Source organism: Coptis chinensis, chromosome 7 (genome assembly GCF_015680905.1).
Source record: "Coptis chinensis isolate HL-2020 chromosome 7, ASM1568090v1, whole genome shotgun sequence".
NCBI classification, from domain to species: Eukaryota; Viridiplantae; Streptophyta; class Magnoliopsida; order Ranunculales; family Ranunculaceae; genus Coptis; species Coptis chinensis.
Window position 1 is genome coordinate 56,146,567 of NC_141462.1, and position 72,089 is coordinate 56,218,655.

Consider the following 72,089-nt stretch of genomic DNA (forward strand, 5'->3'; position numbering starts at 1 on the left):
GGATTTCACAGATAGTGGAAAGTAAGGACCAACCAAGGTACAATAATGCAAAACCAAATCGACCTAAATGATAAATACAGCCTGTTGGAATATTAGGGGTCTTAATATGGGGTTTAAGCAGTTAGAAGTAAAAGATATGATTAGGAAATATGACATTAGTGTGTGTGGAATTCTAGACACAAAGGTGAAGCAAGAAAACATGGAGGGAGTGAAAAACAAAGTGCGTCCAGGATGGGAAGTTATAGAGAACTACCAGTTTAGGGATGATGGAAGAATATGGGTATGTTTTGACCCCAATGATATGCACATTGATTCAAATCAAAAGAGACTTGCAGTACATTAGTGTTGATTTTGCCCTAGTGAATGGGGAGACCTTTGTACTAACTGTACTGTATGCAAGTACAAAAAACACAATACGAAGGAGGGTTTGGAATTAGATTATAGACATGTCTAATAGAATAATACAAGTCCCATGGATGGTGATAGGAGATTTCAATTCTATTTTGAATTCTCAAGAGAAGGTGGGAGGGTTGACATTGAAGCCATGTAACTTTAGTGACCTATTGGAGTGAACATCTCTTGCAGAGCTGATGGACTTGAGGTATAAGGGAAACTTCCTCACATAGAATAACAAACAAGATAAAAGAGTATGGTGCAAACTTGATCGGGTAATGGTGAATGTAGAATGGGTGGATGAGCATAATGACCTTGAGGCAGAGTTTTTGAGTCCTGGGGCAGTGTCGGACCATTCAGCTATGGTAGTATACTCATTGGCACAGAAACACAAGAAGAAGAGATCGTTTAGATACTTCAACTTTTGGTCCAAAGAGGAAGGTTATATGGAGCTGATACAAAAGATATTGGAATGTCAAGTGGTTGGGAATCCAATGTATGTACGGAAACTGAAACTGAAACATATTAAAATAGTATTGATAGAGTGGAATAGAGAAAGAGTGGGGAATGTTACAATCAGACTTGAGAAGGAGAAACCTAGGATGAAAGAAGTACAAGAAAAATTACAACAATAACCACTGAATCCAGCACTTATGAAAAAAGAAAGGGAAGCTATAACTAGGTTTGTAAGAGCATCACTAAATGAGGAGTCAGTGAATAAGCAGAAGTCTGGAGATCAAGTTATAACAGTAGGGGATGACAATACAACATACTTCTTCAATTCTACCAAAACAAGAAGAATGATGAATAAGATCACTTGCTTGAGGGATGGGAACAATAAGGTTATAGAAGATACAGATGACATTGGGAGAGAATGTGTATATACAAGAGTCTGTATAGCCCTATGAACCTTCAAAAGGTAGATTTCTCTGCTGTGAGGGATATACAGCCGAGCCACTAGCTGAGTTATAATATGAAGATCAAGATACAAAAGGATGTCACAAGAGCTAGAAGAAATAATTTAGGCCCTTTCAAGCATAGACATTGACAAGGCACCTGGAGGGGATGGGTTTGGTTCCCATTTTTTCAAATCAGCATGGAGAATCATTGGCAATGAATTCATCAAAGCCACTAGGAATTTATTTGTCTCGGGGATGCTACTCAAAGAGGTAAATTCAACTTATGTAACTCTGGTTCCTAAAGTACTAAGTCCTACCTCTTTGAGTGACTACATGCCTATATCATGTTGTAGTGTGGTCTACAAGTGCATCATAAAGGTCATGACTACTAGAATGAAGGACATTATGCCAAGGATTGTATCATTAAACCAATCACCTTTCATCTTAGGTAGGAGTATCCAAGACAACATTTTATTATCTCATGAACTGTTGCATAACTACCATCGAGACCATCACCCCTTGATATTCACCTTTTTGCTATATTAGAGATTTGAATCTCTTCTTTGGCCAAAGTGTGAATTCAAAGATATTTTTCCTTATTCACGATCTTCGTGTTCATATTGTTTGGAGTAGGGATTCGAACCAACCTAAATTCTAGGACCACTTACAACTTGGTTTTACTTTTTTTTGGAAACTAGTAAGTAAGTTTAGCTATGATTGTATAAATACTAAATACTTGGTTTCTTTACTACACAAAAATTTAAAACATTAAGTTACATAAACATGCAGCTAAGACAAGATAAAATTTTAATAAAATAAAAGTGGAGAGTTAATTCTCCTTATGTGAAGATAACTTTTGTTATTTGATTTTAGTAAGTGCATCTAATCTTCCTAGAACTTTTAAACAAGTCCTAATAAAAGAAAACTTAATCTATAACATATATGACTCATCTCTAAGCTCATACATGCTAGCATGTAGAACCAAAGCAATGACTTATCTCTAAGCTCATCACTTTGATCTTTAACTAGACACTACACCAACTATCATTTTGGGATAGGATGTAGGTCTAGTTGTTCTTCCTAAACAACTTACTAAACCAAATAACAAAGATTTTCCCTCACATGAGTATTATTAACTCTCTACAAAGGGGAGGTTTAGCTCATGGTCCTTGGGCTAAAAGATAACTAATGTAGAATGTAAAAAGAGTGAGAGAGAACAAAAAGAAAACTAACTATAAAAACTCACTTGCATTTAGATTTTATTTCCACTAGAAGAAAACAAAGTTTCCTCAATTAAAACTATTACAAGCTTTTTTTTCAAAACCAAAAACTAAATAAAAACTAAGGCTAAGGAATTAAAATAATACATGGTAAAGGAAAAGAAGTCAAGGGAGTAAATGGATTGTCCCCCCCTTGTTTTGTTTTCTTCTCCATTTGAGAGAAATCTCATTTCCTCCTACGTTAAACACTAAACCACATTTACTTCATTTTTATCCACCACATTAAAACAAAGTGACACCTTGCCTTTTTTTCACTATTAACACCTAATCTAATTAATTACATGCAAGATGTCAACTTTGCACCAATAATTTGGCATTTTTGTCTTGACATGCTCCATGATTGATGACTCATCAAATCTTGCGGGCCTGCATAGTGGGTCCACGTGCAGTCTAGTGGCGGTCCGGTCTTTTTGTAATTTTATAACTTCCCGCCTATGCGTAGAGTTTATCGCCCTGATTGTCTAAGCAGCTCACTTGTCGCATTCGGAGTCCTGGTTCAAGAGGTAGGAGCTTCGGAAGTTTGATGCTTCTGTGCGGATTTGTTGGGCTTTACATGGCTGATTTGGAAGAATTCATATATAATGCCGTTCCCGTGTTTTTAACGCTTGAGGTTTAACCAATATTTTCATGTTTACTGCGAATACCTGTAAAAGTACGAAAATATATTTATTTCATGATTATTAAACACATAATTAACCAAATTTATATGTCCCAATGGGGTTTCATATTACAGTTTTGGGTGCTTATCACCCCCAAGAATAGCATCAAAGATAGTTTTAAAGGAAGCTTATGACTCAGTGAGATGGGAGTCAATAGAGTTTGCACTAACAAGAGTGGGGTTTCCTCAAAGATTCATTACATGGGTCATGGCTTGTATTCAGACCCCATCTTTTTCTATCATGATTAATGGGGCACCACATGGATATTTCCAAGGCAAAAGAGGGATCAGGCAAGGAGATCCTATGTCCCCATATCTCTTTATGTTAGTAATGGCCTCTTTTCAGACCTCATACTTGATAGTGTAAGAGTTGGTGACTATAAACTACATTATAGATGTCATGATCTTGTGATTACTCACCTATCTTTTGTAGATGATCTTATAGCATTCATGAATGGTGATTTGGATACAACTAAGGCCTTAAGAGACACACTTAATGCCTTCTCATCTTGCTCAGGGCTGGAAGCAAATGTACAAAAAGAGCCAAATATTTTGTGCAGGGATGAATGAGGTGTTGTGTGAGGAAGTCAAAAATGCAAATGAAGTAACTTTATTCATTATATTTTTAAAATTGATGTGGACAGGTTTTCTGTGCGTTCTCACATCAAGGTTCGTGTTTTTTTTTTCTTCTTTGGATTTGTGTGGGTTTCTCATTCTAAGCATGAGGTTGTTCTATAAAGTTGATTTTTTTACCTAGTTTTGCATTAACTCTAGATTGGGTAGAATATAATTTGTGAATATAACTATAGTTTGTGAATGTTTGTTTATATGGTTTGTAAATCAATGATGTTGAAGTTATTAGGTTCTCGGATGATACTGATTTTCGGTCGAAATCATATAGTGGAGTGGAGAATGATAGGGGTGATTTTAATGGAATGAGGGGGAGGTATGAGGAGAAGGGTCGGGTTGTTGAGGATGAAAATGTGGGTGCTGGGAATGTGTATTATTAGGAAAGGGTGATGCCCCAAATTTATCATTCAACTGTGAGGTGATTCGTCCAGCTTCTGCTGAATGTAAATTGGGTGGGTCACAAATGCAACCTGTGATACCTGCAGAAGTAGTCGAATGGCCTAAGATAAAGCTCCTTCCAAGATCAAAGCCACTGGACACTTCGGAGCCACCTATCGTTGATTATAAGCAGGTAATGATACGTTTTTTTGCTAGTTGTTTGAAGTTGGATTTCTAGTTTTATAATCTTAAAGTTGGGTAGTTTGAATTTAAATTTATTGAATGTTTATAACCAACTGCTATCTGCAATCAGAGTACCGACCGCCATCCAATCCCGGTCATGTGGAAATTGTCATTGAGTTGTATGCGAGTGAAACGTCAGTGAAACCAGGATCTGCTGGGAGTGACAAGGGAAAGCAGGCAGTGGAGAAGCCCAGGTTGAATTTAAAGCCACAGTCCCAGCCTCTTGAACAATTAGAAGGAATAGATGAAAGGGAAAGGTTGGTAAATGGTTTCCAAGTTTTTTTTATAGAATTAATTTGCCCCATGATTGATAGAAATTAAATCTTGTAAGAATATACGAGTATAAGAGAGATATTTGGATAATGGAAAGAGGGTAAAGCCCATGTAGTTTTGGAATTGTTTCACCCACTATATGGATTTCATAAATATGAAGTTTATTGGTTGCTTATTGTATAGGATGTTACGGCTATGGCTTCTATAGTGTATGAGCTCACATTTTTACAACGTCTTCCTTTCAGATCATTGTCTTAATTGTCCTCACTAAAAAATGGAAAAATCTAAATACTTTTGTTTGAATAACCTACATCTTGCTTTCTCGTCATCCTTCTGTAGCAACATCAAATACTAACTTTTCCTTCTGTTTTCCCTTGGTACATTATAGAACTATAGAAGTCATCAAGGTTATTTTTTGCTAGGTACCTATATCAAGAATTATTTGGATTTGACTATTTGTCTGTAATGCATCTAAAGTTTGCTTAACAAGAAGAATGGGTCATAGGCAAATGAATACATGCAGTACTTTGCACTCTTGTTTGCTATCTTATGTGTGGTGTGTTGCTTGATACTGCTGCTTGTCTCTCAGGTGTGGATGATATTGTAATCAACAATGTTGATTTGAGCCAACCATGAAACAGGTAAAGAACGCTTTAAATGACTAGTAGGTTACTTTTCTACTAGGACTAAACATAAATTAGAAATATTATAGTATTAGACAAACTGGTACCCCCTTCAAGTTGAATAATCGTTTGCAGGTAGTTTTTTAATATTATGGAATTCTCGAAGTGACGCACTTTTGATATTTGTGATTGTTTGTTTATATAGTTTGAAAATCACTTAGTGTTAGAAGAGTATGGAAGTTTCACATGCATGGTCTGTTTTTCGCTTTTTTGTGAAATGAATTTTTAGCTTAACTTACTTATCTCAAGATTGAGTAAGTTTAACATTTACATCTCAAATTCTTAACAAACAAGTACAGGAAAAAGAATGGGTGTTTATGTAATGATTTTTTTATGTTTTTCGTCAGTTTCAATTGAGTTAATTTTCATAAAATTGTATTGACTTGTCATAATTAAGGAGTGTAATATCTATTGTACTTACCTTCTACTTATGGTTTTCTCTTCCAAAAATTTTGGGCACTCCAAATGAAGAGATATGGGCTGGTGTTTTATCATTACCCGATTACAAAATCTGCTTTTCCCAAACAGCCTTCCAAGGTAAACTATTTAAATTCAGTGTCCTCTCAGAAGTTCGTAGTGAAAACTATATGGTCTGGAGTTTCAAATTATTTAAGCATGTCTGAGGCTCTCTTTTAAATATTTAACCCTGAATGTATATTACTTTAAAAGACTATTCAACTTCAAGAAAGATAGAGATGGCTACTGGAAATGGTTTGCTGGTAACGAGGCATCAGGAGGTGCAGCTAGTGCTGCATCTCTTCTATTTGTCTATCCATTGGATTATGCTCGAACACGTCCAGCCAATGAGACTAAGGCTGTTAAAAAGGGTGGTGAAAGGCAGTTCATCGGTAATCTCAAGTGATTAAAAGGTGATTCTACCAGTCTGTTGTTGCATATGTTTTATTGGATTCTTTTATTTGTTTTCTAATCTTAAGAAAAATATAAAGCAGATCTCTACTTTAAAAGTGAAGTGAATTTGTAAATTAGAAGATTCTAGTAATACTTAAAGTGATAGAAATATTTGTTTAAAATGATTATGTTCTGGATTTGGTTCACAAAAGATGATAGACACATTGGCTCATGCATTTTGAGACCTAGGTGTCTACCCAGCGGGACTGTGATATATGACTTGGCTAATTTAATTTCGTCTAATTTATAGGCATGGTCTCGGTGTAGCCAACCCATAACTTGCAGCACATTCAATAATGACGGTTCAATATTTGCATAAGCGCTATGTCTACCTTTTGTAGGAACCGTTATTTTCATAATCAATATTTCTACAAACCACGCGCAGCGGAATCAATGGGTTCTCACGATTTGGCTAGAGAACATACCTTTTAGATCCGGTTTTGATAACTCTAAGAATCCAAGCTTTATGAATCCGAATCAACAATCAATCCCTTGATCTTCTGTTGTATTCCTTTAGAATAGATTGGACGTTGTGTGGACAACAATCTACCAATCCCCTTCTTTCTCACAAAGCTAGATCCAATTTTGGATCTATCTTTCCTTGCCTCTTTTTCTGTTCAGATGAATAATTAATTTCGGCCAGAGAGAGATTATTTTATTTATAGGCTACAACAGGGATCATGAGGAGAAATTAGGGTTGGGACTCCTGACGGGCTTGGGCTTCCCATGTTCACCCTGAACACACGGCCCAAGTCCGTCAACAAATGGTTTATTCCACTAAAGGCCATTGTTGCACTACCGCCCTAATCCCAAATTACATGTCAGCGTTTATGAGCTCTATATTATATGCTCGTTGATCTCCCCGTGTTTAAGATATCAAATGTCCGTTGATTAAGTCAAGTTACTGATAACTACATTAATCAACTTCTTATGTCCTTAAGTAGTACCACTCAACCTCATTGTCATGTCGGAATAAATTCACCTGCAGGGTTTACATGACAATCTTTTTGAGCTCCTCAAGGGGACATCATCAACCCGACTTCTTGCGGGACACGGATTCCTTTTATAATCAACAGCACACCTTACATACAATGTCATTACCCAATCCATTGAGTTTGTTGATTCACAAATGAATCTCACTCATTGATGATTTAAAGCAATGTATAATGCATGTAAGTGCCCGTTATTATATCTGGATTAGGAGGACAAACATCCATAATAACAGAGGCGTTTGTTCTCTTATATAGTTAGTATAAGGAGAAACAACCTCACTTGGTCCTGTTCAATACACACAAAGTGTATTAGTGTAATCCTATAGTCAAGATAAACTAATACCAGATTATACTACAACCGTACTAATGGTTTGTCCAAATCAATCTAGGTTGTGAACGATTACTTATACTTTATAAGGTACTGATGATATGATCTTCTGTGTGTTCACACCATATTATCTACACCATAAAGTATTAGACACATGCATATAACTAATAACATATATAATATGCATAACATTTGTCTATATGATTCTCATTCAAAATATAAAGAATTAGAGTTAATACAAAAGTAATGTTTTTAGTATATACCTATCACCTTTAAGTATAACTTCTGCGAATTTGCAGGCCATTCTTTCGTTAAATTTTTATGGAGAGCTAGAATTTGATAACATCTATAACAAGGGAGTATATTAGTCTTGTTCTTGTGACATGTTTATTGTTGTCTAATGATATCAAGACAATTGTTCTAGCTCTTACACTAACCCTAGTAGATCTTTGTCATCATGCACAGGTTGGTTATGACTGGAGCAAGGGTGTAGAAAATCATAATCCATTAGTAGCGAAGAATTATATTTAACTCGACTTACCACATGTAACAAAAAGCGAAGAATTATATTTAACTCGACTTACCACATGTAACAACACTTAAGTTGTTAACTTGAATATAAGTTTATTTAATGTACCATATTATTTTTGTGCCCAATGTTCTTAGGTTCTGGTTAGACTAGAAAACTTCATTAGATTTGGATCGGATAGGTGCTAACATAAGAATTTGCATGTTCATGCCTAGAGTACCTAGAATTTTTTTGAGACTTAGATTACAAAAGTCTGATAAAAATGTTTGAGAATGATTAGTGGTAGTTTATGCCCTTTTCCTTAATGTTCTTTTATCATGTGGGGTTCAAGTGCCTAAATGTAATTTTAATATGAGTAAAGAATTTCTCTCTGACTTTTTTTTTTAGGAAAGTGAAGTCAAAGGGAAACCACGTATTGGATCGAAACAATGGTAGAAAGTGCAAATCTATTTGGTTTTTGCCAGGGTTTGGCTTAGGAAGTTAAAAAGTGTTAAAAGTCTCCATTTTGTTTTATGTAAAGAGCTTGGCATCCTTGTAGACTTGGGCACTACAGTAGTATGGAGAGATGGTGTTATAATTTCATCGAATTATTATTGTTACACGTCCTTTCTACTTGTGCTAGATACCAAGTATAACTTTTTTGTAATAATTGTGATGTTGGCATGAAAAAGAATGTTATGTTAGGATCTTTTATTAAAATCCCAATATTTTTTTTTAATAAAAAAAACTAATATCCGACGGACAAAGGCTATCGAGTAGAAGCAATAAGGCTGTCGAGTAGAAGCAATACCCAAATACCCGACAGTCTTTAACAGCAACAATACTTGACGGTCTTTGACAGCAGCTATATCCAACAGTCTTCAACAGTAGTAATATCCGACGGTTAGTGCCTGCAGCAATACCTGACGGTCTATAACAGTTGCAATGTCTGTCGGCATAGATACCAAACGCCGACGACCTGTTTTGACTATCGGAAGCTTATGCCGACCGAGCGTTTTCCGATGGTCGTGCGATAGTTTTTGGCTGTCGGGTAATACCTTTGGCGATAGTTATTGTCTGTTGGGTAAAGTCGTTCTTTTTGTAGTGTCAATTTCAAATTCATTGTGTGGAACTGATTCAAGGAATGGAAAACGATGTGAAGATACATTCTGGAAAAGAGGAACTGGTTTGGTTTGTAACAATAGGAGGGGAATACCAGCTAAAGGAAACCTACCACAGCATGAGGCAAACAAAACAGAAGACAAATTGGCATGGCATGGTCTGGTTTGCGAATAGAATACTAGTCCATAAATTGGTTGGTGTTGAGATGATGGACTGAAAACTTTACAGAGATTAAAGGAGTGGAATGTGGTAACCAATGATACTTGTGTATTATGCAACAGTGGAGTGGAAACGGAAGAGCATCTATTTTTTCATTGTACATATAGTCAAGAAATATGGAGAGGGCTACTGAAGAAAGGAGGTTATAGCATAACAAGGAAAGAGACGTGGTGGCAAGAAATAGAGTGGATTCAATCTAAAGTATCAGGAAAGGGTGGGTATCAAGATGCGCTAAGGTTAATGTATACAGGGTTCATCAACTGGAAATGGAAATAAAGGAATTCAAGGAGCTTCGATCATAAGTTGTCATATGTAGAGCAAGTAAAAGGGCTGATAGTAAAGGATGTGTAAATGAAATTGAACGTAATCACAGTTAGAATGGAAGGAGCAGAAAGAGAGAGGTTCTAGCAGCTATGGAATAAAAGCCCACAGTTAGAGGCCCATAAGCAAATCAAGTGCAAATGGGAAAAGGCAGAGCAAGGCAAATATTCACTAAATACAAATGGAAGTGTTGAAGGAGAGTGAGGACAATGGGCAGCAGTGATTCGCGATAATGTGGGAGAAGTAAAGGCAGCAGCGCATGGAGTCTCGCAGTATAACACAATTGCTCTGGTGGAGTTGGAAGGACTTGAGTAGGGAATAAGGCTAGTATTGAAACATAACATAAGAAAAATAGAAGCCCAAACGGACTCACAGAATGTAGTGGGATTCATTAGAAAGAACAAGTACCCATAGCGTGCAAAGTGATTGATTGGCAGCATACAAGACATGAAGACAAATTTTTTTTTTTTTTCTTTTTAAAGTTTATTTTTAGAGAAATAAATAAGTTAGCAGATGCACTAACTGCAAAGTGCCCTAATGTAAGATATATAGAAATTGTATCTAGCTCCTTTGCAGAGGATATTAAAAAAATTGCATATGAAGATGCACTAGGGAGAGACTATGTGAGAAAGTAATGAACAAGCTATTTTTTATTAGGTGATTCCATTGGGCACTCATCAAATTGGATTGGGCAACCCCTCAAAAAAAAATTTTTTTTTACAAATTTGCCATATTACGAGTTTGCCATCAAAGCCCAAGCCCAGCAACCAATTCAACCGGTATCGCCAAAACGAACCCTCCGGGTCGTTTCTGTTTACACTCAAACGACATGGTCATGTCGTTTGAGTGTACACTCAAACGACTTGGACGAGTCGTTTCTGTTTACACTCAAACGACATGGTCATGTCGTTTTGAGTAAAACGTAAAACCACATAACCATGTCGTTTGAGTGTAAACAAAAACGACTTGGCCAAGTCGTTTGAGTGTTAGTTTGAGTTTGAGTTACACTCAAACTACATGGCCAAGTCGTTTGAGTGTATACTCAAACGATATGGACAAGTCGTTTGAGTGTTACTCACACTAACACTGAAACTACGCGGCCATGTCGTTTGAGTGTGCACTCAAACTACATGACCAAGTCGTTTAAGTGTATACTCAAACTACATGGACACGTCGTTTGAGTGTTACTCACACTAACACTCAAACTACGCGGCCATGTCGTTTGAGTGTACACTCAAACTACACGGCCATGACAGAGGTTATTTTCTAGCGTAGATGGGATGCTTTGGAAAAATATTACAGGGTTGAGTACTCCAATTTTGTTTGTTATTTGCGAGAGACTTGGTTTCCTCATTGGGGATCGATTCGTATGTTGTTGGACTGACCAACACATTCACTTTGGGAGTACAACGACCAATAGAGTTGAAGCGGTCTCATGCTCGGTGAAGCGTGTACTAGGAAATGCAAACCGCCATGATTTTTGAGTATGTTTAGTTTAATCCACCGATTCTAGAGAGATCCAGATGTCCGAGATTAGAACTACCTTCGAGAGAAGTATGATTGTAACTCAGCACCACCACCGGATTCCTTTGTTTCGTGAACTCAGAGGCCTTGTCTCACGCAAGTGGTTAGACTTGTTATTTGAAGAAATAGATACCCGCGTAAAGCGTGTTAAAGATGGAGAGATAAGGTGCTGGTGCTATTTGCGCACGAGCCATGGACTGCCATGTGCTCATGAATTAATTGAGTTTGAAGAGCAAGAGCGGTCCATCCCTTTGACTGCTGATAAGAGCCCAAAACTGTAGTTTTAACCCTGTAACAGACATACTTTTAGACCAATTATGTGAGTAATAATTAAGAGTTAACACTGATCACGTGTTTTTATGCATTTCAGGCTTCAAAGTCCATTATGTGCAGAAATGTGCCGCTTTAGCGAGATAAAGGAGCAAAGGTCGGTTACTAAGGAGTTCCGTGATTAAAGGCCAAGATTCAAGAAGACAAAGCCTTTCTAAAGCCCGGGCCAAAAGTTGAAAAGTCGACGCGGGCGTAAAACAAAGACACAAAGTCGAGAATTTCCGAAGGCCATATCTTTGGACTCGGACCTCGAATGGGGCCTACCTTATGTCAAAACGACCGCTCGGAAAGAGCTTTCCAATGGTCTAAGCCGTGATCCAATCAGAGGAGCAAAAGTGGACGAAAAGTCTGTTGAAGCCAACTGCAGCTGAAGAGGCCTTTTTGGACTGAAAGAATTGGGTTTTGGGCCTGATTCTCTGGCCCAAAACATGGCTCCAAGCCCATGCACGATTTTTGGATCTGAAAGTATAAAAACAAAAGCTTAGCTCTTTGTTAATGGTAGATAGGTTAGAGTAAAAAGTAGCCATTAAAGTAGCTTCTAGATCTAGTTTTTATTTAATTGTTTTTAACTAAGTTTAATTTCAAATCCAACTCTTATTTTAAATTAAATTCTTAGAATCATTGTTCTTAATTAGTTTGATAAATAAAATAGCTAGTTTGTCAATTTCGATTCTTGTCATTTACATTTGTGTTAGATCTGATTCATTTATTACTTGTTATTCAATTCTTAGTTATTAATTAGATTTTAATTATTATTTAATTTAGATCAGTAAATTTCAATTCTTTATATCATGTTTAGTTTAAATTTAATCAGAAATGATTGCGTAATGATTCTCGGCTAAACCTCCATTAGAGGGGGTTGAGAAGCCTTGATGAAAGCTTGATTCCGACTATCGTAGAATCGTCGTAATTTCCTTTCCACTCTAGAAATGATTAGTTCACCATGAGAATGGGTTTAATCGTTCACATGCTAGTTATAAATTGGTAGGAATGCCATGTGTAATTAGGGATTAGGAAGAACCAATTGTTCTGCGAAACAGTTCAATTCGGATTACGACGATTCGTCGTTAATAGGATTAAGTCGAGTTAAGGTGGAATCAATCCCCTTCTAACTCCTTATCATAGAATCAACGTAGCATTCCCTTAGTTGTCCTAATAGTTGACTAGTGCATCTTGTGGGTAGTTCCATCGTAGTCTAGTTGCCTTTTCGTAAATCTCTCATTAGACCTTAAGTAGAGTAATTACACGCGATAACAAGCATGCGGAAGGACTAGGAGTGGAACAAATCACTCTACTCCACTATATCTCATAGGATTGAGAGTAGAATCTTTGATAAGTATAAAGCATCATAAGATTAGTTTTAGTTTACTTACGTTTTGAGTTCAACGTTCATTTCGTAGGTAAACTAGTTAAATTTGATTTTTATCAAATGGCGCCGCTGCCATCTTAGTTTCACTTTCGCATTATTTTCGTTGTGTTAGTACTTTTCTTAAAGTCCCATTTCACCCACCCATCCGTGTTTGATTCATACTGTGGTTATCCGTTTCAACGTTGGAAAATTCTGGGAAAAATTACACTGAGCGCGACCGCGCCCTAGTAGAGCGCACCTGCGCCCTATAGCCTGGAACAAGAGCGCGACCCGCCCCCATGTGGAGCGCGACCCGTCCTAAAAACACTGTAATTTGAAAATTACCCGAGCGACATCATGCTTCTATCTGCATTAATTCGCCCTTTGTTAATTTTTTCGGATTTCGACAGTTTTGATTCGAACGTTGTTTTTTTCAATTTTTTCAGTGTTCTAACTTGTTATATACACTGAACACGCGTAAACAAGACGTTATTCATAAGCGAAGCAAGGACGCATTCAGGTATTCCTTTCTTCCACACCTCGCGATCTCCCCGTTAGAGGTTTATACTAGTATATCGTAATTGTTTGGAGTGTTGATGTGTTTAGCTAAGTTTGGTTTTATCCTTGTATGAGATTAAGGTCTAGCCGAACAAAAACACAGAACGTAATTACACAACAACGTCAACAAACAAGTCTATCTAGTATACCACCCACTACACCTCTAGCTACTATTTCACACACATCACGACACAATGCCCGATGAAGAAGAGACTCCTCTCTCGACTTCTACAAAGCCTTGGCGATAGCCCCAAATCTTGCATCGCTCTAGCGCAGACAAATTGGGGATTTCGAATCCCCAAATATTTTTAATTTGTTACCCGCTTTTCATGGATTAGACCATGAAAAACCTTATCACATTACGTAGGATTGAACAAGTCCTAACAACATTCCACCATCCTACGGTTGGTGCGGAACAAATTAAACTCGGGGTATTCCCTTTCACCTTAGTCGATAAGGGCGGCGTCTTGGTTAACCGCCCAAACGCCCTAATTTCGTGGACTCGTGGGCTAAACTTGTTCATTTGTTTATGGAACATTTTACCCACCCCCTAAAGACGGATGAGATGCTTTCCAAGATTCATTTCTTTCGACAAAATCCTCATGAATCATTTTCGTAAGCTTGGAATCGTTTCACCGATCTCCTTATAGAGTGTCCACATCATAATTAGCTTAAAGACACGTTAGTTTCGTGTTTTTCAAAGGACTTCTACACCACCATAAAGAAGTCCTAGACATAATGAATGAGGGTAGTTTCTTAAGTAAAGGAGCCTCAGAGGCATATAAATTTTTGGAAGATCAGACTAAGCGTAATAATAATTTGGGGGTAGTGACGATTACTCCCTCCGCTAGTTAGTTCTTCTTCAACAGTTTAAGGCTACCAGTATGTTTGAGGTTAAATCAGATCCTGAGCTTAAAACTCTAATTGAATCCCTCACAAAAAAGGTAGAGGCCATTTATGTACAACAAAAGCCAATCCCCGTCATGAATGTAAATTCAAATCCATGTAGTTTCTGTTAGAGCCCCGAGCATCCCGACTCATTAATCGGCCCTATTGCCTATGAACAGGCTTGTTCCATTAATAGTGAACCTAACCCCTTGGAGACAAAATCCCAACTTCGGTTGGAAAAATAACCAAAACGTCACACCTTAAGGGTACAATAATCAATATGTTAGGCCTACGCACGCGGCTTTAACCAAGCCTCACTACGACAAGGATTGTGGTCGGGGTAATTTTAATAATTATAACAACCAAGCTTAACCTCGACAAGGTCAAGCACAAAGTGAAGGTAATTATAATAATTATAATGCTAATAGAGGTATCGTTAGGTAAATAATAACTATCAAAATCCACCCATAAATAATTCACGGAAATAGTTCCACCACACCACCCGTGACTACTACACCCACACAACCGGATCGTCTTGACACCTTCATACAAGTGAGCCATTTTTTTCCAAACCATGGCTCAATCTAACCAACAGCCTTCTACAACTGTTAATAATTTAACCCAACAGTTGGCTCAAAATAAAGCCCAACCCAAAGGTGTGTTTCCAAGTCACTTAAATACCTAATCCTAAAACAACAAATACAGCCTTTGAGGTAACCGATAATACTAGTAAGGAACATGAAAATGTAGGTGAGCTAAAGGCCATCACCACTCTCCGTTATGGCAGAGTGGTTGATAACAAAGTAACTATGCCTATAGTTACCCCACCAGTAGCCCCTACACCTGCTATATTACTAGATACCCAAATAGAAACTGAAAAGCCTACCACTGTAGAGGTACCAGTTACAACACAACCTAAGAAACAGGAAGCCACGGTTAAACATCCAGGTAATACCATTGCTAAATATAGACAGAAACCACCGTTTCCACAAAAATTAGCCATGTTAACTAGGGATACAAATTATGATGAGATTAGGGATGTTTTCAAGAATCTAACTATAAACCTTCCCTTCCTCGAAGCTATAAAAAAGCTACCACACCATGCTAAGTTTCTTAAGGAATTGTGTACTACTAGGCGTAAGACCAATATACCAAAAGACGCCTTTTAACGTAACAATTCCCAACTTTATCCGAACATAATGGAATTGTTAAGTACAAGGACCCCCGGTCGCCCCATCGCACAATGCACCTTAGGAGATTCTTATATAATGACGACCGGCGTTATTAGACACGGGGGCTAGTGTTAACTTACTCACATTTTATTTGTATAGACAAATAGGTCTAGACGAGATGCAACCCACTAAAATGACGTTGCAATTAGCTGATCGGTCTATTAAGTATCTAAATGGCGTCGTCGAAAATGTTCCGTAAAAATTCAAGATTTTTACTATCCGGGCTGATTTTGTCATCCTCGACCACGTAAGTCGTTAACGACTCTGTCTCGATCATCTTAGGGCGCCCTTTTTCTCGCAACCGCCAATGCGCTCATTAATTGCCGTGATGGTTAAATGTCCATGTCTTTTGGCCATCTTGTTGTTGAAGTCAATGTTTTTAAAACAAAGACACAGTTACCCGATTCGCCTATGGATGGAGAGGTTAGCATGATCGAGCTTTGCTCGAGATTATTTCAACAACACGTTCGATAATCGTGATGCCCAAATTTCTTTCCTTTGGAAGATCAGACTCAACATTTCCATCCCTACACTAGTCGATACACATATTACGGATGAGGAGGAGATAGATGACTTTTCTCGAGATATAGAGGACTATCATAGTAACGTGGATATGACCAATCTAGATGAGCAATTCGATGAGTTTCTTAGAGCGGTGATGATTCACCCTATCAAGAACTACTTTGCACAACAACCACCCTCGACTTCCCTCCTTCCACCCTTTGAAAGGAATCTCGAAGTTTTGCTTTCGATTCTTTTGTTTCTCCCGTGCTCCATAATTTTTTAAATCCACCTAGTAAACAAATACTTCAGAAGGACAACCCATTTGACACCTTCATTTTCAGACTTGAGACAGTCCCTACACACATAATGAATGAGTTTTGTGCTAAAACCACATCCTCATTGTTTATAGGCTGTCTTTCTACAACTTACCCATATCCACCATATTCTCCACAACCATTCACTCTTCCACACTTACTCACTAGGACACCCTCTCGTTCAAAAATGAAAAAAAAGGTGCATGCTAGGTTAAGTAATAGGGTTATCCGACTTCGCTTTCATTTTACTAGGTTGCGTCATAGGAAATCTTGGTGCTTGATTGTGTTTGGATATGTTTTCTGTGATATTTATTTATGGAATGATCCACAACTATTTCAGTTGTTGATATATGGTAAACTGCATGTTCATACATACGTTTAGATAAAGTCTCGAGTAACTGACTATAAATGACTCAACTTTTGTGTTTGGTGCATTTCCTTTTATTTCCATATATTAGTGAGTGCACCATTAAGGTAACCGGGCCCTCCCTATGGAGTGTGTGGCTTTAAGTACCGGATCCTAAGTCCACGTTTGACATAATTCACGTTTTCCACTCTTGCATGTTTTCTCGGATTTTTGAGTCATGTTTCTCTATGGGGTGAATTATGTCTTTCTTGTTTATTGTTTTCTTTTTAAAATTAAAAAAAATAAATATATATATATATATATATATATATATATATAAACAAAGAATAAGTAATATAGGAAGTCTCGAATCGACTTTAAAAGACCTTATCGCTAAAACAAATTTTCTAAGCTCCGTTGTAAAAAATTTGTTTGGGGGTGGGGTGTTCGTGTTTCCGTCCTAGAATGTTTATGTCCCATTAGAGTTGTTTAGGCCATTTAATTGTATAATGATTCGGGTTGACATAATCCATGATTTTAGAGTCCAATTGTTCGCATAACGTACGTCATGCACGCACTTCGAGGTGTTTTCCACTATCTTATATGTCATCCACGGTCAGAATAGAGTGTTTTATGGATCATTGGATTGGAAATTCTCTCCTGATCATTTCCATAACTCATTCGAAAAAATCGGACCGGTAACGAAGCGGCAATTTTGATTTGAAGTTTCGCGAAAAATCGAAAAAAATCACAAATTTCGATTTGGGCTTGGGCCCAACCCGTGCCCACCGACAGCGCGACCGCGCCCTTACCTTAGCCAACTGTCGCGATCTTCTTCTCCATCCGCCATTAACGCCCAAAAGCTCAAACAAACTTAAAAAAAAAAAAAAAAAAAAAAAAAAAAAAACCTAAATTAACCCACGCCCACAATCAATACCCAACCCAAATCGACTCTAAAAGCTTCCCACCACAACCCCCACCGATTTACATCACCAAAAACCACCGAAAACTCCAAATTTTGGTGCTGTTTGCCACCACCACTCCACCACCACATTTGTTTGCTTTTCGGTTTGGTCGATTTAAATCCCACCACCACATCCCATTTAAACCCCCACTACATTCCAAACTTTCAATGGCTCAACAACGCCGAATTTTGCCGGAGCAAGCTTTTACCGGCGACCACTTCGCCGCTCTACAAAGATGACGAAATGATCACCGAGATCGAATAGCTTGTGGTAATTTCGATGAAGCCTATTACCACGAGGACTTAGTCGACGGTTCTACAATAACGACGGGGAGTTGGAAGGGACTAGGATTTTGTTGTGGTGGCTAAGAGGAGGAAGGAAGTGACGACTGGGTTGTTATTGAGATTCTAGGCATTCCGCCAGAATCCATCCGATGTCACCCCCGCAGGAGTCCCAACATAATGGAGTAGAGCCATTGATGAACGAGACATTTATGGAGGGGACTACAATGCGAGATCGTGATTGTGTTCGACGTGTTTTTTTTAGGACCAACCACCGGCCGCGTTTCTCGCTGGATTGGTTGGAACGCCCCGGGAAGGAGAAGGTCGGCGACATCGGCCCGAACTGCCTCCATATCTTATGGATACCGAGGAGCAGAAGCACGAAGTTTTGTATCTTGGAGTTTCGCTTAGCATGATTGGGGGGAGTAGGAAGTCCGTTGCCCCTCTCCCCGTGTTGATAACCAAGATCATGTTGAAGTTGAGAGCAGCCAAAGCATCGATAGACTTTACATCACCCTACACCGTAACCCGCACATCTATAGGGAGTGTGTCCAACGAGTGTGGAGGTTGGCCGAGGATAGAGAAGAAGAAGAAGAGGTCGGTGGAGAGGAGAATGCCGAGGAGGCCGGGGAAATCAGAATGCCTCGAGGATTTGACGTGTTTTGATGCGTAATGCCTTGGAGAGGTGTTGGTCGATGCGTAACGCATGGCTGTGATTCATCGTGGCATATGCTCGCTCAACACTATCTGCGAAGACCTCCGGACTTGACAGGCAACGATGCATCATAACTTCGAGGTCCGTACCCAGAGAGAGGACGAGAGGTGGGAACAGATGAGGGCCGAGCTAGAAGGCAGAAGCCGCCCGGAAGAGATGCTTACACGATTCCCACCTCACGGGGACTCTCCTTCCGAGGACACACCATCGAGACACGAGCGTCGTCGCCGGCGATCTAATGGTGCCGGCCCATCAGAGCCCGGGGAGCAGCCTCCGGATCAGGTGCCCTCCGCTACCAGTACCGGAGTAGTTAGGGATGGCATCGGTTGATGTTTTTATATTTAATTGTAGTTTCATTATTGTTATTTATTTTAATGTAAGTTTTATGTCCGTAATTTGATTTTTTTGTAGTGAAATGTACTTCAATGAAAATTTTAATATAATGGGTTATTTTCAAGATGTATGGTTGTTTAATATTGATCCCACCTTCCCAACTTGTTTTGCGGGTGGTTTTATCTATTCCAAAGATGATTTTTAGATAACCCTCGTGTTAGAATTTATTATGGAGTCAAGGTGAAAATATGGCCGTTTAGGCATATCCAGGAATAAGTATAAGGGTAGGATGAAATCTAGATTAAATAGGTAGATTCTATCATAAATTCAACATAAAAGATACTAGGTTTGAATTAGAATCAAGATAATGAGTTGTTTCCGTTTTCGGGTTTGGAAATTTTAGAATTTCCAGAAACTGCCGTAAATACTTTTGGCAACTTCCCGATCCGTTTTAGCAACTTAAAACCTATATAAGCTTCATACATTCTACACTCACAACTCACACTACACCTAAACTCTATCACTCACCTTTCACTCCCACGATTCCCACGTGTCGGCTCATTTTCCGAAGTTTCAAGAACTCCGAAAGACTTCTTTCGCTCTCTGAGAGTGCACTCGCTACCAGATATTTTTTCACATTTTTGTCGAGAGCGACTCGCTCCAAGCCGAAAGCGACCAATTCGCCAAACACGGAAATTTCAAATACTCAGAGCGCACTCGCGCCCTGACTTCCGTGGACCAGAAAATTTCCAGTTTTCTGTGGGTAGTATCCGGATCATTCGCAGCTATTCCAGAGCGTAATTTTGAGATGACATCTCCAACACTGATACCGGAACAATCTTTCGAAGATTTGTTCCAAAGCACTACGTATGGTGCTTGGTTTTCATGAGGCTTATCACATACGCTATCGGGAGCCGCTTATGGTAAGACCGGATGCACTTTATTCTCCAACACTAGCATCTTATTTTTACGATAACTGCATTTTCTTTAAAAGACCTTGTTCTCCATCAACATTGATAATGAACTAATGGAAATTACCAGGTTCTTGCTAGCATTTGTTCTTGGACTTGCTATGCCGCTGAAATACAAGACCCATTGTGCTATTGGGTAGATAATATGTATGTCTACACTTATGAGTTTTTGCATGAGTCGTATGGGGCGGGCATTTTCCATATCGAGGACCAAGGGGACTATAACGTCGCTTTTGGTAGCCTGTCCATGAACATAGGAACTGTTATGTTTTGGATCATGCTAAACATTTTAGGGGAATGGCGTTTTTTCCGTGGAATGATGCCACTTGCAGCGTTTTTCCTTGCTTTTAGCCATGGGACGATGTGTCATGACCTTCCCGAACCTTGATGTCTAGTTTAGCTCGATCCCATAGCATGAGGCATAAGTTCCTTCTTATGCCTATTCTAGTTTCCCCGATTATGCTATGTTTTTCCCGCTTTTTGTACACGCTTCACGGATTGGATTACGATCCATTAATCGCACGCACCCACCAATAGTATTATTCGATCTTTCCGCGGTAATGACTTGGCAAGGGTGGAGGATACAACCTCATCAGTTGCACCCTACACCCCGGCAATCAAGTGGCTCTTAATAGGTTAGCAATAATAGATGATAAATGGCGGGAAGCCGGCAAATTATCATGGCATGGCAGATCTAAAGGAACCTCACTTCTTTATGGAAGAAGAGGATGAGGAAGATGATGAGTAACGCGGGGAGATAAGGTAAGTTTCATTCTAGTTAGTGTCTGCTTATGTCCCAAGCAATTTCATTATTATTAACCCTATAATGGGTAGAACTCGTATAGAGTTGCGTCAGTTTTTATTTCCTTTATTAGTACGTTCTAACTTTGTTTTGCAGATGTTCCTGAATTTCACACGTTTCAATGGTATTTTTCTTACCCTCTTTATTTACAATGCTTTGAGGACAAAGCATGCTTCTTGTTTGGGGAGGGCATAGAAAACACGGTAATTAAGGCATCTGTAGGGATATAGATAGAGTTAATATGCATTTGTTTTCTAGTTAAAATTTTAAAAATTCAAAAATATAAATAAATAAGTTCATGCTATACACTTAGGAATAGTGGTATTGTTTTCCTTCTCTATGCTCTTAACAATCTAGAAGTCTCAATAGCTTTTGCATTAGAATAATTGTTAGAAACTTAGGTTAATATGTAGGTAATAATCTTTGCATCTATCTATAAATATATTACATGAGTATCTATGATTGTTAGCAAGAAGTTTTCAAATCTAGGCTAGAGTACTTATTCTACAAATCCTCGTGAGAATATAGCCTAAAAGCCTTATATGATAAACATTTGAGAAATGACACAAGGGAGAAGTAAAATCCAGGATAGAGAAATCACACGTCCACTTGCTTGATCACTATGCCATATCCTAAGCGAGAATTTAGGCCCTTTTTGGATCGATATAGCCAAAAATTCAAACCTATGAATTATTTTCCGCTAGTAAGCCCTCTCGAGCCTTTCTTTAGCCTTTCATAAACCACAATCCCTTTACCCTGTTACAAAAACAAAACAAAAAAAAAAAAATAAATCAACCTACCCAATTTAGAATAAGTCCGAGAATAGAATGAGGAAGAAAGAAGAAGAGAAAACTTGTGTAAACAAAAGTTAGTTAATTGCTTGAGAAAAAATAAAGAAAAGAAGTTTCCATCTAAGGAAAAGAAAAAAAAAAGAAATAAATAAAAACTCCAAAAAATAGAAGAAAAAGGGAGTCAAAAGCCAAAGAAAAGAAAAAGAAAAAATATGGCTAGGGATGGAAACAAAGTATAGAAGCAAAAAAGAAAATAACAAGGTTTTTCTAAGTTACATAATATGAAAACTCTATTATCTCAAACTTGTCCTTTTTGAATATCCATTTCCTTCCTTCTTAAACCATCTCCTAATCCCCGCAACACCTAATAAAGACCTCTAGCTCAATTAGGAATAGGTTAGTGTGATAGTAAGTGGCAGATGTGTTTGATCGACTCCGGCTTCCTTGTTGTCATAGAGATTGTAAGGTAAAGTGTGCCCATCACAAGACTAGAGTAAATAAACTTGAGTGGAAAAATCGAGTGTTGTATCTTGACTATTATTGTGAGAACCTAGTTAAGAACGCTTATTCGAAGTTTCAGAAACTAACCCGCTAGGCATTTCATAGTATTACTCATTGTATATATGTTTATTGTAGATGATTGATTATTATGCATATATTAGCTTAGGTTTCAACTTGATTACTCTATATGCATTGCTAATGAGAGGTATAGATAATTTAGAGCATGAATAAGAAAACAATAGTTTTATTTCTTAGTCGTTGTAGTATAGATGAAGTTTTGTGAGTACCTTCACTGGAAAACTCTCACGAGGTTATAACTCGGCCCACTAGGGAATTCCTAGTGGTTTAAGCGCCTTGTTGTGATATGGTCAATGCAATCGACTCAAGTAAACGAGAGTAGTTAGAACTCCATTTTGGTCACTTATTCTAATTTCTCATCTTTGCTTGAGGACAAGCAAAATGCTGTTTGGGGTGGTTTGATAAGAGCCCAAAATTGTAGTTTTAACCCTCAGAATGCACATACTTTTTAGACCAATTATGTGAGTAATAATTAAGAGTTAACACCGATTCGTGTTTTATGCATTTCAGCGCCAAAGTCCATTATGTGCAGAAATGTGCCACTTTAGCGAGATAAAGGAGCAAAGGTCGGTTACTAAGGAGTTCCGTGATTAAAGACCAAGATTCAAGAAGACAAAGCCTTTCTAAAGCCCGGTCAAAAGCTGAAAAGTCGACGCTGGGTAAAAAACAAAGACACAAAGTTAAAGAGAATTTCGAAGGCCATATCTTTGGACTCAGACCTCGGAATGGGGCCTACCTTATGTCAAAACGACCGGCTCGGAAAGAGCTTTCCAATGGTCTAAGCCGTGATCCAATCAGAGGAGCAGAAGTGGACGAAACATTTGTTGAAGCCAACTGCAGCTGAAGAGGCCTTTTTGGACTGAAAGAATTGGGTTTTGGGCCTGATTCTCTGGCCCAAAACATGGCTCCAAGCCCATGCACGATTTTTGGATCTGAAAGTATAAAAACAAAAGCTTAGCTCTTTGTTAATGGTAGATAGGTTAGAGTAAAAAGTAGCCATTAAAGTAGCTTCTAGATCTAGTTTTTATTTAATTGTTTTTAACTAAGTTTAATTTCAAATCCAACTCTTGTTTTAGATTAAATTCTTAGAATCATTGTTCTTAATTAGTTTGATAAATAAAATAGCTAGTTTGTCAATTTCGATTCTTGTCATTTACATTTGTGTTAGATCTGATTCATTTATTACTTGTTATTCAATTCTTAGTTATTAATTAGATTTTAATTATTGTTTAATTTAGATCAGTAAATTTCAATTCTTTATATCATGTTTAGTTTAAATTTAATCGGAAATGATTGCGTAATGATTCTCGGCTAAACCTCCATTAGAGGGGGTTGAGAAGCCTTGATGAAAGCTTGATTCCGACTATCGTAGAATCGTCGTAATTTCATTTCCACTCTAGAAACGATTAGTTCACCATGAGAATGGGTTTAATCGTTCACATGCTAGTTATAAATTGGTAGGAATGCCATGTGTAATTAGGAATTAGGAAGAACTAATTGTTCTGCGAAACAGTTCAATTTGGATTACGACGATTCGTCGTTAATAGGATTAAGTCGAGTTAAGGTGGAATCAATCCCCTTCTAACTCCTTATCATAGAATCAACGTAGCATTCCCTTAGTTGTCCTAATAGTTGACTAGTGCATCTTGTGGGTAGTTGCATCGTAGTTTAGTTGCCTTTTCGTAAATCTCTCGTTAGACCTTAAGTAGATTAATTACACGCGATAACAAGCATGCGGAAGGACTAGGAGTGGAACGAATCACTCTACTCCACTATATCTCATAGGATTAAGAGTAGAATCTTTGATAAGTATAAAGCATCATAAGATTAGTTTTAGTTTACTTACGTTTTGAGTTCAACGTTCATTTCGTAGGTAGACTATTCAATTTGACCATTATCAACTGCTATCGACCCCTTTTGGAAAACATTGTCTGCTTCTCCCAATGTGTCAGTGGGTGTTGGTCCCGATGTTGCACCTTCGATGGACTTGTTCATGAATAGGTTTGCAATGGTTTCTGAAGAAGAGAAGAGGGTTATGATTAGGAAGCTTATAGAGATTGCCGTACCAGAAAGTACATGGCTAGTACCGCCTTGTGAGGAAGCAAAAACCAAAGGTCGGCCGAAAGGTAGCTGCAGCAGAAAGCTTCAAACTGGAGATGATAACTCTTCAAAGCGAGATCCATCTCAATTTGAACATTCTCAACGTAACCATGAAGAGTGGGTCTCGTCACAACCAAACATTACGCCCACCCAAAACACCCACACTACACTAAGAAAGAAGTCTTCTCCAAAACTACCAACCCAAAACATCCACACCACACTAACAAATAAGCCTTCTCCAAAAACACCAAAAACAACCACACCAAGAAATAAACCTTCTCCCAAACCACCAAAAACAACCACACCATGAAATAAGCCTTCTCCAAAAACAGTCACACCACGAAATGTGAGAGATGGCTTAGACTTTGGAAAGACGAGGGGTCCTAAAGATTACAGGTTGGATATTCCTGAAGAAATGCATAAATACATTGTTAGAATCCATGACCCTGTTGGCGATGGCAACTGCGGTTATAGAGCTTTCTGCATTGTATTAGGAAGAAGTAAAAAAGAATGGCCATAGATGAGAAGGGAGTTGTACGAAGAGCTTACTGACAACCTCCCCCTTTATTATACTTTGTACAATCAAAGTGAGATTTTATATTCGATGAAGGAAATCCTACATGAAGAAGGTTATGCACCCTTAAATAAGTGGATGAGCATGCCTTTTGCTGGATACTTATTTGCTTCAAGATTTAATATTGTCCTTATGCATTTAGGAGCTCGCTGATTCTTCCTTCTCATCTTGCCTGAGAACCCAAGCAAATCCTGAAAGAGTGACCCAAGTGTTGGGTAGCACATGTTGGTGGAAATCATTTTGTCAATGTTGAACTTGTTGAAGATTGTCCCGGTTCCTCCAAGAATGCCAATGGCTTAGAGCTCGATATGATATTGCTGAAAGTTGAATTTGGCCTTGACAAGAAGGCAATTGAAATTTATGGCATTGAACATTCCCAATTTAATATGGGAAAAGGAGCTCGTTGAAGACCCAACAGTACATATTATCGACTAAGTTGTTTGTATGTTGTCGATATGATATTTTGATGTAATTTGTATTTTGATGTAATTTGGAACAAGTGTAATTTGATTTGATTTTTATGTTATCAATGTTAGGGCTTTTATTTGATTTGATTTGGAAATCGAAAGTAATCGACTAAGTTGATTCGACGGCAATCGAAAGTGATTTTGAAATCGAGCGATCGACTAAGTGATATATTGATGTAATTTGATATTTTGATGTAATTTAGAACAAATATAATTTTATTTTATTTTTTTGTTATTTGGAAATAATGTTAGGGCTTTTATTTGATTTGATTTGGAAATCGAGTGATCAATTAAGTTGATTCGGACGGCAATCGAGTGATTTGGAAATAGAGCGATCGACTAAGTTGATTCGGACGTCAATCGAGTGATTTTGAAATCGAATGATCGACTAAGTTGATTCGGATGGCAATCGAGTGATCGACTAGTTGATTCGGACCGCAATCGAGTGATTTGAAATAATGTTCATATGTTGTCAATAATGACCGAAACTACACGGTCAAGTCGTTTGGCTTTAATACCAAACGACCCAGCCACATCGTTTGGCCTTTAGACCAAACGATGTGGTCATGTCGTTTGGGCTTTAGACCAAACGATGTTTCCATGTCGTTTGGCGTTTAGACCAAACGATGTGGGTGGGTCGTTTGAGATTAAAAGAGAACGATCTGCCGTGGTCGTTTGGTATAAAGGAAAAACGATCTGCTGAGGTCGTTTGGCCTTTATGCCAAACGATGCGGCTGGGTCGTTTGGAAAAAAAAATTTTCAACATTCGTTTTGTTTTTACAACACTTTCATATTAATCAAATTCCACTTTTCCATTCAAACATCAAATATCAAACACTCTTATTCATCAAATTCATCCATTCATATTCATCAAATTCCACTTTTCCATTCAAACATCAGATATCAAACACTCTCATTTATCAAATTCATCCATACATATTCATTAAATTCCATTCAAACATTAAACATCATTCATCCATTCAAACATCCAACATTCATGCAAACATCATATCCATCAATTCATTCGAAGTTAACAAAATTACAAACCCTAAAATCAAAACAAATTACATCCATCAAACTAAATTACAAAGTTACAAACCCTAAACTAAAAAACAAATCAACTATATAAGCCCACCAATGTACTTGCACCTAGTCAAGTTATGCGCTGTTGTTGAAGGAGGACCTTGCTTCCTCCGCATATCATTCCCAGCCAATTGCAGACCTCTCTAGCAAACGACTGGTTTCATCGATGACGCCGCTCATTTAAAAAGAAAAATCAAGATAAGTTACCAATCGAATGCAAAACTCACGCTTAGAGAAAACTCAATTAAAAATCACAATACTTACAATCGGTGAACAGTTAGGCGTTGTCTCCGGGGAGGGATGAATAGGAAGAAGCTCGGGGTTCACCAAAACTACATGAGAATTCCTCGCGATACCAAGTCATGTAGTTTTGATGACACTCCCATGGATAATTTTAAATAGGTCCTCGGTTGCAGAGTCGATCCGCGTGATTCCGCCACGACTCGATAAAAAGTGGCCCAATATTGGTCCAAATTTCACCTCATACCCGTCCCCGCCACAGTTCTTGTTCTCCAATTTGGCATTGGAGGATCTTTAGGTACAAGTTGCACGTGACCTAACCGACGCACCACCCCTTGCGGCAGTAAACAAAAGCTCGACAATGTTGAAAACATAGCAATCCCCTCAAAAATGCAATATCATCGATCGGGTTTGTATCTCTGATATTTTTGTAGGGATGTCAAACAACCTGAAACAAAATCAAATGTGTCATTAACAACTCTAATGATCAATTACTAAAAAATAAATATAAACAAACTTAAATACCAAATTGTCATTGAATTTAATACTTACATTGAACTCATTCAAATCATCAATTATCGCTCGATAAAACTGCAATGCATACGTTGTGTCGTAATAGTGTGGAGCGACTAGGATGTGTCTATGAGCACACGGCTGAGACGAGATATAGTTGAAGTTTGGGACTGTCTTGAATACCGGAAAATACTCATAGATCCATGCCTAGATATACACAAATAGTTAACATATTGATAGAGTAATAAAATTAATATTAAAAAAAATAAACTCTAAAATACTCAAGTTTTACCTGTAGAAGAGTCATATAGCCTGTAACCCCTTTCACCTTCACACATGTGGCAGCCTGAGACCTCTATATAAAAACGCCAAACTTGCTGCACCCCATGCATACTCTTCTATCTCACTGAATTTCAACAACGGCCTCATATAACATATAGGCACTCCAGTCCCAGACTTGTTAGTAAAAACGGCACATCCAAAGAAAAACGGAATAAAAGCTCTAACAAATCCGTTGAACATTCCGAAACTCGAGGCCTTCTACCACATTCCCAAAGCAATTGTCACATATAGGGCTATCATGAACCTTGTTGTTAAAATGCTTCCGGATGAATTCTAGCCTTACTTTTGAAGTGAACTCGCTAGCTTCCATCTCGCCCTAATCAAATCAATAGGGAGCCCCATACCAAGATGTAAGAGATTTATCGATTGTTGTAAGTTCAAATTCGTCCCCTTGCACCGCTTCTTCCTCTAATCTGTGACTCCACAGATTTGGACAACATCGCCCAAAGTCAGATCATCTCCTAACTGGCATATGGAAGGTGTTGGTCTCCGGATGCCATCTCTCCACAAACGCAGAGATCAATGGTGGATCCATATGCTCGTGATAACCTTCCACGAGATCAAACAACCCAATCCTTCTCAACCGCATGGCAAATCTGGGAGACCTTTCACATTCATTTTGAAATTCCATTGGGATAACTTCGCTAAGTGTGAAACACACTTCAACGCCCGCGATCCTCCTGAAACAACCGAGCACGCATTAGATATATATGAACAGAAACAAAAGATTTTGTAAAAGAAAATCAAAGTACACAAGAAAAACAAAATATTACCCTTCTCTCCCAAACATCGTGAGCGACATGCACCCCATAGTCATACAACAACTCTGACTCATACGGGCCTCCCCCATACACACCTCTTTGAAACTCCAAATCATCATTGGATTTTCTTAGGAAATCCAATACCGGAGGTGCTTCTTCCACTGGTGGTACGTCTTCTACCACATATTCTTCAACATCAACATCCTGCTCATCCTCCTCCTCACTCTCCTCACTCTCCTCTTCTACTATATTCTTCCCTTTGTCTAAACCTACATCTAAACCTACATTAGTATCACTATCTACACTATCTACACTATCTTCACTAAACGAATCAACCTCAGGAACCTCAGGAACCTCTTTTTCCAAATGGTCCCTCTACGCTATCGATGGATTAAGCCGTCTGCCGCCTATGTCTTTTTCTTCCAACTGCATCACCGCTAGAGGAACCGCCACCAAACAATTTCTTAACACCCTTGAATGTAGTTTTCGCTACATTCTTTCACATTCTTTGATCGAGGACCCATCGCTACAAAGAAAAAATAAAATAAGTATTAGTAAACCATATTTAAATAAACAATGTACAAAGAAAACCACTAGAAAAAAGAGATCATCCCAATTAAAACTAATATACTTATAAGATTGCTATGATAACTCCAAGTATATATGAAGAAATAGAATGAGTTACACTATCCAAATTTTATCAATTTTGGGCAGAGTTTCCTTTGTTTAGTCAACATTTTCAGATACTTAAACATGTCATAACTCGAAATCAATAATGACATCCTTCCAACAACCATATGTACATAACACCCTATAAAATATTCAACCCACAATACAATTTATGTCCCTCGTCAAGCATAGGGGAAACCACCCAAAAAACCACCTTGATTGTACATTCAAGAATTTGATAACCAAAGAAAAAGCTTCTCACCTATAATGCTTTACCGCTTCAGTTTTGTTCCCCTGTATCCAGATCTTAAGCAAGTACTCGTAAAAGCTGCATGTGATCAAGGTCATTACTCATTAGTCAAGACTCAAGAACATAAGCAATATGAAAGGTGAGTAACAGAATGTACAGAGACACTAATCATAAAATGGTAAAAGTATCTTCTCTTATAACATCAAGCCCTAAAGGAAAATACTAGGTATGAAAGATGAGCACTATGAAAGTTTAGCAACAAGATGTAAAGCAACTCATTTTTTAATTTTCAAACGGGGCCCTAAATCACATGTTTGGGGGTATCACCATGCTACCCCCTAGGGGGTAGCATCGCTAGTATTTCTCTAAGCGTATTATTACTAAAATGGAGAACTTTATAGAATGTAAAATAATCTCTAACAAAAGTAGCTTCAAGTCTTCAGCTTATGCAAATTAAATGCAATCCAAGTCATATGCTGCAATATGACTCCTCGTGTCATTTCAATGCTAGGTCTTCTATTTATTCTGTTAATTGACTTGACTAAATGAGTGATAGATGTCGGTAATGGCACTAAAAGTATACTCGAGTCGTACTGCAACCTAGCGTAGTTCTTACAACAAAAGTCGTAAAATCACAAATATATATGTAGGATAATGGCTGGAGATAGGATTATTAATATGCTAAACAAATTGGCTAATATGGATAATGACAGATATAGTGACGTTATTTTATTGGTTGGTTTAATATATGGGAGGTAACCATTGGTTAATACCATTTATATAATATAGTTGAAGTGTCTATACATATATATATACTTACTTAATTTATATTTATCACATCATTTTTTTGCTAGGTATTATATCATATCACACTACCCTTCCCTTTCTATAGTTTAACTTCATTATTTGATCCTTCTGTTCGCAAAGCAACTCTCCTCCAACTCTTCCTTCATCCAAATATATATACATTTATTTCCAAGTTGATAAAACCATCTCAATCGAAACCATCTCGCTTAGCTTACGGTTGAAGTTTCTCTTGAACTTTGGCTCTGTCCTTGAAACGGTAGAAAGGAATGAGTCCGGCCTTAAGCGGGCTACTCGTAGGGATTCTCTCCTTTTATAATAGCACCCATGGCCAACTAGACAGTTAGTTAAGTAGTTAGTTGACACCTGTTCTTCTCATGCTATTTGTGGACTACTTGAGAGAAGTGGAAAGCAAAAGAGTTCATGATCCTTTTGATGAGACCATGAAGAAAAATGGAAGGTGTGTTTTGGTGCAAGGTCCAATCATTGTTGGTCGCCCATCAGGTCTTGCTGTAGCTGCCTGCCTTAAAGAAAGAGGAGTTCCTAGTGTGATTGTAGAGAGGGCTAACTGTATAGCTTCATTGTGGAAGAGCAAGCTAGGCTTATGATCGACTACATCTTCACCTTCCGAAAAAATTATGTGAGCTACCCTTCATGCCATTCCCGACGAAGTTCCCTACTTACCCAACTAAAGGGCACTTTGTGGACTATTTAGATGCTTATTATGTGAGTAAATTCGGTTTAGAGCCACAGTTCAACCAAACAGTAGAAAGTGCTGCCTATGATCACACTCTTGGATCATGGAGAGTGAAAACTGTGGGATTGGAGGAGATTAGTTACCTTAGTCGGTGGTTAGTTGTAGCAACTGGAGAGAACTTAGAGGCTGTGGTTTCAGTGATTGAAGGAACGAATGACTTTGAAGGTCCAGTTCTACATACGAGTTCGTATAAAAACGGTGAAGAGTTTTCTGGAAAGAATGTTTTGGTTGTGGGATGTGGAAGCAGGCGTATGGAGATATGAACCTCCAGCGCTATAAAGGGAAGCTCAATTGATTACTCCTCAATCACATGGTTCTATGATGATTCCTTGAGAAATTATAAGGTAAGAAAAAAAAGGCTTCAAGAGTCAGCTAGGGCAATTTGAATACTTTAGGCAATCTAGACTCTGTTAAACTCAAAGCAATGAATTTTTCAGTCATTTGAGCTACGGTGTCACGGATGTGACCAAGACTAGTTTCTATACTCAGTCTCTGGAGAAGAATTTCCAGTGTTCCCTTTAAGTTTATAGTGGAAATATAGTTTTCCACCTATATAAGGAGTTCAGACAAGCAATATATTGATGGCACAAAGACCAAGCCAATATGTATAGCGTGAAACGCTAGAACTTTGTCTTAGGAAACCTCGCTACCCCAACAGATCCAAGTAGTCAGGCTCCAACTGAGCTATGTCCAAGACCTGTCCTAAAGTCGTTGGGAACCCATGACGCACCCTGGCCCTGGTATTGCACCAAGAAAGTTTCTTGATCTCTCATTCAATACTTTCAAATGCTACACTTGATCTCTCATTCAATACTCTCATTACTTACACATGTGTGTGTCATCCTTGCCCGGGCAAGGATGACACGCACAAATCGAGAAATGGTCCAAATTTTTTTTCCTTAAAAATTACAAAAACGATCGACTTCTTTCATTAAGTAAGTTTTCTCTAAATTAATGATTTTTAACATTTATTTGTCATTTTCATAAGCTTTTAAGCAGGCAATAATCTGTAAGTGATGATGACTATTATATACTGATATATTTTTTTTCTTGTTTTAAGTTAGCTCAAGTTATTACATATCAAATAAACATGGGTTTCTCTTCAAGTTGGGATGGTACACTCTCGCCAAATGACTTTAACATCGGTGCAAAGAGCACTCGCGGAGAAATGGAAAGTAATTTATCCCTGTGTTTCCTCCATGGGCATGGGTTCCTTGTCCAAGGCCATTGGGGCTGCTTCACGTCGGTGGAAGGTTATTTATCTTTGGAGGGTTTGTTGTCCTAAATCTATTGAGGTTAGTTATAATTCCTTTTTGAAAATTCTACTTCTTCTCTTTTTTCTGCAGAATCAAGGCTCTTACTGAGGGTGAGATTGACAATGGAAGCTCTAGCAAAGAAGAGGCTACTTGTCCCTGAGAGGAAGAAGCATTGATGATGCAACATTGGTATACCTTTCAGTTCCTTTATGATTATTTTGTTTGTAAGAAATCTGATAGTTTATATGCCATTATTGAAGGACCAAAAAAGAAACTCGTGCTTTCTACAAATGTTGTATAAACTATAGAACAAGTACAGGATCATTTTTAGTTGAATTGTATGCCAATTCATCTTTTTTGTCCTCTTTTTAACTGATGGCATAACCAAGTTTTTTCTGTTTATAAGGTTCAAAGAAATGATTGGGCACTCATCAAATTGGATTGGGCAACCCCTCAAAAAAAATATATATATATATATCGAGCTAATGTTGTTATAACTTGTCAATAAAGTCAATAGAATTTGACAAAAGGAGATAGACATGAAGTGCTTGTCTACCAACTTAAAGTGTACGAAGATCAAGACCTGAAGACCAACAAATTGGATGGAAATCTAAACAGAAGTATAAATCCACACTAGAAATAAAAAATGCCAAACGAAACAATATTCTCTACCAATAAAAAAATGCCAGACCACTACCAATAGTTTTATTGTTTATCGCTTATAGTCTGCTACTCTGTTTAGAGGTAAAAACCTAAAAGTTCCAAGCAAATGCTCATTGCTCAAACAAAGGATAGGAAAAAAAAATGTTGAGAATTTCTACCTCCAAATATTCAAAAGCTCGACTACGCCCCTCCCTAAAAATTTGAACAAGACCTCCTTTCTCGCCACCTCATACACCTTCTTCTGATAACTACAAAACCATTAAAAATATATCAATTACCAAACCTTCTGGGATCAAAACTTTTAACAGAATGAGAACCATTTTGTTTCTTAAAAACTGGTTCTTGACTAACAACAACCATCTTGGTTTGTGATTGCATGTCTTCAAAACTCCTTTTATTTTTACTATTATTATTTTCTGCTATTATGGAAGAAATCTTTTAGAACTAAAACAAGACCAAGGAATAAATCAAGGAATGTGTGATAACCCTTAAAAAAAAATCTTTTGTTGTTCACTTTCAATGCATTGATTCTCTTTTTCAGTTTCTCTCGAAGAAAATATATAGGAAATTCGAGCGCTCATTTTCTCATACTATATAAAGATGAACAAGACAAACATCACATTCCCATAACTCATCAAATTAAAATTAAGAAGAACTAACCTGAATTAATTAAAACATCACATTCCCATAAGGAGAGACTTGCTGGTCGGGGTGTTCGACGATCGTGGTTTCTGCGTGTAGGCGAGCAGCTGGAGCCAAAAAACGTGAGCTCCCCTTTCCGCTTCTTTCTACTTATTTCTCAAAGTAAAGCAAGCACCCTTTCTACAAACCTTTCGGGTTCAATTTTGCTATTGTTTATGGAACTGAACTGTTTTAATTGGATTGTTTATGGATTGTTTCAATTGGATCGTCGAAGGTTCAATTGGATTGTTTCAATTTCGCGATTGGATTGCTTCAATTCGGATTTTGGATTTTTTTGGTTAGGTTTCGCGATAATTTGTCGAAGGGTTTTGGCGAGAGAGATGACCGAAGGAATAGATTTTTCCGGTTTGCGATTTGGTGGGGGGGTGTACTGGGCTTTCTTGTTTGGACTTTGTTGTTTGGGCTTGGGCTGGAGGCTGCCCGATCTAATTTCAGTGGTGCCCAATACAGCACCCTTTTATTAATAAGGAAGGGTAGGGGACCTCGTTAACAACCTCACTTACCCAAAAAAAAAAAAAAAAAAAAAAAAAAAAAAAAGAAAAATATATATATAATTGAGTAAAAAATTTAGTTGTGAGGTTAGCTTGCAAAACAGTGAAGGTTAGATGGCAGTAAGCGTACTATAAAAAATGAAGTACATACCATGGAAAGGCAAAGCTTAGGAACATACTTGAGAATCATAGATATGAGAATCAAAGTTTCTTCGTTCATCACTCATTAAAACGTATGACCATGTTTAAAATCTAAAAACAATATAACAAATGGAAATAGTAGTTGCATAAGAGACTTGATAGACCATAACCAAGAAGAACTGATAGAGTTTAATGTGCTTTTGGAGGACCAAGCAAAGGGGTTGGAGGATGAATTTATTGAAACAGAAGTGGTGACATGGCAGCTATTTCTGAACTAGGGGGTGACAGAGCACCAGGGCCTAATGGTTTTCAAATGAGTATATTCAAAAAGTGTTGGCATTTCTTTAAAAAAGATATCATTGTGAAATACAAGAAGAGAATTATAAAGACCAATTAAGCTTTTCTTATTCATTAATGGTGGTTTACAATGTTTCACCGTTCTCTCTCTTTGTTACAAATAATAAAATGCAGAGCTTCTCTCTCTTAAAAGTGTTGTGTGTGATGATTGTTGTGGAATGAAATTGAGCCCTTTCTTCTCCAGCACACTTCCCTCTTTTATAGTTGTTTCCACATGTGCTTCCTCCAATAACTTTGTGACATGTGTCCATTCCTTTCTCACTCTTTTGTACCTGCAATTTATGCAATGATTGAAATAAGGGCAAATATTGTTAGTGTACGATATTTGGCCATCACATTGCCCTCTCTCGAAAATTTCAAATTTTATGAGTGAAAATTTGAAGATTTCGAGAAGCAATAGAAAATAAACTTGAAATTCGTTTTTTTTTTTTTTTTTTTTTTTTTTATTTATTATTACTGTTCACCCGATAATGTTCATAGATATTGTGCATCTGATACTATTCATCAACACCATTCATTTGATAATGTACATCGACACTGTTCATTCGACATCGTTTATCGACATAATGTTTCATCCGATCTTTCTTGGAAGAAAGATCAGGCACCCGATCATCGTTCCTCGTCACTATTCATCCGAGACGTGAATTTTTGAAATTCGAGATGGATTATTTTGTAAGTAATTTTTCAAAATTCGAAATGACATTTTTGTAAGTAATTTTTGAAATTCGAGATGGCATTTTTGTAAATAATTTTTCAAAATCCGAGATGGCAATTTTTGCAATTACTTTTTTGAAATTCGAGATGGCATTTTTGTAAATAATTTTTTAAAATCTGAGATGATAATTTTTGCAATTAATTTTTTGAAATTGGAGATGGCAATTTTTGCAATTAATTTTTTGAAATTCAAGATGACATTTATTATTATTTATTATTATTATTATTCAAGATGGCAATTTTATTTATTTTATATATATATATATATATATATATATATATATATATATATATATATATATATATATATATATATATATATAGGGATACTCTTATTGTGACATCTCTATCTTACACCTCTCCTTAACCGTCTGATCTAATCTAAGTCTCGAAAGATATAAGAGCATCTCTAGGTGGTGATAGTATACTTTTCAAATTTGAATTTTTTTTTGAAGAAGCTGGTCGCAAATTTCGACCAATTCTAGGTGGTCGCAAATTCGATTAGCACAAAACAACCTACGCGACATTACCACTGTCGCGCGACAGTTGGAGTGTCGCCCATGTACAATTCCAAAACAACCCACGCGACATTAGGAGTGGCGCGCAACCATTCTAAAAAAAAAACCCACGCAACATTAAAGTGGTGGTGGCGCATAGATTATTTGGCGTGTGGTCCGGGTCAAAAAAAAATTGGGGCGACATTACCAATGTCGCTCCGCATCCAAATTGTCAAATTTGCGAACAAAAATGCGAACAAAATTAGGTGATGCGACCGGATTTGAGTACACCCACAAATTTCAAATAACAAAGTTTGGGTAAAAACGTATTTTACGTCTAATCTTCTCAACAAAAAAAAAAAAGAGTTTACCATTGAAGACCTCCGAAATTCACTCTAGTTTTTTCCCTTCTCTTCATCAACAAAAAATTAAAACGTGAAGAAGACATGAAGTGAACACTCTCTCTAAAACGAAATTAGAGAAAAACCAGACTCTTGTTGAGTTGTTGCTGACTCTTGAATCAAAATGCCCATATCTACAAATATAAATCAGTTCCTTAAGCTTTCCACCCCAGAACTTTCCACCCCAGAATTACCGTGGTTAGATTTGCGGAATACATTGAGAACTTGAGGAAAATCGCAGTCCATCTCAAGGTATGCTTTTCAGTTGCAAATTACTGACTTTACATTTAAAGGAATCTGCATTACTAATTAGGTGGACGGCTGGACGCTAGGGTGTGTCCACACTCTTGAAATGTTTAGTCACTGAGTTATCCTTCAACCAATTTGAAATTTATCTTTAGATGTCCCAGCTGAAAATGGTATATTGCAAACATTCTAACCCAAACTTTTCCGATCCAGAGCCTTTCAGACAAAACACGCATTATTTTTCTGAGTTGCCCTCCTATCAACGAGGACCAGTTACAGGTGCTCCAATGCCTGTTTAACATTCTTTTTCTCTATCCGCAATAACAATCTGAGTTAACATGTCTTTTTCTGAAATCAGTACCGTATTTAGTGAACTTATTCGCTCTAATGAGCTTTGTGGGAGATATTCAGAAGCTTGTGTAGAGCTATGCAAGGATCTGGACGTGAAAGTTATTGATCTTTGGACTGCCATTCAAAAGAGAGAAAATTGGAAGAGTACATGCTTTATGTAAGTTTGCTTATATCCTTCAAATATCTTATATCTGTTTACATTTTACATTTCTGCATTGAGGATCTTCATATGACCCCCTACAATATTGAACATAGATGTCCGCATTTGTTTCAAGGTCAAATTTAGAGGCTGCAAAGAATTGTTATATTTGTCAGAGTTGTAGGCATGTCAGATACATGCTCTCTATTTGGTTATATAATCTTGCGCGGAACTAAACAAATGTAATCTTTAAAAAAGTACTTTCTAGAAAACCAATTTCTTAGAAATAAGTTTTCCATGAAGTAATGCAAGTCTGTGGACCAAACAGTTCCTATATCTGAATTTGTCTTACTCAGTTACACTAACTTATTGTCACAAATGTTGCAATAGTAACTTTACAATTAAATGAGATAGTGCCATTCAACTTAGGGCTGTCATTAGGTTGATTTTGAATATATTAGGGTCCTATATCCTAATCAATGAGGCATCCTAGCGTAGCCTTACTTGACCATATTGTGTTAAATCTGAGCCAATAGCAGTTGGATTGGATTTGGTTTTGATCCATCATGTATAGAGCCTGGAGTATGGACATGGATAACATATTGATAGGAGTGGCCTAATGGTTGTGAACATACTCGGGATACCGTTGTACCATGTAGATGACTTATTGCCCCCTCCCATATAGGGAATTTTCTCTCACTTTTATATCAATGAAGTTAGTATTTATCACAGGGAAAAAAGAAAAGGGGCAGGGGTGGGGATGTTAATATAATTTACATGAACTAGTGACTTTACTATGTATGCTTTGTTTCAAGTTACTGGACTTTACTATGGTGGAACAAGATCCAGCCAATGTCTTACTTATGGAATGTTTGCTGTATGTAATGGTTACCACAAAGATTTGATCCACAATCTTTAGTGTTGGAACCTTGGTTAGACTGCATTAGTTCTATCTCTTGGCAGGAAGTCAACTCGTATTCCAGTGTCGGAAGTTGCAGTTTAGAACCATATATGACACACTAATCTATGTATTATAGGAAGAGCAGCTCTACAAAAGAGCAGAATTAAAAGGTATCACTAGAGGCTTTTGACAGCGTAGACTTTGTACTTTGTCCAACCACGTTTACTGCCAAGATTGGTGTAACTCTTTATAGGTAAAATTGATTAGTTTTTTGAGTCCAAGTGTTTCCACAAAAGATACTGTTAGAGTTAATGCATGGATAAAAACCGTCTTGGCTTTGAGTTGATACTGCAAAGAATTTTTTTGTGATAAATCACCCAGTTTATCCATTTTTTAATGAGATGATCTTTCCCTGTTTACGTGATAACATAATTTCCTTTTCTCTCTTTTTCAGAGACGGTGTTCATTTATCTTCTGAGGGCAGTGAGATAGTGGTGGAGGAGATACTAAATGTCCTAAAAGAAGCCGAATGGGAGCCAAGTCTACATTGGAAGTCCTTGCCAACTGAATTTTCGGAAAACTCGACATATGATCTTGTTGCAGCCAATGGGAAGGACACTATAAACGCCTCTGAATGGACCTTTCACAGGAAAAATTGGCATTAAGTTGTAGAGTTCTCTTTGCTTAAACAGAAGGGACGAGTCAAATGTAGAAGGGAAGTTTGTGCTTTCTTGGATGATGAACTGTAAAATCTTGGTAAAAGGCTTATTTCGTCACATTTGACACAATGTATTGTCTTTAAGAATTTGCTATGCAAAGTTGGTAGAATTTGCTAGCTGCATTATTGGGCCATTGTCAAAAAGAACATACCCTTAAAATATTTCATGGAATCAAGATTTACACTGCAAACGTCTGAAGGACCGCCTGTGGACATCTACTTAGTGAAGATATTACTATTCATAGTTCATCCGAAGTGAGTCTGTTTAAGACCAGCTGAGCAAATCTTGCTCGGGGAATCAATTCATCCATACAAAGCCATTTTGTTTACGAAAAGATGTAATAATAACCAATTTGCAAAGAACAAAAGAAAGGAAACCTTGACCTTTAAGCATAACTTGAGAAGGAAAATTCTCATACCCTAGTGATTGTTCTCTTTTTTTCTGTTCTCCAGAAACTCCAACTAGCCTCGTTTCCAGCTAAGAATTATTTAGGAAAACTGACTAAAAAGTTCACTACCACTCAGTAATAGTAAACAATATAAATCAAAACCCATTTTCTACAAACCCATTTCTAGTGTTGGGTATCGGTATCGGTATCGAAGTTGAAGTGCTGGGTTGTTGGATATCGGATTCGGTTGAATTGGGTTGGTTGGTCTTTGTTGCTGATAAGTGCTCAAAAAGTGCAATTTAACCCTCGATTATGTCTCTTGTTTAGCCATCTTAGTAGACTAATAGTGTTTGTAAGTTATGTTTTATGATTCTACAGGTGAAAAAGAGAGTTTTGTGGAATATTAGAGAAAAAGAGGTAAAACGGAGCAATTCGGAACATTAAAGATCACATGGGATGCTTGTGGACAATCATAGAAAAGGCTAAAGAATTGAAGCTATTAAAGATGCGACTTGGACCTATTTTAAAGCCTATTTGGAAGCCCAAGGCAAAAGGATTCGTTGTTTGGACCAAAGCCCTCAAAAGAGGAAAGAATGATAGAGCAAAAGAGGGAAAATAGACTTCCGCGTATGAGACGCAAGGGTCCTGCATCCAGACGCAATGCTCGTGCCTGGACGCACGATCGTGCATCAAGACGCATGAAACGACACTGTAGCCACTTCCTTCTCAGTTTTGGAGACGAAGTTGGACTCTGAAAGAAGTTTATTTGTATTAGGAAACAAATGGCGGTTTGGAATGCTTCTAGAACTCATTGTAACCCCTATAAATAGAGGACCTAAGTGTCTCATGTAATTTGCCAATTCACTTATATTCTTGTCTCCAGAATTTGAGGCAGAGAGAGATTGATAATAAAAGATTCAGTTTTTACTAGTCGAGTCTTAATAAGTTAGTCTTTCTAGTCTTATGTTCTTCGACTCTTCTTCTTTTCGTTCTCCGTGTTCTTCCTTATTTATGGAGGGCTAATCTTCCCCTTCAAGGGAGGAGATAAAACTGATGCTCAAGGTTTAATGATTCTTCTGGTTCATGGTGTTCTTCAATCAGGTTAGTTCTTTATGTTTTTAGTTATTAGTTCCATTTCCCACACCAGAGGATAGAAATATAGAATAGAGTTTATGTTTTGCAATATTAATATCATGCTAGTATTCTTTACTTTTCTTCTTGTAGTATAGTTCTTTAGAGTTAAGGAAGTATTCTTTGTGTTACCTTAGAAAGGGTAGCTCAGGGAGTGGCTGCCTAGGGGAAGTATTCCTTGTGTTTGCCTTAAGTGGTGATTTATTGAATGGCCGCCCTATTAGGAAGTACTTCTTGATGTTGCTCTCGGTAATACATTGAATGACTGCCCGAGCTTACATAAAAGGAAAGAAGATATTAATAGCATAAACATAGGAACAACCTTAAGTAGAGTTAATTGTTAACAATGTTTTGTCCAAGAGGGCCTTGGCACTCGCTCGATTGCCTAATTGTAGTCTACTTGTAAGAACAACCATGAAGCAGAAGGTCATAGGTCAAAAGTATTGGTGGATTCTAATCTCTTGAATTCCTTTTCCTATAAATTCTCAATAGTTTAGTTAGTTTAGTTTAATTTAGCATTAGAATCTACAATATCTATAATAATAGTTTTTAATCCCTCAAACCCCCTTTCCAGTCCTGTCATTCATATAAACATACACTTAAAAGTGGAACGATACCCAACTCATCCTTTACTTATTGAGGGATAATTAGGTTTTGATACGCTTCTATTTTGTTCAACGACCATCATCCATCTACATCATCCACATACCATCTCATCTACACACACAAAAAGGAGCGCGTCTCAAATGGCGTCGTTGCCGTTTTATGTTGTTTATGTTTAATGTTTTCTTTCAAGATTAGAAGTTTGGATCTTGAGATAATTTTAGCCGCATCATCCATCCTTTTGAGAAAGAGAGAAGCTTGAAGGACATCTCGAAGACAAGATCTACCATCCAGGTTAGTCGAATATTCATTCTTAGTATAGTTGCAGCATAGTTTAGTTTTATTGCTTTCTAGTATAATTGCATTTAGGACCTTTTCAAGAATTGAAGTTGTAAGCCAACACAGCGAAACATCAAACTCTAGTGTTTCTTGTCTGAATCTCGACAAACAGACTATCATCTGTGGGCCGTGGTACTTAAGCAATCCAAGTGATTCACCATAACCCTAGAAGAGACAGCTTTAGACAACGGGCGAGATACTAGCTACAAAGCCCAACCCAGTTGAAGGAAAGTAGTTTTATATTTTAGTATAATTTAGAATAGTTGTATATTATTCAAGCATTGTAGGATAGTTTTTCGTCATTTTCGCATAGCATTTTCTAGTGTATGCCCCGTCGTCCATATCATCGTCCGATAAGAACACAACAGTGGAAAAGTTTTAACAACCGACTCACAAGAATACTAGACGAGATTGAAATAATGGATGCACGCAATGATGGAGGTGTTTTGGACACCAATAATCCCGAGGCTATCCCACCGATGCAAGCACAACAGAGGAAGAAGCTGAGTGATTTCTATTTGCCAATTATTGGAGACCCACCCAGCAGTATTGTTTTTCTAGAGACAGAAGCTAACCAGTTTGAACTTAGAGCATCAGTAATCTCTATGCTTCCAAAGTTCAATGGTTCAGACAATGTTCAACCTTATGTACACATGAACAAATTTCTATCAGTCCTCAGAACTTTCAAGAACCAGAATATCAGGGATAAGAGTATCAAGTTAATTCTTTTTCCACTCTCACCGAAGGTAAAAGCATCCGAATGGTTAATCGCCGCACCGATTAATTCAATCAATAACTGGGAGAAGTTGAGAACAAAGTTTATGAACAAGTTCTACCCACCCCATAAGACAGATGCCATGCAGCAAGCCATCAACAATTTCAAAGGGAAGGTGACTGAAGAATATCATCAAAGCTGGGAGAAATTCAATAATCTAGTAGTTTCATGTCCACATCATGGTTATGATAAGAGTATACTGGCTTATTTTTTCTTTCGAGGACTTTCTACTATGAACAAGCAGATGATACAATCAATGCATCAAGGTAAGTTTACATCTTTGGATGGAGAGGAAGCCTACAACTTTCTTGAGAATTTAACTGAAGACACTCAACAATGGAGTACTAGAAACGAGGATGTAGCTAGAGTAGAGGGGGTGCCGAAGCAATTTGGCAACCAAATTCAACAAGACTCAAATCAAGCGATGCTATCAATTATGGCAAGCCTATCAATAGGACTTGAAACTCTAAACAAGAAGTTTGATATGTTCTCCATGAATCCTCCAAAAGCAAACAATTTCCAGGCTAAACCTCAGCCATCCAAGCCTTGTTATGCCATTTGTGAGCTATGTTCTGATGAAGGCCACACCACTGAAGAGTGTTCGTACTATCTGGATACTAATGTAGAGGCGTGTAGTATCAAATCTTTAGGAAGAAATAACCAATTCAATCAGGGACAGAATTATTGGAAGCCAGAAAATACAAATCAGAGGAATTTTCCTCCAGGATTCCAAAATCAGTCAAATCAGTTCAAGAATAACTAGTATCCGAAAGGAAGAGGTGTCTTGCAAGTGGATAACCTGGAGATAACTCATAACCAAGTTAATTCTGTCACCACTCTGAGGTCAGGCAAGAAAGTTGATAACAAGATTGTCTATGAACCAGGAATTTTTTTTGCAGAGCCTAATGTAACTTATGTCCCCACCATCCTACTTAGTTCTAACATTCTAGATATATCTAGTGTTGTGCCACCTGCTAAAGAAACTATTGTAAAAGAAGTTGAAGGAACTACTGTGGAAGTAAGTAAGAAGAAGCCATCACGAGTGACTCCACCTGTCACTCCACTATCTGTTACCAAGCCAACCGAAGCCGAAAGAAGAGAACCGATATTGAAGAATCTGCCAGCACCGTTTCCTTCAAAACTAGTGAATACCATAAAGGATGACCAGTACAAGGATATTTGCGATGTATTTCAGAATTTACATATTAATATCCCATTTTTTACCGCCATCAAGCAAGTTCCCTCGTATGCCAAATTCTTGAAAGATCTAGTGAAGAAGAATACCAACATTCTGAAAGAAGCTTTTATTACTCAAAGATGTTCATCGTACCTATAGAATCTAGCGGTTATGAAACTGAAAGATCTTGGAAGTCCAACTGTTACATGCAGAATTGGAGATTCTTTGGAGGAGCAAGTTTTATTAGATTTGGGTGCCAGTGTGAATCTTCTACCTTTCATCTACAAGAAGTTAGGCTTGAAGGATCTAAAACCGACTGATGTTACTTTACAGTTGGCAGATAGATCAATGAAGATACCTAGAGGAATCATTGAAGACGTCATAGTCAAGATCAAAGATTTCTATTATCCAGTTGATTTCATAGTACTCGACACAGAACCTATATCTGGTAGGCAGATACCAATCATTCTAGGCAGACCATTCTTGGCCACTGCAAATGCACTCATCAACTGTCGAAACGGTAATATGATGTTATCCTTTGGAAATATGAGAGTCGAGACCAATGTTTTCCATATGTTACAGCAACCACATAAGGTGTGTGCTATGAACGAGGTATGCATGATTGAAGCGTTAGCACATGATTATCTGACTAATTCATATCCTGCTGACGAGTTGTTAAAAGCTCTGACAGACTCAGATTGTGAGGGACTTAGTGTCGAGGCAATCAATGCGATTTTGGATTCATCACCTGTCATGGATAACAACAAGTTCAAAGAAAAGTTTGAATCGCCTATGCCTGATGAACCATCAAAAGAGCTTAAGAAGGAGCCACCTAAGCTAGAATTGAAGCCTTTGCCGTCTACACTCAAGTATGTTTTATTGGGAGATTTGGGAACCTACCCAGTAATCATTACATATGATTTGACTGAGGAGTAGGAATCTAGGTTAGTAACACTTTTAAAGGAACACAAGCCAGCTATAGGTTGGACAATTGATGATATCAAGGGGATTAGCCCTATGATAGTTCAACATAGGATTCATTTAGAAGAGGATTCCAAGACTTTTAAGCAACCACAGAGGATGCTTAATCCGAAGATGAAGGAAGTAGTCCGAGAAGAGGTCGCCAAACTCCTTGACGCCGACATTATCTACCCTATTTCTAATAGTCAGTGGATTAGTCCAGTTCAAGTTGTGTCGAAGAAGTTCGGAACCACAGTGATCGAGAACGAGAACAATGAGTTGATTCCAACCAGGATTCAGACTGGATGGAGAGTTTGCATTGATTACAGGAAGCTGAATAGCGCATTGAGGAAAGACCATTTACCATTGCCATTCATCGATCAGATGTTAGAAAAATTAGCTGGACAAGCAATCTATTGCTTTCATGATGGTTACTCAGGATATTTTCAGATCCATATTCACCCTGAGGACCAAGAAAAGACCACATTCACATGTCCGTTTGAGGATTGTCTGCACCATTTCTCCTTAGTCCTTAAACGTTGTTGTGATACTAACTTAGTTCTGAACTGGGAAAAGTGTCACTTCATGGTAAAGGAAGGGATAGTGCTTGGTCACCAAGTTTCAAAGGAAGGAATTCTAGTAGATCGAGCGAAAATATCTACAGGAAGTAAGCATGTTGTCGAAAGATCAGTTTTGAGATGGAAACCTAAGTGTTCCCCACCTGTTAGTTTATGGGATTTACTCCCTGTTGACCTTCAAAGGAAGATTATTTCTATGGTTCGTGTAGGGTTCAGTAAAAATTCATTTGCGCGTAAGAGGAGAGTGCGTAAGCTAGGTTGGTGTAAGAATTGCCATTCTGAAACTTGTCCTGGGTTACAGTCATTAAGAGAAAATTGTTGGTAGAAGGTATACTTTTGTCAAAATTAGTGGGTAGGAATACTACAAAGTGAAACCTAGTGGGTAGGAATACTAGTCTTGAGAATCTGACTATAAAGGACTCAAAAGTCTTGAGAATCTGACTTTAAAAGACTCACATTACGTCTTGGGGATCTGACGTAAAAAGACCTAAAAAATTCTCTATTTTGTGAGCTTAACCTTAATATGACAGAGAAAGATCAAAATACTGATATTCGGCATCAACGGTAATATCCTACCTTTTTCTCATCCATTTCATTTACTTCTTTATACATTGAGGTCAATGCATGCATAAGTAGGGGGTGTACTTGAGAAACGAATTTCGAAAATTAGTTTTCATTTTTTTTTTTTTTTTCAATATCAGTAGCTAAGAAAAATGAATTTTAATGATGAGTCTGGGATATATATTCTATACTGCTTAGTGTTGAGTTTGATAGATAGTTGATATTATTGATTTTATTACCGCTTAGACTATTTATTATGCTCGGACATAGTTCTTGTTGATAGAATTATTTATCAAGGCACCACCATAATACTTGGTCAGTTTTGTGTACTTTTGCTAGAAGAGAGATTTAAACCCCTAGTAAACACGAAGTAGAATTTTTAGACTTAGTCCGTCAGACTTAAGCTTTATACCCATTTTTTGGAGAGTTCTTATGAAAAATCCGAGTCTTAGTGACTCACCATCTTTCAGTTCTTTATGTCGTTGTAATATAGTCTCATTATTTGTTGATTTGGTTAATCACGAAGTGGTATCAACTGGGGAGATAGCCATTAGGTCTTGTAGTCTATTCGAAACAGAGTATCATACTGGTAAGTTAAGTAGTGAACCCATTCAGCCTTTATCCTACCTAGTAGGACTATCATGTTAAACCCTTTTGAGCCTTACAATAAGTCATTTTATTTCATAAAACCCTTTACCCTTTACCCAACTCCAGACAAGGAGTATAGCCAAAAACCTTTATCAGCTATACCCATATGTTTATGAGAATACGAGGGGAGCAAGGAGGAAGAAAGAGCACAAAAGGAAGATTACAAGGAAATATCAGAGAGATACAATGAAAACCATAATTCTATTCTAAGTGAAAGAAGCTAGTGGAAAACAAGCATATCCAATACTAATCAAGGATATACCACTGAGTTAAAAAAAAAAAAAAAAAGTTGAACAGAATGGATGGAAAAGCTAAGACAAAGGAAGAATTTTCTCTACAATACAGAATTTGAAGAAATCTTCCAAAGAATGAAGCAAAACCCTGAGTGTTTTTCAGAAACAACCTTTGAATCATTTTTACATTTCCATCATAAACCAATACCCAAGCCAAGTTACATCCCATGACTTATCACTACAGTATGGTACGAAGTCTAGAATAGGTGAGAGGATGCTAAATTAAAGTGAAGGACCCGACACTTCATATGTAATTGACATTCTTTCCATGAGACTATTGTCATCTAGAAGTCTGTTTTTCAAGGTAGTATGTGGGATGTTCGTATTCATTATTCTTTTCCCCACATACATGAGGTAAAATAGTATACAATCTTCTGAGAGATTCTTTTCTGAGAGTATGACCGGTGAGGATTGAAAGTCGAGATTATCTGTCTAAAGATAAACTAGGAATTCCATTTCTTGGATAGGAAAGTATAGGAGATTGACTGAGTACAGGCATAAGCCTTGATTGAGAATTTTGTCAATTTTTACTATCTCCCATCATAATCTATGAGTCTTTGCAGCAATGTAGTTAGCAATGGAGATCGTCTGTTGGAGAAGCACTAAGTGGGTAAGGAATTTCTCCCCTGAAAAATACTATCATTCTTGAACATGCTATTGATTGATTTTGTGGGTATATCACCTGAAAACCCTCACGAGACTATAACTCGTCCTTTTTGGGGAACTTAAAGGTTTAAAGCCTTGTTACATATGGTAAATGCAATTGTGATGCCTGCGAAAGTGAGTTAGGATTTTATTTTTGTTATTAGGATGTGATTTTGATCACTTATCTATTTTTTTTTATCTTATTTGCTAAAAGACTAGCAATAGGCTAGTTGGGAGTTGTGATAAGTGCTCAAAAAGTGCATTTTAACCCTCGATTATGCCTCTTGTTTAGCCATCTTAGTGGACTAATAGTGTTTGTATATTATATTTTATGATTCTACAGGTGAAAAAGAGAGTTTTGTGGAATATTAGAGAAAAAGGGGTAAAACGGAGTAATTCAAAGCATTAAAGATCACATGGGAAGCCCGTGGACAATCATGGAGAAGGCCAAGGAATTGAAGCTATTAAAGATGCGACTTGGACCTATTTTAAAGCCTATTTGGAAGCCCAAGGCAAAAGGATTCATTGCTTGGACCAAAGCCCACAAAAGAGGAAAGAATGATAGAGCAAAAGAGGGAAAATAGACTTCCGCGTCTGGGACGCAAGGATCGTGCATCCGGACGCAATGCTAGCGTCTGAGACACAAGGATCGTGTGTCCAGACACATGAAACGACACTGTAGCCACTTCCTTCTCAGTTTTGGAGACGAAGTTGGACTCTGAAAGAAGTTTATTTGTATTAGGAAACAAATGGCGGTTTGGAATGCTTATAGAACTCATTGTAACCCCTATAAATAGAGGACCTAAATGCCTCATATAATTTTCCAATTCACTTATATTCTTGTCTCCAGAATTTGAGGCAGAGAGAGATTAATAATAAAAGATTCAATTTTAACTAGTCGAGTCTTAATAAGTTAGTCTTTCTAGTCTTATGTTCTTCGACTCTTCTTCTTCTCGTTCTTCGTGTTCTTCCTTCTTTATGGAAGGTTAATCTTCTTCTTCAAGGGAGGAGATGAAGTCGATGCTTAAGGTTTAATGATTCTTTTGGTTCATGGTGTTCTTCAATCAGGTTAATTCTTTATGTTTTTAGTTATTAGTTCCATTGCCCACACCAGGGGATGGAAGTATAGAATAGGGTTTATGTTTTGCAATATTAATATCATGCTAGTGTTTTTTACTTTTCTTATAGTAGTATAGTTCTTTAGAGTTAGGCAAGTATTCTTTGTGTTGCCTTATAAGGGGTAGCTCAGGGAGTGGCTGCCTAGGGGAAGTATTCTTTGTGTTTGCCTTAAGTAGTGATTTATTGAATGTCCGCCTTATTAGGAAGTACATCTTGATGTTGCTCTCGGTAATACATTGAATGACTGCCCGAGCTTACATAAAAGGAAAGAATATATTAATAGCATAAACATAGGAACAACCTTAAGTTGAGTTAATTGTTAACGATGTTTCTTCCAAGAGGGCATCAAGACTTGCTCGATTGCCTAATTGTAGTCTACTTGTAAGAACAACTATGAAGCAGAAGGTCATAGGTCAAAAGTATTGGTGGATTATAATCTCTTGAATTCCCTTTCCTATAAATTCTCAATAGTTTAGTTAGTTTAGTTTAGTTTAGCATTAGAATCTACAATATCTATAATAATAGTTTTTAATCCCTCAAACCCCCTTTTCAGTCCTGCCCTTCATATAAACATACACTTAAAAGTGGAATGATACCCTACTCATCCTTTACTTATTGAGGGATAATTAGGTTTTGATACGCTTCTATTTTGTTCAACGACCATCATCCATCTACATCATCCACATACCATCTCATCTACACACACAAAAAGGAGTGCGTGTCAGTTGCCACACTCGACCTCGGTATCAAAATTGGTCTTATGGTTTGGAACGATTGTTTTGGTGAATTTGGTTAGAAATTCTATTGTCGCACTCGACCTCGATATCGAAATTTGGTTGGGGGGTGTTTGGTTCGGCATCAAAATTGGGTTATGGGAATCGAAAGTCACCCCCAGTATCGGTATCGAAATTGTTGTGTAGAATGCATGACGCCCCTAGTATCGGTATCGAAATTGGTTATGGGTGTCAAACTTGGTTGCCTCCCCTTCCCAATATTGGTACCCAACTTTGGTGTCGAACTTGGTTGTGTGTATTGAACTTGGTTGACTCCCCTTCCCAGTATCGAACTTTGGGATTGAACTACTTTGAGCAATTGAGCCCGACAGTGAGCCCATCTTCTTAACCAATCTTCGTCACTTGATCCATTATCAATTTTCTTCCTCATCAACATATAATCAATTCCAGTATCAATAGTTCATCAATCACAAATGATTGTTTTCCAGTTTATGACTTTGTGAATTTATGAAAATGAAAGAAAACTATGAGTGATGAGGAAAGAAACCAATTTATCTTTCCAGCTCGATCTTTGGTGATTTATGAAATTTGATCCTTTATCTTCATCAACTCGTCACACTTCATCCCCCTGTTTCTCCATCCATTCATCATCTTAACTAATCTTCTTCAAGAAGTCACTATCCAGTTTGCTCTGTTGGGTGATTTATTTTCATAAACTCTTTGTGGTGGCCAAATATCCTACACTAACAATATTTGCCCTTATTTCAATCATTGCATAAATTGCAGGTGCAAAAGAGTGAGAAAGGAATGGACACATGTCACAAAGTTATTAGAGGAAGCACATGTGGAAACAACTATAAAAGAGGGAAGTGTGCTGAAGAAGAAAAGGCTCAATTTCACTCCACAACAATCATTACAAACAACACTTTTAGGAGAGAGAAACTCTGCATTTTATTATTTGTAACAAAGAGAGAGAAAGAGTGAAACATTGTAAACCACCATTAATGAATAAGAAAAGCTTAGTTGATCTTTATCATTCTCTTCTTGTATCTCACATTGGCACCGTCCATTCTTCGAGAAACACATTCAAGTTTTCCTGTTTGAGCGAATCTGATGAAGAGGAGATTGATTTTTATTTTCCACCATTAAAGCTTCTTATGAAACCTTCAAATTCCACCATCAAAAACTTCCAAAAACCAATTTCCCAATCTATTTTCAAGAATGATTCAAGGAGTATTACTGGTTCGATCCAAGAAATGATTTGAGAAAACTAGTGATAAGTTTCTTTTCAAACCTTCACAACAATCATGTCTGTGGTGAAAGAATTCCAAGACAAATCTACATTGGATAGAAGGAACAACTCGACTTTTATCACACTAATACCAAAGAAGTTGGGAGCTCAGACACTAAAGGACTATAGACCAATAAGTTTGGTTGGTGGCATTTACAAGCTTATTTATAAAGTTCTTGCAACTAGGATTCACATTGTCCTCTCTACTGTAATTTTAGTTCAACAAAGTGCTTTTATTAGTGGTATACAAATATTGGATGAACCGTTAATTGCAAATGAATGCATTGATACTCGGCTTAAGAATAAGGAGAATGGTATCCTATGCAAAGGTTAACATCTCAAAATCCTACGACCATGTAAACTGGTCATTTCTAGGCTACTTAACGAAAAGAATGGCGTTTGGTGAGAAGTATAGGAAATGGATTAAGAGGTGTATCACTTCAACTTCTTTATCCATTCTAGTGGATGGTTCACCTGCAGGATATTTTAGAAGTCAAAGGGGATTGCGCCAAGGTGACCGTGTCTCTCTGTTCTTGTTCAATGTGGTAATGGAAGCTTTTACTAAAATGGTTGTGAAAGAGGTGGATTTGGGATATATCAAAGGTTTCAAACCAGCTGCTAGTAGTCTAGACATAGCCCTACTTCAGTTCGCGGATGATACTTTGTTTTTGCTCGACACTGTAGTATCGTAGGTGCTTGTTATCAAAGCTATATTTCTCATATTTGAGGTCGTTTTTGGTCTGAAAACCAACATGACCAAGACCTCGATATTTGAAGTGGGTAAGGTTGACAATATGAGCTCATTAGCACATGTTATGGGGCCGGGTGTGTTATTGATAGCTTACATTGCCGGTACTTGGGACTGCCCTTGGGGAGTAGCTACAAGAATAAAATAGTGGGATCCTGTGATTGAGAATGTACACAGGCGACTAGGCCGGGGGATGGAGAAGTAGATTACATTCTAAAGGGGCAAGACTTATTCTAGCTAGTATTGTCTTATCAAGTCTACCCATTTATTTTATGTCGTTATTCACCATCCTTAAAGGTGTTGCATGCTATCGAACGACTTATTTAGATCCATAATTTCATGCATGGGCTGAGGAGCCATGTTTTGGGCCGGAAAATCGAGCCCAACATCTCATTACTTCAGTCCACAAAGGGGTTTTCAGCTGAAAATGACTTCAACAGACTTTTTGTTTACTTCTTGCTCCTCTAATTAGGTCAAATTTTGGACCATTCGAAAGCTTGTTCTGAGCCAGTCGTTTTGACATAAGGTAGGCCCAATTCCGAGGTCTGAGTCCAAAGATACGGCCTTCGGAAGTTCTGCTGACTTTTGTGCGCTATTTTTGCCCGTGTTGACTTTGACTTTTCAGCTTTGACCGGGCTTTAAAAAAGCTTTTTCTCCTTGAATCTTGGCCTTTAATCATAGAACTTCTTAGCAACTATCCTTTGCTCCATTATTTCGCACATATTCGACTCTAATGCCTGAAATACATAAGAACATGATAACAGTACTAACTCTTACTTATTAATCACATAATTGCTCAAAAAAAAATATTGTTAAGGGGTTAAAACTACAGTTTTGGGCTCTTATCAAACCACCCCCAAACAACATTTTGCTTGTCCTAAAGCAAATATGAGAAATTAGAATAAGTGACCAAAAATGGAGTTCTAACTAATCTCGTTTCGCCGAGTGCGATTGCATTGACCATATGCAACAAGGCCTTAAACCACTAGGAATTCCTTAGTGGACGAGTTATAGCCTCGTGAGAGTTTTCTAGTGAGGGTACTCACAAACTTCATCTATACTATAACGACTAAGAAATAAAACTATTATTTCCTTATTTATTCTCAATATCTATCCATCTCACTAGCAATGAATACAAAATAATCAAGTCGAAACCTAAGCTAATATATGCATAATAATCAATTATCTAGGAATAAACATATATACAATGAGTAATGCTATATAATGCACTAACAGGCCCGTTTATGAAACTTTGGAATAGCGTCCTTAAGTAGGTCCTCACATAAATGTCAAGACAAAAACACTCTGATTTTTTTTCTTAAGTTTCTCTACTCCAGTGTGCATTAGGCATACTTTACCTTATAATCTCAATGGCACATAAGGAAGCCGAAGTCGATCAAACACATCTGCCACTTACTATCACACTAACCTATTCCTAATTGAGCTAGATGTCTTTATTAGGTGTTGCGGGGATTAGGTGATGGTTTAAGAATGAAGGAAATGGATATTAAAAAAGAACCAGTCTGAGATAATAGAGTCTTCATATTATGTAACTAGAGAAAACCTTGTTCTTACTTTGTTTCTACACTTTGTTTCCATCTTTACCTATATTTTTCTTTTTCTTTGGCTTTTGACTCCTTTGATTATGTTTTTGGAGTTCTAACTCTTTATTTATTTATTTATTTGGATGGAACTTCCTTTTCTTATTTGAAGCATCTAACGAATTCTTGATTTCAAAGGTCTTTCTCTTTTCTATTCTTCATCTCTATTCTCAGACTTATTCAAAGAATGGGTAGGCTGATTTTTATTTTTATTTTGTTTTGTAAAAGGGTAACGGATTTGCGGGTTATAAAAGGCTAAAGAAAGGCTCAGAGAGGTGACTAGCTGATAAGAGCCCAAAACTGTAGTTTTAACCCTGTAACAGTCATACTTTTAGACCAATTATGTGAGTAATAATTAAGAGCTAAACACTGATCACGTGTTTTATGCATTTCAGGTTTCAAAGTCCATTATGTGCAGAAATGTGCCACTTTAGCGAGATAAAGGAGCAAAGGTCGGTTACTAAGGAGTTCTGTGATTAAAGGCCAAGATTCAAGAATACAAAGCCTTTCTAAAGCCCGGTCAAAAGCTGAAAAGTCGACGCCGGGCGTAAAACAAAGACACAAGTCAGCAGAACTTCCGAAGGCCGTATCTTTGGACTCAGACCTCAGAATTGGGCCTACCTTATGTCAAAACGACCGGCTCGGAAAGAGCTTTCCAATGGTCCAAGCCTTGACCCCATCAGAGGAGCAAGAAGTAAACAAAAAGTCTGTTGAAGTCATTTTCATCTGAAAACCCCTTTGTGGACTGAAGTAATGAGATGTTGGGCTCGATTTTCCGGCCCAAAACATGGCTCCAAGCCCATGCACGATTTTTAGATATGAAAGTATAAAAACCAAAGCTTCACTCTTTGTTAATGGTAGATAGTTAGACCTAGATTAGAAATTAGATTAGTAGCCTCCATTAATTAGTTTTAGATCTCTGTTTTAGAATTTCATTCCCTGTTTTAGATTAAAACTTTAAATCATTGTTCTTTATTGATTAGATAAATAAAATAGTTATTCTTGTCAATTTCGATTTTTGTCATTTACAATTTATTAGATCTAATTTCAATTCTTGTTATCATTCAATTCTTAGTTATTAATTAGATTTCGATTATTGTTTAGTTAAATTTCATAAAGTTAGAATCTTTGTAATATGTTGTATTCAATTTCAATGGGAAATGATGGTTTGATGAATCAAGGTTAAAACCTCCATTAGAGGGGTTGATGAAGCCTTGATGAAAACTTAGTTGTATAGTGTAGAAGCGTTGTAGAGTCTATTCCATTCTAGAAGGTCGTGTTTCGCCATGAGAATGAGTGGACGACCTCACATGCTAGTTATAATTGGTAGAAATGCCATGTTAATTAGGGATTAGAACGAGCAATTCTTATCATAAGAACGTAAGAATTGGATTACAACAGTCTATTCTAGGTGATTAAGTTGGATTCGAGGTGGATTCAATTCCCCTCTAATTCTTTATCTAGATTCAAGAACATTAGTATTTCCATATATTTCGTAGTGACATTCAACATATTGCTTTTCATGTTGCATCGTAGTATAATTTCCCCTCGTAAAACTCTCATTAGACTTAAGACCGATTAGTTAACTAGAAAACATCACATGCTAGAGAACTAGGAGTGGAACGAACTTGTTACTCCACTCTATTTCGATAGATTTGAGAGTAGAAACTTTGATAAGCAATCTAGCATCGTAAGATAGTTTGTAGTTTACTTACGTTTTGAGTTCATCATTCATTTCGTAGGTAAACTATTAATCAATTATATCTTTTATCAAATGGCGCCGCTGCCATCTTAGTTTCACTTTAGCATTGTTTTCATAGTATAATTAGTCATTTTTAAGTCCCATTTCACCCACCCACCCTTGTTTGATTCATACTGTGGTTGTTCGTTTCAGCGTTGAAAAATTCCGTGACGAAATTACCCTGAGCGCGATCGCGCCTATAAGGAGCGCACCTATGCCCTAACGCCTGGAACATAGAGCTAATTCAGCCCCATATCGAAAGCAAACCCGCTTAAGTTACTGGAACACGGAGCGACCCGCTTCAAAGCGAAGCGACCCGTGCCCTAAGCTGAAATTTGCCGGATTTCCACAGGTTTGTTTCGAATTTAGATTTTTCAAGTTTTTCAGTGTTTTAACTTGTTATATACACTGAACACGCGTAAACAAGACGCTATTCATAAGCCGAAGCAAGGACGCTAATCAGGTATTCCTTTCTTCCACACCTCGTGATCTCCGGTTAGAGGTTTCTACTAGTATATCGTAATTGTTTGGAGTGTTGCATGTTTAGTTAAGTTCGACTTAGTCTTGCATGAGATTAAGGTCCGGTCGAAGAAAACAACTAACGAATTACACGGCAACGCCAACAAACAAGTCTATCTAGTTTCCCACCCACTACACCTCTAGCTACTATTTCACACACACCACCGATATTATGGATGAAGAAAGAGAGACTCCTCTCTCTCGACTTTTATAAAGCCTTAGCGATAGCCCTAAATCTTGCATCGTTCTAGCAGACCGGTGGGGATTTCCAGATCCCCCAAATATATTTAATTTGTTACCCGCTTTTCATGGTTTAGACCATGAAAAACCTTATCGGACACGCGTAGGATTGAACAAGTCCCATAACATTCCACCATCCTACGGTTGGTGCGGAACAAATTAAATTGAGGGTATTCTCTTTCACCTTAGCTGATAAGGCGTCTTGGTTAATTGCCCAAGCCTAATTCGTGGACTCGTGGGCCAAACTTGTTCATTGTTTATGGAACATTTTACCCACCCCTAAAGACGGATGAAATGCTTTCCAAGATTCACTTCTTTTCCGTAATCCTCATGAATCATTTTCAGAGGCTTGGAATCGTTTCACCGATCTCCTTATAGAGTGTCCACACTATCACCTAGCAAAAGACACGTTAGTTCGTGCCTTTTCAAAGGACTTCTACACCACCATAAAGAAGTCCTAGACATAATGAATGGGGTAGTTTCCTAAGTAAAGGAGCCTCAGAGGCATATAAATTTTGGAAGATCGGACTAAGCATAATAATAATTGGGGGTAGTGACGATTACTCCCGCCCGCTAGTTCTTCTTCAACAGATTAAGGCTACTAGTATGTTTGAGGTTAAATCAGATCCCGAGCTTAAAACTCTAATTGAATCCCCTCAAAAAAGGTAGAGGCCATTTTAGTACAACAAAAGCCTATCCCCGCCATGAATGTAAATTCAAATCCATGTAGTTTCGGTTGGAGTCCCGAAAGCATCCCGACTCCCAATCGTCCTATAGCCTATGAACATTCTTGTTCCATTAATAGTGAACCTAACGCCTTTGAGACAAAATCCCAACTTCGGTTGGAGAAATAACCAACAAGTTACACCTACAGTGGTACAATAATCAATATGTTAGGCCAACACACACTTATAACCAAGCTCCACCACAACAAGGCGGGGATCGGGGTAATTATAATAATTATAACAACCAAGCTTAACCTCGACAAGGTCAAGCACAAGGTCAATGTAGTTATAATAATTATAATGCTAATAGAGGTATCGTTAGGTAAATAATAACTATCACAATCCGCCCATAAATAATCAATGCGAGATAGTTCGGTCCACACCACCCGTGACTACTACACCCACAAACGGATCGTCTTGACACCTTCATACAAGTGAGCCAACAACTTTTCCAAACCATGGCTCAATCTAACCAACACATTCTACAATCCGTTAATAATTTAAACCAACAGTTAGCTTTAACCAAAAGGCGTGTTTCCGTGCCAAGCGATACCCAACCCTAGAACAACAAAACACAAACGCTTTTGAGGTAAACGGTAATACTAGTAGGGAAACTACAACCGTAGGTGAGCTAAATGCCATCACCACTCTCCGTTCTGGAAGAGTGGTTGATAACAAAGTAACTATGCCTATAGTTACCCCATCAGTACTCCCTACACCGGATATCGAACTAGATACCGAAATAGAAACTGAAGAACCTACCACTGTAGAGGTACCAGTTAAACCACAACCTAAGAAACAGAAATCCAAGGTTACACATCAAGTCGAGCCATACGATAAATATAGAACGAAACAACCGTTCCCTCAGAAATTAGCCATGCTAACCAGGGATACTAACTTTGAGGAGATTAGGAACGTTTTCAAAAATCTAACGATAAACCTTCCTTTTCTCGAAGCTATCAAAAAGCTACCTAACCACGCTTAAGTTTCTTAAGGAGTTGTGCAATCGCTAGGCGAAGACCAACATACCTAAAGACGCCTTTCTAACTGAGCAGTTCCCAACTTTATCCGAAAATAATGGAATTGTTAAGTACAAGGACCTCGGTCAGCCCCATCTTGCATAATGCACCTTAGGAGATTCTCACACGACGACCGTATTTACTAGACACGGGGCTAGTGTTAACTTACTCCCGTTTTATTTGTATAAACAAATAGGTCTAGAGGAGATGCAACCTACTAAAATGACATTGCAATTAGCTGATCGGTCTATTAAGTATCCTAAGGGTGTGGTTGAAAACGTGCTGGTTAAAGTCCAAAATTTTTACTACCCAGCTGACTTCGTTATCCTCGACACAGAAGTCACTAACGACTCTGTACCTATCATTTTAGGGCGTCCCTTCTTGGTTACTGCCAACGCGCTCATAAACTGCCGCGATGGTTCGATGTCCTTGTCCTTTGGCCATTTTTCTGTTGAGGTAAATGTTTTCAAAACGAGGACACAATATCCCGATTCATCTACAAATGGAGAGGTTAACATGATCGAGAGCTTAGCTCAAGATTACTTCAAAAACATGTTTCCGGAGAAACAGATTAACAAATTCCTTTCCTTTCGAAATTCGACTTTAACAATGACTCCTCGGTAGTAGACGAAATCGAAGAAGAATTCCTACAACTCTTTTGCACCGCTTCTTTACCACTTCGCAAGTCCCCCTTTGCCAACAACCATTCATCCCTTGATGCTATGACGGAAGATGAATTTTTCAATCTCTATCCCAGTGATCCTTTTGACCCACCTATTGAGGAATGTCTTGCATATATCAAGATTTTTGATGATATGGACTTGAGAGCTCTAGCTAAGAATCATTCACCTTCTATCACCAATATTCCCCACCCTCTACCTTTTTAAAGGAACCTCGAGTTTGCACTCGATCCTTTAGTTTCTCCTGTGCTTCATGATTTTTTAAATCCACCTAGTAAACAAATACTTCCCAACGATAAACCACTTGACACCTTCATTTTCAGACTTGAGGAGGTCCCCTAACTACACCATGAATGAGTTTTGTGCTAAACCCACATCCTCATTTTTTCCATGCTTTCCCTCTAAAACTTATCCCAATCCACCATATTTTCCACAACCATTCACTTTTCCACACTTATTCACTAGGACACCCTCTCGTTCAAAGATGAAACATAAGGTGCATGCTCGTTTATGTTATAGGTCTATCCGACTTTCGCTTTCATTCCACTAGGGGTGCACAGTAGTAGAAATCTTGGTGCTTGATTGTGTTTGGATATGTTTTCTATGATATTTATTTATGGAACGATCCACAACTATTTTAGGTTGTTGATATATGATAAACCTGCATATTCATACATATGTTTAGATAAGTCTAGGGAATCGACTTTAAAAGACCCAAGTTTTTCGTGACAATACCAACTTTCTCGGAGTATAGGCCAAACAAAATTTTCAAACTTAAAAAGAGTTTTCCAATTTTGTTTGGGGGTGGCATATTTTGGTATTCATTTCAAATCATGTTGCCACCCTAAGCCTGTCAAGTTTACTCCAGTAGAGTTTGTGTTAGTTAGTACGTACCAGTTCAATTGTGCTTCATATTATCATATCATCTTTACAATATTTCTGTTATAGGTACTGCCAATTTTTGCCACGTTTCTATGGTAAATTCTTTCCTTATCTCTTTACACTTTGAGGACAAAGCGTTCGATTGTTTGGGGGTGGGATAGAAACATTGCAAAAATTAGACACTTTTAGGATGTAAATTACTCACTTTTATTTATAAAATATTAAAAATTATAAAAATTAGTTAGTTACATAATTTAATTGTGCTATTGAATTGTTTCATGAACCCCCTTCTCCCAAATTGTTTGGGGGGTGGTATAGAAACACGATGTAAATGTTAAGCACATATTAGGTTGTATATTACGTATTATTTGTCTTAAAAATAATAAAAATAAAAATAAAAAGTTTATGCTATACACTTAGGAATATTGGTATTTTTTCTTTCTCTATGCTCTTAATAATCTAGAAGTCTCACGTAGCTTTTGCATTAGAATAGTTTTTAGAAACTTAGGTTAATATGTAGGTAATAATCTTTGCATCTATCTATAAATATATTACATGAGTATCTATGATTGTTTGGTAGTAAGTTTTTGAAATCTAGGCTAGAGTACTTATTCTACAAATCTTGTGAGAATATAGCCTAAAGCCTTATATGAGTGAAACATTTGAGAAATGACACAAGGGAGAAGTATATTCCGAATAGAGAAATCACACGTCTACTTGCTTGACCACTATACCATGTCCTAAGAGAGAATTTAGGCCCTTTTGGATCGATATAGCTAGAAATTCGACCTAAGTATATTTTCCGCTAAAGCCTCTAATCGAGCCTTTCATTAGCCCTTTCATAAACCACAAATCCTTTACCCCTGTTACAAAACAAAAAAAATAAAAAATTCAACCTACCCAATTTAGATAAGTCCGAGAATAGAATAAGGAAGAAAGAAGAAGAGAAAAACCCGTGTAAACAAAAAGTTAGTTAATTGCTTGAGGAAAATAAAGAAAAGAAGTTTCTATCCAAAGAAAAGAAAAAGAAAAATAGAAATAAAATAAAAACTCCAAAAAATAGAATAAAAGGAGTCAAAAAAGCCAAAGAAAAAAAAGAAAAAAAAAAATATGGCTAAGGATGGAAACAAAGTGTAGAAGCAAAAGTAAATAACAAGGTTTTCTAGTTACATAATATGAAGACTCTATTATCTCAAACTTGTCCCTTTTGAATGTCCATTTCCTTCCTTCTTAAACCATCTCCTAATCCCCGCAACACCTAATAAAGACCTCTAGCTCAATTAGGAATAGGTTAGTGGGATAGTAAGTGGCAGATGTGTTTGATCAACTTCGGCTTCCTTGTGTGTCATTGAGATTGTAAGGTAAAGTATGCCCACTGCACACTGGAGTAGCAAAACTTGAGTGGAAAAATCAGAGTGATTTTTGTCTTAACTTTTATGTCAGAACCTACTTAAGGACGCTATTCCAAAGTTTCAGAAATGGACCTGTTACTGCATTTCATAGCATTACTCATTGTATATATGTTTATTCGTAGATGATTGATTATTATGCATATATTAGCTTAGGTTTCGACATGATTATTCTGTATTCATTGCTAGTAAGATGTATTTATAATTGAGACATAAATAAGGAAACAATAGTTTTATTTCTTAGTCGTTGTAGTATAGTTGAAGTTTGTGAGTACCTTCACTGGAAAACTCTCACGAGGCTATAACTCGGATCCCACTAGGGAATTCCTAGTGGTTTAAGCGCCTTGTTGCAGATATGGTCAATGCAATCGTGACTTTCGTAAATAAAACGAGTAGTTAGAACTCCATTTTTGGTCACTTATTCTAATTTCTCATCTTTGCTTGAGGACAAGCAAAAAATGCTGTTTGGGGGTGGTTTGATAAGAGCCCAAAACTGTTGTTTTAACCCTGTAACAGATATACTTTTAGACCAATTATGTGAGTAATAATTAAGAGTTAACACTGATTCGTGTTTTTATGCATTTCAGGTTTCAAAGTCCATTATGTGCAGAAATGTGCCACTTTAGCGAGATAAAAGAGCAAAGGTCAGTTACTAAGGAGTTCCGTGACTAAAGGCCAAGATTCAAGAAGACAAAGCCTTTCTAAAGCCCGTCAAAAGCTGAAAAGTCGCGGGCGTAAAACAACACACAAGTCGTGAGAACTTAGAAGGCCATATCTTTGGACTCAGACCTCGGAATGGGGCCTACCATATGTCAAAACGACCGGCTTGGAAATAGCTTTCCAATGGTCCAAGCATTGACCTAATCAGAGGAGCAAAAGTGGACGAAAAGTCTATTGAAGCCAACTACAGCTGAAGAGGCCTTTTTGGACTGAAAGAATTGGGTTTTGGGCCTGATTCTCTGGCCCAAAACATGGCTCCAAGCCCATGCACGATTTTTGGATCTGAAAGTATAAAAACCAAAGCTTCACTCTTTGTTAATGGTAGATAGTTAGACCTAGATTAGAAATTAGATTAGTAGCCTCCATTAATTAGTTTTAGATCTCAGTTTTAGAATTTCATTCCCCCGCTTTTTAGATTAAAACTTTAAATCATTGTTCTTTATTGATTAGATAAATAAAATAGTTATTCTTGTCAATTTCGATTTTTGTCATTTACAATTTATTAGATCTAATTTCAATTCTTGTTATCATTCAATTCTTAGTTATTAATTAGATTTCGATTATTGTTTAGTTAAATTTCATAAAGTTAGAATCTTTGTAATATGTTGTATTCAATTTCAATGGGAAATGATGGTTTGATGAATCAAGGCTAAAACCTCCATTAGAGGGGTTGATGAAGCCTTGATGAAAACTTAGTTGTATAGTGTAGAAGCGTTGTAGAGTCTATTCCATTCTAGAAGGTCGTGTTTCACCATGAGAATGGGTGGACGACCTCACATGCTAGTTATAATTGGTAGAAATGCCATGTTAATTAGGGATTAGAATGAGCAATTCTTACCATAAGAACGTAAGAATTGGATTACAACAGTCTATTCTAGGTGGATTCAATTCCCCTATAATTCTTTATCTAGATTCAAGAACATTAGTATTTTCATATATTTCGTAGTGACATTCAACATATTACTTTTCATATTGCATCGTAGTATAATTCCCCCTCGTAAAACTCTCATTAGACTTAAGACCGATTAGTTAACTAGAAAACATCACATGCTAGAGAACTAGGAGTGGAACGAACTTGTTACTCCACTCTATTTCGATAGATTTGAGAGTAGAAACTTTGATAAGCAATCTAGCATCGTAAGATAGTTTGTAGTTTACTTACGTTTTGAGTTCATCATTCATTTCGTAGGTAAACTATTAATCAATTATATCTTTTATCACTAGCGGAAAATAATTTCATAAGGTTTGAATTTCTGGCTATATCGATCCAAAGAGGGCCTAATTTCTCGCTTAGAATATGACATAGTGATCAAACAAGTAGACGTATGATTTCTCTATCCTGAATTTACTTATCCCTTGTGTCATTTCTCAAATATTTTTACTCATATAAGACTTTAGGCTATATTCTCACAGGATTTGTAGAATAAGTATACTAGCCTAGATTTCAGAAGCTTACTACCAATACAACATAGATACTTGATAAGAGCCCAAAACTGTAGTTTTAACCACTTAACCATCATACTTTTAGACCAATTATGTGAGTAATAATTAAGAGTTAATACAGATTACGTGTTTTTATGCATTTCAGGCTTCAAAGTCCATTATGTGCAGAAATGTGCCACTTTAGCGAGATAAAGGAGAAAAGGTTGGTTGCTAAGGAGTTCTGTGATTAAAGGCCAAGATTCAAGAAGACAAAGCCTTTCTAAATCCCGGTCAAAAGCTGAAAAGTCGACGCGGGCAGAAACATCACACAAAGTCAGCAGAACTTCTGAAGGCTGTATCTTTGGACTCAGACCTTAGAATTGGGCCTACCTTATGTCAAAACGACCGGCTCGGAAAGCGCTTTCCAATGGTCTAAGACTTGACCTAATCAGAGGAGCAGAAGTGGATAAAAAGTCTGTTTAAGCCAACTGCAGTTGAAGAGGCCTTTTTGGACTAAAAGAATTAGGTTTTGGGCCTGATTCTCTGGCCCAAAACATGGCTCCAAGCCCATGCACGCTTTTTGGATCTGAAAGTATAAAAACAAGAGCTTGACTCTTTGTTAATGGTAGATAGTTAGACCTAGATTAGTTAGCCTCCATTAATTAGTTTTAGAACTTAGTTTTAGAATTTCAATTAGTTAATTAATTAGTTTTTTATATCTTGTTTTAAATCTAGTTTCATGTTTAATTAATTACTTTAGAACAAAGTATATTATTAATTTAGTATTTGAATCATTGTTTTATTATTCATTAGATTAATAAAATAGTATTCTTGATAATCTAGTTTCATTTTCATTTATTTATTAGCTTAAATCCTTAGATTTACTTAATTGTCATTATTAGTTTAATTCAATTATTGTATGAGTAGTTTTGAATTGAGTTTAAACAAGTAAGTTCAAATCTTTATATCATGTCTTGTTCGAATTTCATTGGGAATGATAGCGTGATGATTCTCGGCTAAACCTCCATTTTGAGGGGGTTGAGAAGCCTTGATGAAAGCTTGATTCCGATTATCGTAGAGTCGTAGTAATTTCCTTTCCACTCTAGAAATGATTAGTTCACCATGAGAATGGGTGTAATCGTTTACATGCTAGTTATGAATTGGTTGAAATGCCATGTGTAATTAGGGATTAGGAGTAACTGCATTCTCTCATGGGATTCAATTCGGATTTCTGACGATTCTTTGTTAGTAGGATTAAGTCGAAGTTAAGGTGGAATCAATCCCCTCTAACTCCTTATTATAGAATCGATTAGCATTCCCATAGTTGTTCAAATAGTCGACTAGTTGCATCTTGTGGGTAGTTGCATCGTAGTCTAGTTATCATTTAAGTAGAAATCTCTCATTAGACTTTAAGAAGATTATTTATCGTAGAAAAAACAAGCATCTTGGAAGGACTAGGAGTGGAACGAATCATCTACTCCACTATATCTCATAGGATTGAGAGTAGAAATCTTTGATAAATCATAGGCACGTAATTAAGTTTTAGTTTACTTACGTTTTGAGTTTTATCGTTCATTTCGTAGGTAAACTTTTATCTTTTTATGTTTTATCAAATGGCGCCGCTGCCATCTTAGTTACCTTTAGCATTGTTTTCATAGTATAATTAGTCATATTTAAGTCTCATTAAACCCACCCACCCTTGTTTGATTCATACTGTGGTTGTCCTTTTCAGCATTGAAAAGTTCCGCAAAAAATTACACTAAAGCGACGACTTCAAACGAGAGCGCACTCGCTACCAAACGCCTGGAACCTTGAGCGCGACCCGCCCTAAAACGCTGTAACTTGAAGTTACACGGAGCGCACCTGCGCCCAAAGTGAGTGCACCCGCGCCCTAAGCTGAATTTTGCCGGATTTCCACAGGTTTGTTTCGAACTTCGAGTTTTTAAGTTTTTCAGTGTTCTAACTTGTTATATACACTGAACACGCGTAAACAAGACGCTATTCATAAGTGAAGCAAGGACGCAATCAGGTATTCCTTTCTTCCACACCTCACATCTCCTGTTAGAGGTTTATACTAGTATATCAGAATTGTTTGGAGTGTTGACGTGTTTAGCTAAGTTTGGTCTTAGCCTTGTATGAGATTAAGGTTTGGTCGAACAAAAACACCGAACATAATTACACAACAACGTCAACAAACAAGTCTATCTAGTATACCACCCACTACACCTCTAGCTACTATTTCACACACACCACCTGATATAATGCCTGAAGAAGGAGAGACTCCTCTCTCTGACTTCTACAAAGCCTTGAGCGATAGCCCCAAATCTTGCATCGTTCTAGTAGACCCAGTGGGGGATTTCCGAATCCTCCCAAATATTTTTAATTTGTTACCCGTTTTTCATGGTTTAGACCATGAAAAACCTTATCAGCACATGCGTAGGATTGAACAAGTCATAACAACATTCCACCATCCTACGGTTAGTGCGGAACAAATTAAACAGAGGGTATTCCCTTTCACCTTAGCTGATAAGGCGGTGTCTTGGTTAACTGCCTAAGCGCCTAATTCTGTGGACTCGTGGGCTAAACTTGTTCAGTTGTTTATGGAACATTTTTACCCACCCCTAAAGACGGATGAGATGCTTTCCAAGATTCATTTCTTTCGACAAAATCCTCATGAATCATTTTGAGGAGGCTTGGAATCGTTTCACCGATCTCCTTATAGAGTGTCCACATCATAACACGTTAGTTCGCGGCCTTTTCAAAGGACTTCTACACCACCATAAAGAAGTCCTTGACATAATGAATGGGGTAGTTTCTTAAGCAAAGGAGCCTCGGAGGCTTATAAATTTTAGAGGATCAAACTAAGCTTAAATAACAACCGAGGGGGTAGTGACGATATCCACCGCTCCGCTAGTTCTTCTAATACGATTAAGGCACGGTATGTTTGAAATTAAACACGATCCCGAGCTTAAAACTCTAATCGAATCACTCACTAAAAGGTAGAGGCCATTTACGTTCAACAAAAGCCTATCCCCGTCATGAATATAAATTCAAATCCATGTAGTTTCATTTGAGCCCCGAAAGCATCCCGACTTCCATCGGCCCTATAGCCTATGAACAGGCTTGTTCCATTAATAGTGAACCTAACACCCCTTGGAGACAAAATCCCAACTTCGGTTGGAGAAATACCTAACACGTCACACCTCTAGGGTACAATAATCAATATGTTAGGCCAACGCACAGTTTTATCCAAGCTCCACCACGACAAGGACTGGGTCAGGGTAATTATAATAATTATAACAACCAAGTGCAACCTCGACAAGGTCAAGCACAAGGTCAAGGTAGTTATAATAATTATAACGCTAATAGAGGTATCGTTAGGTAAAAATAATAACTATCAAAATCCAGCCCATAAATAATTCACGCGAGATAGTTCCAGTCCACACCACTCGCGTGACTACTACACCCACAATAACCGGATCGTCTTGACACCATCATACAAGTGAGCCAAAAACTTTTCCAAACCATGCCTCAATCTAACCAACAACTTCTACAATCTGTTAATAATTTAAGCCAACAGTTGGCCCAAGATAAAGCCCAACCCAAAGGTGTGTTTCCAGGTCACGCAATACCTAATCCTAAAATAACAAACACAGCTTTTGAGGTAACCAATAATACTAGTAATGAATATGAAAATGTAGGTGAGCTAAATGCCATCACCACTCTCCGTTCTGGCAGAGTGGGTTGATAACAAAGTAACTATGCCTATAGTTACCCCCCACCAAGAGCCCCTACACCGCTATTTTACTAGATACCCAAATAGAAATTGAAGAGCCTACCAGCGTAGAGGTACCCGGTTACAACACAACCTAAGAAACGTAAAGCCAAGGTTAAACATCCAGGTGATACCATTGCTAAATATAGAGAGAAACCACCGTTTCCACAAAAATTAGCCATGTTAACTAGGGATACAAATTATGAGGAGATTAGGGACGTTTTCAAGAATCTAACTATAAACCTTCCCTTCCTCGAAGCTATTAAAAAGCTACCACACCATGCTAAGTTTCTTAAGGAGTTGTGTACTACTAGGCGTAAGACCAATATACTAAAAGACGCCTTTTTAACAGAACAATTCCCAACTCTATCTGAACATAATGGAATTGTTAAGTACAAGGACCCTGGTCGTCCTACTGTACAATACACCTTAGGAGATTCCTATACGACGACCGCGTTATTAGACCTAGGGGCTAGTGTTAACTTACTCCCGTTTTATTTGTATAGACAAATAGGTCTAGACGAGATGCAACCCACTAAAATGACGTTGCAATTAGCTGATCGGTCTATTAAGTATCCTAAGGGTGTGGTCGAAAATGTCTTTGGTAAAAGTTCAGATTTCTACTATCCGGCTGATTTTGTCATCCTCGATACAGAAGTCGCTAACGACTCTGTCCCAATCATCTTAGGGCGTCCTTTCCTGGCAACTACCAATGCGCTCATTAATTGCCGCGATGGTTCAATGTTCATGTCTTTTGGCCATCTTGCTGTTGAAGTAAATGTTTTTAAAACAAAGACACATTTACCCAATTCGTCTATGGATGGAGAGGTTAGCATGATCGAGAGCTTCGCTCGACATTATTTCAACAACACGTTCCCTGATAATCATATGCCCAAATTTCTTTCCGTTGGAAGTTCAGACACCAACATTTTCATCCCTACACTAGTCGATACACATATTATGGATGAGGACGAGATAGATGACTTTCTCAAAGATATAGAGGACTACCATAGTAATGTGAATGTGGATATGACCAATCTAGATGAGGAATTCGATGAGTTTCTTAGAGCAGGTGATAATTCACCCTATCAAAAACTACTTTGCACAACATCCACCTCGACTCCTCTCCTTCCACCCTTTCAAAGGAATCTCGAGTTTGCACTCGATCCTTTTGTTTCTCCTGTGCTTCATAATTTTTTAAATCCACCTAGTAAACAAATACTTCAGAAGGACAAACCATTTGACACCTTCATTTTCAGACTTGAGACAGTCCCTACCTACACCATGAATGAGTTTTGTGCTAAACCCACATCTTCATTGTTTACATGCTTTCCTTCTACAATTTATCCATATCCATCATATCTTCCACAACCATTCACTTTTCCACACTTATTCACTAGGACACCCTCTCGTTCAAAGATGAAAAAGAAGGTGCATGCTAGGTTACGTTATAGGTCTATCCGACTTCGCTTTCAGTTCACTAGGTTACGTCATAGGAAATCTTGGTGCTTGATTGTGTTTGGATATGTTTTATGTGATATTTATTTATGGAATGATCCTCAACTATTTCGGTTGTTGATATATGATAAACTGCATGTTCATACATATGTTTAGATAAAGTCTCGAGTATCTGACTATAAATGACTCAATTTTTTGTGTTTGGTGCATTTTCTTTCATTTCCATATATTGGTGAGTGCACCATTAAGGTAACCGGGCCCTCCCTATAGAGTGTGTGGCTGTAAGTACCGGATTCTAAGTCCACGTTTAACATAATTCACGTTTTCCACTCTTGCATGTTTTCTCGGATTTTTGAGTCATGTTTCTCTATGGGGTGAATTATGTCCCTATTGCTTATTGTTTTTCCTTATAAAAGTAAAAAAAATATATTAAATAATAAACATAGTAATCTAGGAAGTCTCGGGAATCTGACTTTAAAAGATCCACTTTTAAAAAAAAAAAAAAAAAAAAAACAAATTTTCTAAACTCTGTTGTAAAAAAATTTGTTTGGGGGTGGGGTGTTTGTGTTTCCATCTTCAAATGTTTTATGTCCTATTAGAGTTGCTTAGGCCGTTTAATTGTATTTCGATTCAGGTTGACATAATATATGAATTTAGAGTTCATTCGTTCGCATAACGTACGTCATGCACGTACTTTGAGGCATTTTCCATTATATTATATGTCATCCACAGTCGGAATAAAGTGTTTTATGGATCATTGGATTGGAAATTCTGTCCTGATCATTTCTATATCTCATTCGTAAAAATCGGACCGGTAACGAAGCGGCAATATTAGTTTGAAGTCGCGCTAAAAATCAAAAAATTAGAAAAATTTGAATTGGGCTTGGGCCTAACCCGTGCGCACCTGCGCTCCTTACCTTCGCACCAACAGTCGCATTCTTCATCTTCTCAAGCCACCATTTACAAACAAAACAAAAAAATTCAAAACCTAAAAAATAAAATTAAAAAGAAAACCAAACTAACCCACGCCAACCATCAAAAATCCACTCCAAATCTTCTCAAAACCGTACCACCACCACCTCCACCAATTTAAATCATCAAAAACCACCGGAAAATAAAAAAAATTCAAGCTGCCGTGCCACCACACCACCACCACCATCGTTTTTTTTTTGTGAGGTTATCCCTCATTGCTTCCCCACTACATTCCAAACACTCCAACGGCACAACAACGTCGAATTTTGCCGGAGCAAGCATTTACTGGTGGCCACTTTGCGCCGTTTTACGGTGATGAAATGATTAGTAGAGATTGGAATAGCTTGTGGTACTCGACCGAAGCCTTTTACCACGAAGACTTAGTCCGACGGTTTTACAACACGAGGGAGTTGGAGGGGAGTAGAATTTTTGTTACGGTGGCGAAGAGGAGGAAGGAAGTAACTGCTGGATTGTTGGCTGAGATTCTAGGCATTCCGCCTAGAATCCATCTGGATGCCACGTTATAGGAGTCCCAATATAATGGGGTAGAGCCGTTGATGAACGCAACTGTTACCGAAGGGAACTACAATGCGAGCTCGCATTGTGTTCGCCGAGCATCCTCGAAACCAACCAAATTGGCTGCAGCTCAATGGATTGGTCGAAACGTCCTAGGGAAGGAGAAGGTCAGCGACATCGGTCCGAACTGCCTCCACATTCTATGGATACTCCAGAGCAGAAGTACGGAGTTCTGGTATCTTGGAGTTTTTGCTTAACATGATTAGGGGAGTAGGGAAGTCTATTGCACCTCTCCCTGTTTTGATAACCAAGATCATGCTGAAGTTGAGAGTGACTCCGACGTCTGATAGGATTTACCTCACCCTACACCGAAATCCTCGTATTTATAAAGATTGTGTCCAACGAGTTTGGAGGTTGCCTGAGGATAGGGTAGAGGACGAGGAGGATGGTGGAAATGAGAATGATTTCGGAGGAGGATGAGGAGGAGTTGACTTGTTTTGATGTCGATGCTTTGGAGAGGTGTTGGTCGATACGTAGCGCATGGCTGTGATTCATCGTGGCATCGCGTTCACTCAATACTATCTGCAAAGACCTCCGGACTCGACTGGGCTACTATCCACCATAACCGGAGATCCGCACTCCAGCCGAGAGGATGAGCGGTGGGAACATATGAGGATTGAGCTAGAAGCTTCGCCGATTCGGGGGCGATATGCTTGCACGCTTCCCACCTCACGGGGATTCTCCGCCGAGGACACATCATCGAGGCACGAAGCGTCGTCGCCGAAAGATTTAATGGTGTGGCCCATCGGGGAGCTCGGGAGCCATCTCGAAAGTGTGCCCTCCGCTACCAAGACCCGGCGCGTGTTTAGGGATAGTATAGCTTGATGATTTTTATTTGTAGTTTTATTATTGTTAGTTATTTTAATGAAAGTTTTAATTCCGTAATTTGAATTTTGTAGTGAAATGTACTTCGAATGAAAATTTTAATATAATGCGGTTATTTTCATTATGCGTGGTTGTTTAATATTGATCCCACCTTCCCAAATTGTTTAGGGGGTGGTGTTATCTATTCCAGCATGATTTTTATATGACCCTCGTTTTTAGAAGTTATTTCAGAGTCAGGGTGAGAATATGGCCGATTAGGCATATCTATGAATAAATATTGGTTAGGATGAAATCTCGATAAAATAGGTAGGTTCTATCCTAAATTCAACCTAAAAGATACTAGGGTTGTTTTAGAATCAAGAATATGAGTTGTTTCCATTTTCGGGTTTGGAAATTTTAGTATTTCCTCGAAACCGCCGAAAAACTTTTTGGCAACTTCCCGATCCGTTTTAGCAACTTAAAACCTATATAAACTTCATTCATTCTACACTCACAACCCACACTACACCTAACTTCCATCACTCACCTTTCACTCCCACGTTTCCCACGTTTCGTCTCATTTTTCAATCATCAAGACTCGACCTCGGGCGCGCCCTGCAGAGAGAAGCACACTCACGCCCTACTCATTTGTCAGAAATTTTGCACAGAGTGCACCCGCGCCCAAGGTGAGCGCGACTCGCGCCCAAACACTGGAACTCAAAAATCCTCAGAGCGCACCTACGCCCTGACCTCCGTAAACACAAAAATTTCCAGTTTTCTGCGGGTTGTTCCCAGATCATTTGTAGCTGTTCCAGAGCATCGTTTTGAGATGACATCTCCTACAATAATACCAGAACAGTCTTTCGATGATTTGTTCCAAAGCACTACTTATGGTGCTTGGTTTTGTGGCGATCACATCACATAATGAGGCTGGGAACCGCTTATGGTAAGACCTGCTGAACTTTATTCTCCAACACTAGCATCTTATTTTTACGATAACTGCATTTTCTTTGAGAGACCAGATGGAGAACAAGTGTTCTCCATCAACATTGATGATGAACCAATGGAAATTACAAGGTTCTTGCTAGCATTTGTTCTTGGATTTGCTATGCCCGTTGAAATACAAGACCCATGGTGTTATTGGGTAGATAATATGCATGTCTACACTTATGAGTTTTTGCATGAGTCGTATGGGGCAGACATTTTCCGTATCGAGGACCAAGGGGACTATAACGTCGCTTTTGGTAGCCTGTCCATGAACATAGAAACTATTATGTTTTGGATCATGCTAAACATTTTAGGGGAATGGCGTTTTTCTTTTGTGAATGATGCCACTTGCAGCGTCTTCCTTACTTTAGCCACGGGACGTATGTGCCATGACCTTCCCAGAACCTTGATGTCTAGTTTAGCACGAGCCCATAGCATGAGGCATAAGTACCTTCTTATGCCTATTCTAATTTCTCGTATTATGGTATGTTTCTTTCCTGTTTTTTGTACACATTTCACGGATTGGATTACGGTCGACACTGTGCGACCCACCAATAGTATTATTCGATCTTTCCGTGCAATGACTTGGCAAGGGTGGAGGATACAACCTCATCAGGTTGCACCCTACACCCCGTCAGACCAAGTGGCACTTAATATGTTAGCAATAATAGATGATAAATGGCGGGAAGCCTGGCAAATTATCATGGCATGGCAGGACGCGAAGGAACCTCACTTCTTTATAGAAGAAGAGGATGAGGAGGATGATGAATAGAGCGGGAGATAAGGTAAGTTTTAATTCTAGTTAGTGTCTGCTTATGTCCCAAGCAATTTGATTCTTGTTAACCCCATAATGGGTGAAACTCTTGTAGAGTTGCGTCAGTTTTTATATTAGTATGTTTTAACCTTGTTTTGCAGATGTTCCAGAATTTCACGCGTTTCCATGGTATTTTTCTACCCTCTTTCTTTAAATGCTTTGAGGACAAAGCATGCTTCTTGTTTGGGGGGGGGGGCATAGAAACACGTGTAATTAAGGCATCTGTTAGGATATAGATATGTATAATATGCATTTGTTTTCTAGTTAAAATTTCAAAAATTCAAAAATATAAATAAATAAGTTCATGCTATACACTTAGGAATATTGGTATTGTTTTCCTTCTCTATGCTCTTAATAATCTAGAAGTCTCACGTAGCTTTTGCATTAGAATAGTTTTTAGAAACTTAGGGTAATATGTAGGTAATAATCTTTACATCTATCTATAAATATATTACATGAGTATCTATGATTGTTAGCAGTAAGTTTCTGAAATCTAGGCTAAAGTACTTATTCTACAAATCCTGTGAGAATATAGCCTAAAGCCTTATATGAGCGTAACATTTGAGAAATGACATAAGGGAGAAGTAAAATCCGGATAGAGAAATCACACGTCCACTTGCTTGATCACTAAACCATATTCTAAGCGAGAATTTTGGCCCTCTTTGGATCGATATAGCAAGAAATTCAAACCTATGAATTATTTTCCGCTAGTCGCCCCTCTGAGCCTTTCTTTAGCCTTTCATAAATCACAAATCCTTTACCCTGTTACAAAAACAAAACAAAATAAAAAAATAAAAAAATCAACCTACCCAATCTAGAATAAGTCTGAGAATAGAATGAGGAAGAAAGAAGAAGAGAAAAACCTGTGTAAACAAAAGTTAGTTAATTGCATCAGAAAACAAAGGAAAGAAGTTTCCATCCAAAGAAAATAAAAATAAAAATAGTAATAAAATAAAAACTCCAAAAAAATAGAATAAAAGGAGTCAAAAGCCAAAGAAAAAGAAAAAAATATGGCTAAGGATGGAAACAAAGTGTAGAAGCAAAAGTAAATAATAAGGTTTTCTCTAGTTACATAATATGAAGACTCTATTATCTCAGACTTGTCCTTTTTGAATATCCATTTCCTTCCTTCTTAAACCATCTCCTAATCCCCGCAACACCTAAGAAAGACCTCTAGCTCAATTAGGAATAGGTTAGTGTGATAGTAAGTGGCAGATGTGTTTGATCGACTCCGACTTTCTTGTTGTCATTGAGATTGTAAGGTAAAGTGTGCCCACTGCACACTGGAGTAGCAAAACTT

At 37.7% G+C, this 72,089-nt stretch overlaps 1 protein-coding gene, 2 long non-coding RNA genes and 1 pseudogene across 4 annotated transcripts; 3 read left to right on the top strand and 1 right to left on the bottom strand.

The window, feature by feature from the left end:
• Window positions 1-27,148: 27,148 nt before the first annotated feature.
• Window positions 27,149-27,719, bottom strand: LOC147488060 (uncharacterized). Its single transcript, XR_015201071.1, has 3 exons — window positions 27,587-27,719; window positions 27,334-27,501; window positions 27,149-27,229 (listed from the first exon to the last, which is right to left on the bottom strand). It is a non-coding gene; the product is annotated as an uncharacterized LOC147488060 (long non-coding RNA).
• Window positions 27,720-30,563: 2,844 nt separating this feature from the next.
• On the top strand, window positions 30,564-31,140 carry LOC147488061 (indole-3-pyruvate monooxygenase YUCCA2 pseudogene; annotated as a pseudogene).
• A 4,890-nt stretch (window positions 31,141-36,030) lies between these two features.
• Window positions 36,031-38,614, top strand: LOC147488062 (uncharacterized). 2 transcript variants are annotated; one of them, XR_015201238.1, is made up of 4 exons: window positions 36,031-36,351; window positions 36,559-36,624; window positions 36,704-36,853; window positions 38,191-38,614. It is a non-coding gene; the product is annotated as an uncharacterized LOC147488062 (long non-coding RNA). The 2 variants fall into 2 exon arrangements; XR_015201237.1 differs by having other exon boundaries at window positions 36,559-36,853.
• An 11,099-nt stretch (window positions 38,615-49,713) lies between these two features.
• Window positions 49,714-50,031, top strand: LOC147488063 (uncharacterized). The gene has a single exon (XM_086574248.1). It carries the CDS (start codon window positions 49,714-49,716, stop codon window positions 50,029-50,031), a length of 318 nt encoding a protein of 105 aa, XP_086430374.1.
• Window positions 50,032-72,089: the final 22,058 nt, after the last annotated feature.

What these genes read in the sequence shown, in the direction of transcription:
- LOC147488063 (XM_086574248.1), top strand. Translation starts at nt 49,714, where the DNA reads ATGTCTGTGGTGAAAGAATTCCAAGACAAATCTACATTGGATAGAAGG.